The 72,089-nt window shown below is 42.6% G+C and overlaps 1 protein-coding gene across 1 annotated transcript; it reads left to right on the top strand.

The window, feature by feature from the left end:
* The first annotated feature begins 16,338 nt into the window (after nt 1-16,338).
* Nucleotides 16,339-53,241, top strand: LOC123061698 (tryptophan aminotransferase-related protein 3). Its single transcript, XM_044484907.1, has 5 exons — nt 16,339-16,712; nt 51,423-51,720; nt 51,814-52,109; nt 52,180-52,466; nt 52,540-53,241. Exons 1-5 carry the CDS (start codon nt 16,360-16,362, stop codon nt 52,758-52,760), a joined length of 1,455 nt encoding a protein of 484 aa, XP_044340842.1. The 5' UTR covers nt 16,339-16,359; the 3' UTR covers nt 52,761-53,241.
* Nucleotides 53,242-72,089: the final 18,848 nt, after the last annotated feature.

Genomic DNA, 72,089 nt, shown 5'->3' on the forward strand with positions numbered 1-72,089 from the left:
TCTGCACGGAGCTACTCTAGCTAATTGCTCCCACTTTCAAAATGGATCCAGATTGAGACTTAGAGTCATCTGGATTAGTGTCAAAATTTGAATCGATGTAACCCTTTACGACGAACCTTTTGTCACCTCCATAATCAAGAAACATATCCTTATTCCACTAAGGATAATTTTGACTGCTGTCCAGTGATCTACTCCTAGATCACTATTGTGCTCCCTTGCTAAACTCAGTGTAGGGTATACAATATATTTGGTACAGAACATGGCATACTTTATAGAAACTATGGCTGAGGCATAGGGAATGACTTTCATTCTCTTTCTATCTTCTACCGTGGTCGGGCTTTGAGTCTTACTCAATTTCACACCTTGTAACACAGGTAAGAACTCTTTCTTTGACTGTTCCATTCTGAACTACTTCAAAATCTTGTCAAGGTATGTACTCATTGAAAAAACTTATCAAGTGTCTTGATCTATCTCTATAGATCTTGATGCTCAATATGTAAGTAGCTTCACCGAGGTCTTTATTTGAAACACTCCTTTCAAATACTCCATTATGCTTTCCAGAAAATTCTACATTATTTCTGATCAACAATATGTCATTCACATATATTTATCAGAAATGATGTAGTGCTCCCACTCACTTTCTTGTAAATACATGCTTCACCACAAGTGTGTATAAAACTATATGCTTTGATCATTTTATCAAAGTATATATTCCAACTCCGAGATGCTTGCACCAGTCCATAGATGGATCGCTGGAGCTTGCTCACTTTGTTAGCATCTTTAGGATTGACAAAACCTTCTGGTTGCATCATATACAACTCTTCTTTAATAAATCCATTAAGGAATGTAGTTTTGATATCCATTTCTCAGATTTCATAAAATGCGGCAACTGCTAATATGATTCGGACAGACTTTTAAGCATCGATACGAGTGAGGAATTCTCATCGTAGTCAACACCTTGAACTTGTCGAAAACATTTTTGCGACAATTCGAGCTTTGTAGATAGTAACACTACTATCAGCATTCGTCTTCCTCTTGAAGATCCATTTATTCTTAATGACTCACCAATCATCGGGCAAGTCAATCAAAGTCCATACTTTGTTCTCATACATGGATCCCAGCTCAGCTTTCATGGCCTCAAGCCATTTCGCGGAATCTGGGCTCATCACCGCCTCCTCATAGTTTGTAGGTTTGTCATGGTCAATTAACATGACCTCCAGAACAGGATTACCGTACACTCTGGTGCGGATCTCACTCTGGTTGACCTAAGAGGTTCAGTAGTAACTCGATCTGAAGTTACATGATCATCATTAGCTTCCTCACTAATTGGTGTAGGAGTCACAAAAACAGATTTCTGCGATGAACTACTTTCCAATAAGGGAGCAGGTACAGTTACCTCATCAACTTCTACTTTCCTCCCACTCACTTCTTTCGAGAGAAACTCCTTCTCTAGAAAAGATCCATTCTCGGCAACAAATATCTTGCCTTCGGATCTGTGATAGAAGGTGTACGCAACAGTTACTTTGGGGTGTCCTATGAAGACGCACTTCTCCGACTTGGGGTTGAGCTTATCAAGATGAATTTTTTTCACATAAGCATCACAACCCCAAACTTTAAGAAACGATAGCTTAGGTTTCTTGCTAAACCATAGTTCATACGGTGTCGTCTCAACAGATTTAGATGGTGCCCTTTTTAATGTGAATGCAGTTGTCTCTAATGCATAACCCCAAAACGATAGTGGTAAATCGGTAAGACACATCATTGATTGTACTATATCAAATAAAGTACGGTTATGAGGTTCTGATACACCATTACGCTGTGGTGTTCCTGGTGACATGAGTTTGTGAAACTATTCCACATTGTTTTAATTGAAGACCAAACTCGTAACTCAAATATTCGCCTCTGCGATCAGATCGTAGAAACTTTATTTTCTTGTTACGATGATTTTCCACTTCACTCTGAAATTCTTTGAACTTTTCAAATGTTTCAGACTTATGTTTCTTCTAGTAGATATACCCATATCTGCTCAAATCATCTATGAAGGTCAGAAAATAACGATACCCGCCGCAAGCCTCAACACTCATTGGACTGCATACATCAGTATGTATTATTTCCAGCAAGTTTGTTGCTCGCTCCATTGTTTCGGAGAACGGAGTCTTAGTCATCTTTCCCATGAGGCATGGTTATGAACTGATTCATAATCAAGTGATTTCAAAAGCCCATCAACATGGAGTTTCTTCATGCGCTTTCCACCAATATGACCCAAACGACAGTGCCACAAATAAGTTGCACTATCATTATTAACTTTGCATATTTTGGCTTCAATATTATGAACATGTGTATCACTACGATCGAGATCCAACAAACCAAATTCATTGGGTGTATGACCATAGAAGGTTTTATTCATGTAAACAGAACAACAATTGTTCTCTAACTTAAATGAATAAGAGTATTGCAATAAACATGATCAAATCATATTCATGCTCAACACAAACACCAAATAACATTTATTTAGGTTCAACACTAATCCCGAAAATATAGGGAGTGTGCGATGATGATCATATCATTCTTGGAACTACTTCCAACACACATCGTCACTTCACCCTTAACCAGTTTTTGTTCATTCTGCAACTCCTGTTTCGAGTTACTACTCTTAGCAACTGAACCGGTATCAAATACCGAGGGTTTTGCTATAAACACTAGTAAAGTACACATCAATAACATGTATATCAAATATACCTTTGTTCACTATGCCATCCTTCTTATCTGCCAAGTATCTAGGGCAGTTCCACTTCCAGTGACCATTTCCTTTGTGGTAGTAGCACTTAGTTCCAGGCTTGGGTCTAGCTTTGGGCTTCTTCATGGGAGCAGCAACTTGCTTGCTATTCTTCTTTGAAGTTCCCTTTCTTTCCCTTTGCCCTTTTCTTGAAACTAGTGGTCTTGTTAACCATCAACACTTGATGTTATTTCTTGATTTCTACTTTGCCAATTTGAGCATTGCGAAGAGCTTGGGAATTAATTTCATCATCCCTTGCATATTATAGTTCATCACGAAGTTCCAGTAACTTGGTGATAGTGACTAGAGAACTCTGTCAATCACCTTTTTATCTGGAATATTAACTCCCACTTGATTCAAGCGATTGTAGTACTCAAACAATCTGAGCACATGCTCACTGGTTGAGCTATTCTCCTCCATCTTGTAGGCAAAGTATTGTCAGAGGTCTCATACCTCTCGACACGGGCATGAGTATGAAATACCAATTTCAACTCTTAGAACATCTTATATGTTCAGTGGCGTTCAAAACGTTTTTGAAGTCCCGGTTCTAAGCCGTAAAGCATGGTGCACTAAACTATTAAGTAGTCATCATACCGAGCTTTGTCAAATGTTCATAACGTGTGCATCTGCTCCTGCAATAGGTCTGTCACCTAGCGGTGCATCAAGACATAATTCTTCTGTGCAGCAATGAGGATAATCCTCAGATCACGGATCCAATCTGTATCATTGCTACTAACATCTTTCAACTTTATTTTCTCTAGAAACATATCAAAAATAAATGGGGAGCTACATCACAAGCTATTGATCTACAACATAGATATGCAAGTACTATCAGGACTAAGTTCATGATAAATTAAAGTTCAATTAATCATATTACTTAAGAACTCCCACTTAGATAGACATCCCTCTAGTCATCTAAATGATCACGTGATCCAAATCAACTAAACCATGCCTGATCATCACTTGAGATGGAGTAGTTTTCAATGGTGAACATCACTATGTTGATCATATCTACTATATGATTCATGCTCGACCTTTCGATCTCAGTGTTCCGAAGCCATATCTGCATATGCTAGGCTCGTCAAGTTTAACCTGAGTATTCTGCGTGTGCAAAACTGGCTTGCACCCGTTGTAGATGAACGTAGAGCTTATCACACCCGATCATCACGTGGTGTCTCGGCACGACGAACTTTGGCAACGGTGCATACTTAGGGGGAACACTTTTACCTTGAAATTTAGTGAGAGATCATCTTATAATTCTACCGTCAAACAAGATGCATAAAGGATAAACATCACATGCAATCAATATAAGTGATATGATATGGTCATCATCATCTTGTGCTTGTGATCTCCATCTCCGAAGCACCGTTATGATCACCATCATTACCGGCGCGACACCTTGATCTCCATCATAGAATCGTTGTCTTCTTGCCAATTATTGCTTCAACGACTATCGCTACCGCTTAGTGACAGAGTAAAGCAATTATAGGGCGATTGCATTGCATACAATAAAATGACAACCATATGGCTCTTGCCAGTTGCCGATAACTCGGTTACAAAACATGATCATCTCATACAACAAAATATAGCATCACGTCTTGACCATATCACATCACAACATGCCCTGCAAAAACAAGTTAGACGTCCTCTACTTTGTTGTTGCAAGTTTTACGTGGCTGCTACGGGCTTCTGGCAAGAACCGTTCTTACCTGCGCATAAAAGCACCACGGTGATTCATCAAGTTTGTTGTTTTAACCTTCTTCAAGGACCAGCTGCAGTAAAATTCGATTCAACTAAAGTAGGAGAAACAAACACCGCCAACCACCTTTATGCAAAACTTGTTGCATGTCAGTCGGTGGAACCAGTCTCATGTGCGTGGACATGTAAGGTTGGTCTGTTAGCCACCTGTGTAAGTTCGTCAAGTTAGTGTTGTTTTAACCTTCGCAAGGACCGGGCGTAGCCACACTTGGTTCAACTAAATTTGGAGAAACTGACACCCGCTAGCCACCTGTGTGCAAAGCACGTCGGTAGAACCAGTCTCGCGTAAGTGTATGCATAATGTCAGTCCGGGCCACTTCATCCAACAATACCGCCGAACCAAAGTATGACATGCTGGTAAGCAGTATGACTTGTATCGCCCATAACTCACTTGTGTTCTACTCGTGCATATAACATCTACGCATAAAACCAGGCTCTGATACCACTGTTGGGGAACGTAGTAATTTAAAAAAAAATCCTACACACACGCAAGATCATGGTGATGCATAGCAACAAGAGGGGAGAGTGTGTCTACGTACCCTCGTAGACCGAAAGCGGAAGCATTTATCAACGCGGTTGATATAGTCGTACACCTTCACGATCCGTCCCGATCAAGTACCGAACGTACGACACATCCGCGTTCAGCACACACTACTAGGAAAAGGCCTACTAATGGCGCACCAGTTTTGCCTACTAATGGCGCATCACTGGTGCGCCATTAGTATCACGCCACTAGTATTTATTACTAATGGCGCACCACTGGTGCGCCATTAGTATCTGGTATACTAATGGCGCACCACCCAGTGCGCCATTAGTATTATAACCACCCATGCGCCATTAGTATGCCTCCCAGGGGCCATATTTAACCATGTGCTTTGGCACACTAATGGCGCACTGCGGATGGATGCGCCATTAGTATACTTGGCATACTAATGGCGCACTCTTTGGTGATGCGCCATTAGTATACTTTGGCATACTAATGGCGCACTCTGTAGTGATGCGCCATTAGTATGAATATTAGGTTTTTTTTTACTTTTCTGATTTTTGCACAGGTTACAAAATATATTATTTGGCAGAATATAGACAGTAGCACACAGCAACAGCAGATTCATCGAATACAATAGAAGATTAGTCTCCGAATACAATTCATCATATTAGTCTCCGAATTCAAAAGACCGAACAAAGATAAAACATTACAAGTCTCGAGACCGCGAGTATCGAGTTTGTCTTCACATTACAAGTCGATATCGATCATCTAAACTACCATCACATAGAAGAGAGCTGCGGTCATCACGATGAGCATCATCGCGATGAAACTGGTCTTCATCCGGTTCCTCCAACGCTCCCTCCTCTCTCCCGCTAGATAGCGGGCGTATCTAGATTCCGCCTCCGCCCTAGTGGTGTACCCTTTGTAACTGTTACCGCTGAAACGGTGAACCTGTCTCCGACACTCCTCCCAGTCGTCGTAGACTCCGGGAACCTTACCCTTGTACACGACATACGACGGCATCTCTATGCACAAGCCAAACAACAGACAATACATACATAAGCAATATATAAGTATGCAACAAAAGGATCGGAAGAGAAAAGCAAGACATTAATAGCACGATTCATGGTCCTACTAATAAATAGCATCGATTACATCTAAGTTGAACGACTGTCCAAACCAAAGAGACATACAATTCATTAAAGTTTAATTACAACATGAGCCAATCAATGTTTCAGAACTACACATCACTACTTTCGACTCGACTCATGGACAGGAGCGTGGATGAAGCCGCCGTCTGTCGTGATGGTCATGAAATCGCGGGCGTTGTCAGCCTGCATTTGTAGCATTCCGTCTATCTCAATGTTGGACGGTTGATATCTGAGGAAGAACTGCCCCGAGGTATGAAGGACATCTTGATGGATGATGTCCGCAAACTCCGACTGGATGCGAAAGAATTCTTGTCTGATGTCCGCGTCCTGGATTGCCGACAAGCTCGCGGCCCAATCTTTGAGATTATTTGGTAGCAGAAGGTGATGATGGTCCCTTACGATCGCCCGCATGTGATGGAGGGCGTAGTAGGCATCCTTCTGACCGCCAGGCGGCTGCTTGACGCAGCAGAACGTCGTATTGTGGGCGAACACGTGCTTGCCGTACTTACGAACTGCCCTGGTGAAGGTGCCTCCAGATTTGGCGTAGCCGGGGAGAACATCATCAAGAACTTTCTTGATATTTGTGTAGTCTATCTTGGAGTTACGGTTCGGGTCGAAATACGTGGCCATGGAATATTTCGGGCTTAAGAGGATGAGTGTGCAATGTGTGTCACTGCACAGAACACGGAATGTTAGAAAAAAAAGAACGATCGAAATCTAAGAAATCATATGTTACGGGGCGGTTAAGGGATGACTTACTCGGGAAAGTAAGCCACAAGGAAGTTATCCTTATCTGGGTTTGCCAGAATGACGTCTTCGAGGTGTGAACTCGCGACTTGGCGGTCCCCAGCGCTGCTCAAGAGCTTGGCACGCATGTAGAAGGGGTCGACGATCACGATGTCCGGGGTCTTGTCTCTAATGATCCGCATCTCCATACTCAGCGAAAACAGCCGAACGAAGGTGTAGTGCAGCGGATGAAGGTTGAACATAGCAAAGATGTCATCAAACCGCAGGACGATCGTACCCCCGATGGCGCCATCCACAAAGCCCTTGCCCTCTGGCACCTTGGCCACGAAAACCGGGTATGCCACATCATTCTCTCTGAGACGCCGCTTCTCCAAAGAAAGAACACTGTCGTGCAGACTCCGCATAGCACCGGTTGCAGCATTGAGCATATTTGTCGGTAGCATCGCCCTACCCGCCACATGCACCCTCCTCGAGATATCCTTAGGTGAAGGTGGCCCGTCCTGAGCACGGATCGTACTCGGTGCCGGCTGGCTCGCACCGGCGGCCTTTTTAGTCTGCCGTTTCCGGCCCTTCTTCTTGATCTGCTGTAATGGGACCGAGTTCTGCTCACAGACCGCCTTCTTGAGCGTGTTGGGGCTGATAATATTTGGCACCTCCGCTATCTGAGGCTCGGTGAAGGCGGCAGCTGGAGGCGTCTCCTGAGAACTGAACGCCAGACGACGCCTGTTGCAATTGGGTTTCTCCGCCGTACCAGCTAGATCGCGGTCGTCTTGTTTGGGTTCTTGAGAAGGAGGCCCGCAGAACTCGTCACCGTACCCATGTTCGGCAAAGTACTTATCGACGTTGGTAAATGTACCATCGTCGTTGTCGTCGTCGTCCGGATCCTGTGCCATATGCATGTCCGGATCCTGTGCCATAGGGATGTCCGGCATGTCCGGTAGCGTTGCGGCGTTCTTGCCATGGCTTGGCGCCGGCACGACTGGCGGTCTTGTCTGTGGGGTGGTGTCCCCCGCCCCCAAACGAATCTGGCTCTTCGGCCAAAGCAGGGGCCAGCTTACGCAGGCGCTGAGGGTCATCTCATCTTCTTCGTCGGCCCCAGCGGGTCGAATCGGAGGTAACAGCTCGTCGCAGCCTGGCAGCACCCGAACCACTTCAACCCTATACATTGTGGGTGGCATCGGATTACCGTGGAACACGGGGTTGCCCGGTTGAACGATTCTGCCCTTGGCGACATCGACCAACTCGCCGCCCACGAAGTGCAGGAGAGTGCAAGGAACGTCGGCGGCGCCCTGCGAAAACATGTAGGGCGTCAGGGATGCCCAGTCAAAGGCAAGGAGATGAAGTCCTCGGCCGAGAGGCTTAGTTACCGTGATGCCGTCGAGCTCGGCTAATGTCGAGGCACCGCCAACGGCGGGCGTGCAACTGACGGAGGGGCCGCTTGCTGGCGAGGTGCCGGCCGGCGTACACCCGGGTGCATTAAGCTCCAATGCCGGCGTCGGAGACACCAATACCGCCGCCGCCGGAGACACCAATGGCGCCGCCGCCGTAGACACCAATACAGCCGCCGCCGGAGACACCAATGGCGCCGCCTGCGCGTTGTGCGAGTTGCTGGCCGTGAAGCTGGGAATCGGGGGCGGCCCCTGTTGGCCACCCGCAATCCACGTCGTTATCCCATGAATCAAGGTAGGCATAATGCCGGTGAGCGTCGATCCCAGTTGTTGTTGCACTTGCTCTTGGACCATCTCCGGAATCCGCGCCACTTGCGCCTTGAGTGCTTCAACCTCGCGCGACTGGCTTTCCGAGCTGGTCTTTTTCTCCTTTCGCCCACCAGCGGCATAGTATGACGACCATTTTGTGGACAAGCCTTTGCCGGCCACACGACCAGCTGACGTCGGCTTATTGAGCTTATCCCTGTTTTTCATTACGTTCAACGCCCTATTCAAAGGGGTGTCGAAAGGGGAGCTCTGAGACGACCCCGCGCTACTGCTTTCTTTGTCCTGCGGAAGGAACGTGAACCATTTAGAAATATTGGGGATTAATTAGAATGCAACCATATGGAGCTAATTACGCGGGGGTGTATTCCTTACCAGAACAAGCTCAAGCTCCTTGGTCTTCGGATCCGTGGTAAGCTCCTTTGTTACCGGGTCCTCCTTGTACCGGGCCCTGAGAAAGTTCCTGGTCTGCTTGTCACTGTATTTCTCGAAGCGGGGCGGTAGGCCTTGCTCGGCACGCTCCGCGTCCTCCTTGTCCCATACAGGCTCCGCCACTCTGTAACCGCCGGGACCGAGTTGGTGGACCCCTATGTTCAACTGCCGCATTTCTTTCCCCCACTGACTTGATTCGGAGGTTGCGGGGCTATTGCACTTGATCTTGAACTCCTTGTAGTCATCTTCGCTAATCAAAGGATATTTCGCCTTGATCTTCTCATAACTATCACCTTTGTCAATCATTGCCTTCACCGTGCTTTTCCAAGTAGACAGGGCCGTGCTCATCGTCGTGAGGGCGGCACCGTTCACTTTATTACCCGAGAGGCGTGTGTTTGCGAACTCAGCGGGGAACTTGTATCGTTCGTGCAGCTTCGTGAAGAGGAGGCTGCGCAAATTCCCTCGGTCCTTATGCCTTAGGTTCTCGGTGTTGATCGAGGCGGTGCTCCGGAGAATGCACCCGAGCTGAATCGAGTACCCCTTGACTACGTGTTTGGGCGCCGTCGGATGCCCGTCGGAGTTCACTTCAGTAAATTCCTCCCTGACGGTGCCGAGCACGTTCGGGCGCCGGTCCTTCCGTTGCCTCTTCGGTTGGCTGCCATCTGTGCGTGCGCCGCCATCATCAGTGGTGGCATCCGCGGCGCCATCATCAGTGGTGTCATCCCCGACGCCACTAGGGGTTGTGTAGTCAGGATCGGTGTCTTCCGCGGCGTCCTCATAGCGGTGAGGTTCTTCCTCCAACTCCTGGGACAGCTCCCAGAATTGCTTGCCGCCCGAACCGCCGGCCTCATCGTTGTGGGCCATGTTTCGCTCTAAATAGGAAAAAAGTTTGGTCAAAAAGTTGGTTATTGTCAAGGAACAAGATCATGGTCTCATCATTTAGGGTTTGTCGACACCGAGGCATCCTAAAAGCTAAGCTTTTATCATTTAGGGTTTGTCGACGCCGAGGCACCCTAAAAGCCTAAGCGTACATCATTTAGGTTCTCATCGACACCGAGGCACCCTATAGAAGCCAAGTTAAGTTTTCATCATTTAGGGTTTATCGATGCCGAGGCACCCTAGGTTGGGCCTAATCACTTGGCACTAATCACTTGGCTCTATTGCCACCTATGTTGGGTTTATCATCTAGGGTTTATCGATGCTAAGGAGAATTCTAAGTTGGGCCTAATCACTTGGCTCTATTGCCACCTATGGTTTAATGCAACAAGAATGGCGGGGCAGTTGATCCTACTTAATTAAGTACTAAGATACCCCGGCCCATGCATTAGTCGCAAGTACCCCATATGTCCTATTTTTAGCAAAGTCATGCTAAAATTCACGGAAAATTTCGGCATGACCTTTGCTGAAAATAGGACATATGGAGTACCCGAATTTGCCGGAACGGAAGTTAATCGACATTCCGGCAAACTCAAGGGCCTCTCGGGGTACCTGCAAATTCATCACGACACAATGGTCGGAGACAAAACCCAGCAAACTAGCAAGATGATCATCATCTTTGCAAGTCATTACTTGTCAAATTCAGAAGAAGGAACAATTTATTTGTGACATAGTTGGCCCATACAGAAGAAGCAACACCCTGCACTAGCCTAAAAACAAGTGAAGTTTCACCCATATAAGAACAACTTTATAAAATCAGAGAAGTTGCTAAATTTTTTGTATCCTTCATATACACTGGAGTACAATGCTTTATAATGTTCCATCATCATTACAGAAAATTGACAATTGTCCATAACAGTTAACTACTAGGAGATTATTTCAGTTTTACATGCAGATTTTGACCAAAAAACACATGGTCTTTTTAACAGTTTTCAGTTTGGACAGAATACTGAAAACTACATTTATGTATCAACAACATCTTGTTTGCCCCCTTCAAGGGGCAGTTAGTTGGCCCTATGCAATTCAAGCATCTACACCCACCTACCAGTTGGCTGGACCTGCAGTTAGCCAGCCATGAACCAACATTTTTTGTGGGTATAAAGCAAAGAGCTTGTGCATAATTACAAGGGTTATGACCCTCTTTTCCTGTTCAAAAGAAAAGGGCATAAAGAGGGGGAGAAGACCAGGCCCAAGAGAAGGGGGGCAAACGCATGGGCATGCTTTCGAGCACTCATTTCCTTGGTCCTATCAAAAGTTGGACAAAAGCAATGCAGTACTCACTAGATCTATCCATCACCCTAGAAAAAAATGCACTCCTAGTACATGGCTACTGCTATTTTTCTACTGCTAGGAAAAACATCACTCATTGGAAATGAAAATCTCAGTACCAGCATTTTGAACTTTGAAATGAAATACAGTAGTAGTATTAGTAGTATATGGAGACCGCAAAAGCTATGTTTTTTCTCAATTCAGATATCTAACCACAAAAACTGGATATACTACTCTTATACTCTTATACTACTCTTATACTGTCAGAACATACTCTTATACTGTCAGATATCTAACCACAAAAACTGGATGTACAAATATCATAAAATCTGGATATTGTAGAGCTTTTAGAAACAACACAGAATTCCTACTCTTATACTGTCAGAACATACTGTCAACCTTGATCTTGAACATGTTGTTACTTGCAAGAGCTAGGTTTGTTAGTTACAGAATTCAGTTAAGGAGTAAATCTTGAACTGTAGAACAACCTAGCACAAGCAGATTAGAGAAGCCTACGGTTCCTATCCTTGAGTAGCATGATTAGAGATGAGTAGATCTCCTAAAGGTGTCCTAAGCACCTGCTGTTACTCTTGGAAGCAATGCAAACATGTAAAAGTTATTACTGTTGACAATACTACTCAAATATCCAACTAATTAGTACACTAACTGCAGCCCAAATACTATCGGATATTTGTGCTGGAGCTTGATAAATTGAAAAAACATGGCAATAGTAAGAAAAAATCATCTTTAAAGCCTGTATTTTTTTTCTGAATGAACTCTTCCGTTGCAGCCTCCAACTTAAGCCAGACAGCCAGGTCACCGAGAGGGGGGAGGGGAACTGGTGCAGCTCACCGAGAGGAAGACGATGGCGAGCTCGTGCGGGGCCGGGGTTGACGAGGTGGCGCGGATCGACGGTGAGGCCGCGGTGGCCGAGGTGGAAGAAGACCTCGATCCGCACGATGCAGAGTCGTTGAGCTCGAACGGCTGGCCGTAGATGACGTAGAAGAACACTGCAAAGCTCCTGGACTCCTTGGTGGGGTGCGGGGACGACGGTGGTCGCGGGGACGATGCGGTGTCGACGGGGACGACCTAGTCGGGTGAAGCAGCGCGAGGGGAGGGGAAGTGGGGAGGTGCTAGGGTGTGGAGCGGGCGCGGGGGTCGTCGGAGCGGGCGCGGGGGAGCCGGAGCGGGTGTGGAGTGGGCGCGGGGGTCGTCGGAGCAGGCCGGGGGTCGTCGGAGTGGTTGTGGCGGGGGAAGGAAGGGGGATCTGGCGAGGGAGAGGGAAGGGGGGATCGGGCGAAGGGGTATCCAGCTAGACACTATAGCAATGGCGCACCACCCTCTGGTGCGCCATTAGTAGTTTTTTTCTGATAGCAATGGCGCACCACCCTCTGGTGCGCCATTAGTAGTTTTTTTTCTGATAGCAATGGCGCACCCTCCTCTGGTGCACCATTAGTAACTTTTTTTCTTCTGATAGCAATGGCGCACCCGCCTCTGGTGCGCCATTAGTAACTTTTTTTTCATTATTTCTTGTTGCATCTAATAATTAGTTTTTTTATCAAATTTGTTATTTTCATGAGGACTAGAATAGAAGATATCATCAAATATCATCATTTTTTTTGAAAATATCATCAAATTTGTTTTTTATTTTTAATTGAAAATATCATCCAATTTGTTATTTGAAAATATCATCAAATTTCTTATTTGAAAATATCATCAAAAAGTGGGGGAGGGTGCGGGGTGTCGGCGGCGGCGGTGGAGCGGGGGAGGGTGCGGTGGGTCGTCGACGGCGGTGGAGCGGGGGAGGGTGCGGTGGGTCGTCGGCGGCGGTGGAGCGGGGGAGGGTGCGGGGGGTCGACGACGGTGGTGGAGCGGGGGAGGGTGCGGTGGGTCGTCGGCGGCGGTGGAGCGGGGGAAGGGTGCGGTGGGTCGTCGGCGGCGGTGGAGCGGGGGAGGGTGCGGTGGGTCGTCGGCGGCGGTGGAGCGGGGGAGAGGGTGCGGGGGGTCGTCGGCGGCGGTGGAGCGGGGGGAAGGTGTGGGGGTGCTAATGGCGCACCACAGAGACATGCGCCATTAGTAACCCAACATACTAATGGCGCACCACACAGACATGCACCATTAGTAGTTTTGCAAAAAAGTACAAAAAAATAATTTTTATACTAATGGCGCACCGTGGCACAGTGCGCAATTACTAGTTTAAACTAGTAATGGCGCACTATGCAACGGTGCGCCATTAGTAGTTTTGCAAAAAAGTAAAAAAAAATAAACTAGTGGCGCACTCTATGGCTGGTGCGCCATTAGTAGTTCTAACTACTAATGGCGCACTCTGCCCGGATGCGCCATTAGTATGTTTGAAAAAATGAAAAAAAAACATTTTGTTACTAGTGGCGCACCGTGTGCCTGGTGCGCCATTAGTGTCTTCCATACTAATGGCGCACGAACAGATGGTGCGCCATTAGTATATAGTAATGGCGCATCACATGTCTGGTGCGTCATTAGTGTCAATTCCATCTATAGCCCTTTTCCTAGTAGTGACACGTTCAGCTCGATGACGTCCTCGCCTTCTCGATCCAGTAAGAGGGGTGAAGTTGTAGATGAGTTCCGGCAGCACGACGGCGTGGTGACGATGTTGGTGAAGAACAATCTCCGCAGGGCTTCGCCTAAGTACTACAAAAACTATGACGGAGGATAAACTAGAGAGGACGGGGTTGCTGGCACACGGCTTGGTCTTTCTTGATGTGTCTTGGGTGCTAACTCTACCCCTCTATTTATATGTTGAGCCTTCGGGTCCAAACTTGGAGTAAAAGCCTTCACAAAGTCGGTTTCACCCGAAAGGCAGGAGTCCTTCTCGGACTCCACGGCCAGACGCCAGGGTTCCCGGCGTCTGGACCCAGACGCCAGGGACCCTGGACTCCGCAAAACTTCCTTTTGCGCTTTCCAAAAACCTTGTGGGCTTTCCCCTTTGGCCCAAATAAAGTGTTCTCGTACCCAAACATTTCGGGGAACATCCGGAACCCCTTTCGGTCAATTCCGGAACCCTTCTGAAGACCAAACACTATTATCCTATATATCAAACTTTATCTCCGGACCATTCCGGAGTTCCTCGTCATGTCCGTGATTTTATCCGGAACTCCGAACAACGTTCGGTTACCAACATACATAACTCATAAATACTATATCGTCAACGAATGTTAAGCATGCGGACCCTACGGGTTCGAGAACTATGTAGACATGACCGAGACACTTTCTCCGGTCAATAACCAATAGCGGAACCTGGCTGCTCATATTGGTTCCTACATATTCTACGAAGATCTTTATCGGTCAAGCCGCATAACACTATATGTTGTTCTCTTTGTCATCGGTATGTTACTTGCCCGAGATTTGATCGTCGGTATCCCAATACCTAGTTCAATCTCCTTACCGGCGAGTCTCTTTACTCATTTCGTAATACATCATCCCGTAACTAACTCATTAGTTATCATGCTTGCAAGGCTTATAGTGATGTGTATTACCGAGATGGCCCAGAGATACCTCTCTGACAATCGGAGTGACAAATCCTAATCTTGATCTATGCCAACTCAACAAGTACCATCGGAGACACCTGTGGAGAACCTTTATAATCACCCAGTTACGTTGTGACATTTGCTAGCACACAAAGTGTTCCTCCAGTATTCGGGAGTTGGTAATCTCATAGTCATAAGAACATGTATAAGTCATGAAGAAAGCAATAGTAGTAAACAAACGATCAAGTGCTAAGCTAACGGAATGCGTCAAGTCAATCATATCATTCTCCTAATGATGTGATCCCGTTAATCAAATGACAACTCATGTCTATGGTTAGGAAACTTAACCATCTTTGGTTAACGAGCTAGTCAAGTAGAGGCATACTAGTGACACTATGTTTGTCTATGTATTCACACATGTATTATATTTCCGGTTAATACAATTCTATGATGAATAATAAACATTTATCATGAAATAAGGAAATAAACAATAACTTTATTATTGCCTCTAGGGCATATTTCCTTCACTTTGTGTTCCTCTCACCCTCCTTCAACCAAGTCACACGGGAACATTGAAGCTACATCATCTCCTCCCGATAAAGGAGCTCATCAAGTTGAAACATTTTATTACGGATAGTTGCATGGTCAGCACTCCCCTTTTGAAGCACGTCCAACTCACCCCTTAATTTCTCGATCTCTTTCAACACATTACCAAACTTGTTCCTGGTCCATTCTTTTCGATCATACATCAACTCCTTTAAGGACGGCGCAACAGTACCCAGGTCACCATGTGGATGTTTAGTTGCCCACACATGTGCTACCACCTCCGGGAGTGAGGGATCTCTCTCCCACATTATTTCATACCGAGGGCAAGCCCGACGTCGCTGGTTATTTACTTCAGGAACCAATTGCACTAGAACGGGTAGGTGATTTGAGCATGATGATGCAAGAAGCAACACTCGAGCAAAAGGAAACAACTCCTTCCATGCCTCGTCCGCACAAGCACGATTGAGTCTCACATGAACATTTGCGTTGCCTCATCCGTAGAAGTATATTGAAGAAAACTATCAACATCTCCAATACAAAATTATTATTATTTAGATTTGTTTTGAAATTATATGTAAGCATGGTTAGATGGCTGACTTCCGCATCAGCTATCGTGTCGTTTTGGGGGTCCGCGTTGGAGTTGCCTTAGCTAGCTTTATACCAGATCTGAATCCGAAATTATGTGCATGCCTATAACAAATCCTGTTGACTGCATACATATGAGTCAAGTCTTTAGAAATAACAGAAGCGCTTAGCTAGCTTCATAGCAGATCTGAATCTGAAAATATAAGTCGTTGACTGCTTACACATTAGGCCTAGAAATGGTAGGGGCGCTTAGTCGCTTACCTACCTCGATATCAAATCTGAATCTGAAAATACTTAAGAAGGCGTTGGGTACTGAACTACTTAAAATTATTGAGAAAATGAGGGAGGGGGTGAAAATCAAGCCCATATTAAAGCTGGGCCACACGCCCCACGGGCGCGCACGCTATAAACCTGCCTGTCACCCCGGGTCCCGGCTGGAACACAGCCAAACAAAACAATGGAGTCCGCCTTTCCAACAGCTGCACGGCTCGGGCTCCATGTCCCCCTCTACTCATCGCTGCTCCTCAACGCCCTCTTCCTCGTGCACCACTTCCTCTCCGCCCCGCCGGCGCCGTCCCCACTTCTCAGCAAGGCCAACAACGGCGGCGGCGGCGGCGGCGCGCTGAGCTGGGCGCTACGGGCGGCCAGGGAGGCCGAGTCCGTGGCCAAAGCTGGATGCTCCGGCCACGGCTGCGTGTTTCTGGATGGCATCGTCGGCGAGGACGGGCGGCCCGGGTGCGAGTGCAACACCTGCTTCGAAGGGCCGGACTGCTCCGCCCGGACGCCCGACTGCACCGTCGACGCCGACAGGTGACCCACTCCTCGCTCTTGATATGCATGCTTCCATTTCTCCCTCACGCCTCAGCTCGCCTTCCTTCGTTGTCGTGCATGATGGGCGCGCGTTGCTCACCTTGTTGCGAAGTTCTTTCTCCACTGGAAGGACACCGTTAGATGCACAGTAATTATCTCCGGTTAATGCTGATCTGTCATTATTTCACCGTTCCGTTCAGTCTCCATAAGTCACAAGGACGCCGTTAAACGCATGGTTCTAATTAGATACCAACACGCAACAATTGATCGGGTATCGGTGGCCAAGTTGGGAAGAATCGTCAAAAAAATAATGCGTTAGGTACTCGCTTCATCCACTACTGAATTAACTATACAATACGTACGCACCTTTGATTGTTTACATATATGCACCTTAGCTTTTAGTTGGCGCGACTGTGTGTGTGTGAAGGAGGATATTTCAAACGAGTTTCACGTCACGTCTATAATAATTATTATCTGACAGGTACGTTCGCCCCTCTGATATTGAGAAAAAAATTATCAACCACTAACTTATTTACAAAATTATAAACACAATTATTTTGAAATGGAGGGAGTACAATGAAGCATCAAAGTGATACTATAAATTTGTAATAGTTTATGTAACAACATGAGACACACATGTACGACTGATACAATCAAAATATAAAAAGGGAAAATCATTTTTTAAGAAACACATGCAAATCAAGATGCTCGTATACAATACATGCACACACCCTATCTCAATGAGCACTCTCGAGAGACCAAACCGACACATTTTAAGATTTACAAATTCACCATATATACCTCGTAGTTGACATGAATGTTGTTTCTCATCGGACAAACATCACCCCTCTCTTTCTGTTGTTTACCAAAAAGAAAAGGCTGGATACCAGTTTGTTTTATGAAATTTAGAATGTTATCGAATGAAATTTACGGGAATATTAGGAATCAAACAAAAACAAACATCTAACACGGACCATTTTGAATTATTATCAAAATATATGTTTTCCTGTTATATATTTTTGAATTATATGCATTTTCCTAAAAATTTAGTAATTTTCATGGTTTTTTTGCTTTTCATATAATTTCTGATTTTTCTCTGAAATGTCATGGTCTAAAATGGTTTAGCAAGGCAAAGGACGACCAAATCTACACAGATTTTGGAAATTTGGTAAACAAAATATCAAATATAGGTTTGAGAACGAATCTTAGAATTTCAAAATACTTGGGGGAGCAAAATGTTTTTATTCTCATAATAGTAAATATAATGCACAAGAATGTTATCCCATGGCCTGCTAGCTTGCTATTTGGACCATGCATAATATATTCCGTTCAACGAATTAATGTAGAGGGTGTGTTTACCATTGGCAAAACATTTTTTTAGCAAATACTCCCTCCGTTCCTAAATATAAGTCTTTTAGAGATTTCAGTGCGGACTACATACAAAGCAAAATGAGTTAATCTACATTCCAAAATATGTCTATATACATTCATATGTTGTTTGTATTGGAATATCTAAAAAGACTTATTTTAGGAACGGAGGGAGTAGTTGTTGCTTCTTTTATTTTGCGGGGAACAAATGGTTATTGCTTGTTGAAATAGAACACATCAGAACAAAGACATTGAAATAAACATATAAACAACAAAAGTCGTTGATAAAACTAAAAATTACAACATAGATAAAATACATCATTATTTTTCCCTGAAAAAAGATGCTTTATAGTGTTCGTCTCTAGCTTCAATTTTTTCTCTGGACTTTCCTCCATTATTGCAGCAATTTTTTAATTTTTTTTGCGGGAAAACAGCTTGTATTACTTAATTATACTGTCGTTACACTCATCAGCGACAATCCGCACCACCTCATCTGGGCCTGACCCCAACCAAGTCATAGTTCTACCTTGGGATAGAGCAAAACGAGCTAAGCAATCACTAGCCCTATTATGAAATCTGGAAACATGAGTAATACAAGTTTGTCTAAGGGACCTTAAGTGCTTGATCTCCTGCACCATGGAAGCATACACCGACCGATCAACGTCCGCGCTTGAAATCAATGTTACTGCTTCCAGAGAGTCCAGCTCCATAGTTACCGGCTGCTCAGTGCGTTGAATGGCAAGCGAAAGCCCCTCCATGCATGCGCAAAGTTCGGCTTCCAACGCATCCCTACAAGAGAACAGTGCTCGACATGCTGAGAAGTTAATAGAACCGCGGTGATCTCGCAGAATCATTCCGGCTCCTGCCCTCTCTGAAGACTCAAACGAGCCATCCGTATTCAACTTCAACCAACCAGACGATGGAGTTTTCCAACCCTCTGTCTTCGGTACATGAGCGTGCCTTGCCGGCGCCGGCATATCATAGACAATACAAGTTTTGCCTTTTGTTGGGTCCGCTTCAGTATTTAGTTTGATGCCAACGAGGGAATCCAGATAGGATCGAAAGAAACGAATAGAAGCTTCCATAGACAGGGCCGGCTTATTATGAACCAACTCATTTCTGACGAACCAACTCCTCCAAAAAATCAGCAGCACCATCAACCGACCAACCTCATTCAGAGGAGACAGGACATGCAGCAACCACTCCTTGCCATTATTCAATATCGTATGTAAGTCTGGAAGTTGCCACACTTTCGCCATGGCTAGATATAGGTCACGAGCAAGTTGGCATCTAATGAATGGGTGGTAGTTGTCTTCTTCTTCAACCCCGCAAACCGGACAAATGCTCACTGTTTCAAGACAAATTCGGTGTTTCCTCTGCCAAGTTGGGAGAGAATCAGTTGCTAGACGCCACGCAAAGGTCCGAACTGTAGGAGGAGCCCAACCTTCCATATAAAGCTCCAGCAAGCTCTACTTCCAGACTGGGAAGAGCTCGATGAGGCTGCTGCTTCATGATGTTCAAGATCAAACGCCAACGAATAAGCAGATTTCACAGAGAAAATACCCCTCTTCTCCGGTCCCCAAGCCAAAACATCCTCAACCAGCCTGGGAGAAGCTCGGATCTTCAATATTTCATGCACATCGGCTGCCAGAAAATACCTAGAAAGAAGCCCATAGTTCCAAGAGCCATTATCATTTAGCAAGTTAGAGACAAAGAGAATACGGCACCTTCCTTGGGGGGAGATTGGCTTGTAGGAGAAGGGTCTAGGTATCTAGTTGTCACGCCACACACGAATGCTTCTCCCATTCCCCACCCTCCACACCAGCCCCTTTTTCAACAACTCCAGCCCATGACAAATAGCTTGTCACGACGAAGAAGCGTTTCCTACAAACACAGTGTCTTCCAACCTACCATTCAGATAGTACCTTGCCTTAAGAACTTGGGCACATAAACTTTCCGATTTGGTTAACAATCTCCAGGCCTGGCGAGCCAAGAGAGCTTGATTAAACATTCTGAAATCACGGAACCCCAAACCTCCTCTATCTTTCGGTTGCAACAAATGATCCCACCCTCTCCAATCTACCTTCCGTTTACCTTCTGCCGAACCCCAATAAAAGTTCCTTACCATCTGTGTAAGATCATCGCACACTGAGAACAGGAGTTTAAAAATACCCATAATGTACGTGCGCAAGGCTTGAGCAACGCTCTTGATCAACACTTCTCTGCCCGGCTGAGCCAAGAGTCCATCCCCCCACTGGATCAACCGCTTTGTGAGGCTAGTTTGAAGATTCTGAAAATGGCCTTTGGACATGCGGCCTTCCGGAGTGGGCAGCCCTAAGTACTTTTCCTCGAAGAGAAGAGAAGTGACCTGTAGTGCGTCCCACACTTCCTCTTTCACTGTATTCGGACAAGCCTCCCCAAAGAACATAGAGCATTTAGTATAATTGAGACTTTGACCTGTAGCACTCCCATAAAGGTCTAGAGCATCTTTCACCCTTTCTGCCTGGGTTCTAGATGCCTCAAAAAACAGCAACGTGTCATCGCCGAACAACAAGTGTCATATGCCCGGGGCTCTCCTACAAACTCTCGCCGGTGTAATTTCCCTCAACAACACCTTATTCTTTAAAATTGTTGACAATCCATCCGCCACAAACAGAAATAGGAACGGTGAAAGAGGGTCACCTTACCGAAGACCACGCGACGGCACAAATGAATCCAAGAGGGTTCCGTTGAATTTGACAGAATATCTCACCGACGTGACACAAGCCATTATCCAGTCCACCCATCGCTGAGAGAAACACATCTTTTGCATCACCTGCCTCAAGAAGACCCAATCCACTCTATCATAAGCCTTGGATAGATCCAACTTATACGCACAAAAACTCTTTGTCGGGTCCTTCTCCTGCTTGATGTAGTGAATACACTCGAAGGTGACAAGAGCGTTATCAGCTAATGATTCTCCCAGGTATGAAGGCACTCTGCTCCTGAGAAACAAGGTCATCCAAGAGAGGTCGCAACCTGTTTACCATACACTTTGAAATAACCTTATAAATGACATTACAAAGACTTATAGGCCTATAATCAGTTATCTTGGAAGGATTGGACATTTTTGTAATGAGCACAATGGATGTTGAGTTTACCCCTTCAGGCATAATATTAGTGTGAAAAAACTCCCTTACTGCTGCCAAGACACCCTCCTTGAGAGTGCCCCAATTTCGCTGAAAAAACCTGGCCGGAAAACCGTCCGGTCCTGGTGCCTTGAGAGGGCCAATTTGGAACAACGCATCGGAAATCTCCTTGTCAGAAAAGGGTGCACAAAGCTTGATATTATCCGCTTCTGTTACCTTGGATTCTAGTAAATTTAAGATAGGTGCAGCATCAAGAGACGGGTCGGCTGCAAATATATGTTGGAAGTATTCATTTGCCATCCTTCACATGGTTCCAAGATCTGTATGAACCACACCAATACTATCAGTCAACTCTCTTATCTTATTCTTCCTTGCCCTCCATACAGCCTTGCTCTGGAAATATTTAGTGTTTCGGTTACCTTCCTTCAACCAAGTTATTCTGGATCTTTGCAACTAGATCATTTCCTCTTGATAGAGCAGTTCATTCATCTTATCTGTCACCCTCCTGATGTCGTGGCTATAGGCATTCATGTGCATCAATTCTTCCAACTGGGACCGCGACTTAGCAAGTTCACGTGTAACATTGCCGAACTTCTTGCTCCAAGAACACAGGGTCACCATTGTTTTGGAGAGCGCCACTCGCAGCTGGGATAGGTTCTCGACCGCACCAACCGCCTCCCATGCCTCTTTCACAACATCAGGTAATGTAGAATCCCTTTCCCAGAACATTTCATATCGTCGGCTCCTTCCACCAATCGGTCCTGTATCAGCGACGCCCTTCGACACCAGCACCACGTGATCTGAGCATGGGGAAGGCACGTGGAGGACCAAAGAAAAAGCAAAAATGTTCCTCCAAGTATTCGTTACTACGGCCCTATCCAGCCGCACTTATACATTATTCGACCCCCCCCTCTTTTGTTGTCATAAGTATATGGCACGCCAACAAAACCGAGATCTACAAGTTCACACACTTCCAGAGCATCTCTAAAAGCGATCATCTGTGGTTCTCCCCTTGGTGTAGCAGAAAAATGTTCAAAGTCCCACATAGCTTCGTTAAAATGCCCACTACGAGCCATGGAAGATCACTTGTATTCTTCAAACACTGAAGTTTTTCCCACATGAGATACCTGTTTTCAACATGCGGTTCTCCATTTACACATGTTATCCTCCATCTGTCCGCACCCTCTTGCTTACGCACTAGGGCGTCAATGTACCATTCCTCCTTATCCAGTATTTCCACCTCATAAGATTCGTGCCAGAAAAAGGCCAAACCTCCGCTCATACCATTACTATCAACTCCGAAAAACCCTTCGGTCCAATACGGTTTTGGATTCTCCTCATCTTCTTAGCCTTTTGTCTAGTCTCACACGAGAACAACATCGTGGGGGAATGCGACCGTGAGATAGTCGCTAACTCGCGAACTGTCCGGGAATTCCCCCCTCCCCGGCAGTTCCAACTTAGGACATTCATTGCGCCCGGCGGTCCTCCTCGAGGGAGGCCGCCTCATTCGTCATAGTTGTGTCCCCTTCATTACCCTCTTCCCCCTGCTTCCTTCTCTTCACAGTGGGCACCTTGCCAGGAGTAGAAGAAGAAGGAGTTTCTTCATTCACCCCTGCTGCACCTCCTCCCTCCAGCATAAGCATTGTGCTCGGTACCCTACCCGCAAGGTTCGGCATTGGTTGCCCTCGCACCATTACAACACCATCTGATCCCATAAGCCTCTTGTGGGCCGAACGAACATCATCATCGCCAATATTTACCGAACCTGGGGTAGCAAGAACTTCACCCCCATATGACCAGCATCACCCCTCTTCTCTGACTGCCTATTGCTACCTCTTGAGCTTGCGTTGGATTTCCCTAAAGAGGAAGGGATGATGCAGTAGAGTAGCGTAAGTATTTCCCTCAGTTTTTGAGAACCAAGGTATCAATCCAGTAGGAGGCCACACTCAAGCCCCTCGTACCTGCACAAAACGATAGCTACTCGCAACCAACGCGATTAGGGGTTGTCAATCCCTTCACGGTCACTTACGAGAGTGAGATCAGATAGATATAATATTTTTGGTATAGAGATGCAAAGTAAAAAGTAAAGGCAAAGTAAAAAGCAAAGCAAGATTAAAGTGATGGAGATTGATATGATGAGAATAGACCCGGGGGCCATAGGTTTCACTAGTGGATTCTCTCAAGAGCATAAGTATTCTAGGGTGGGTGAACAAATTACTGTTGAGCAATTGACAGAATTGAGCATAGTTATGAGAATATCTAGGCATGATCATGTCTATAGGCATCACGTCCGTGACAAGTAGACCGAAATGATTCTGCACCTACTACTATTACTCCACTCATTGACTGCTATCCAGCATGCATCTAGAGTATAAAATTAAAAACAAAATAACGCCTTAAGCAAGATGACATGATGTAGAGAGATAAATTCATGCAATATGAAATAAACCCCATCTTGTTATCCTCGATGGCAACGATGCAATACGTGCCTTGCTGCCCCTTCTGTCACTGGGAAAGGACACCGCAAGATCGAACCCAAAGCTAAGCACTTCTCCCATGGCAAGAACTACCAATCTAGTTGGCCAAACCAAACGGATAATTTGAAGAGACTTGCAAAGATAACCAATCATACATAAAAGAATTCAGAGAAGATTCAAATATTATTCATAGATAGACTTGATCATAAACCCACAATTCATCGGTCTCAACAAACACACCGCAAAAAGAAGATTACATCGAATAGATCTCCACGAGAGAGGGGGAGAACTTTGTATTGAGATCCAAAAAGAGAGAAGAAGCCATCTAGCTACTAACTATGGACCCGAAGGTCTGAGGTAAACTACTCACACTTCATCGGAGAGGCTATGATGATGTAGAAGCCCTCCGTGATGACGGCCCTCTCCGGCGGAGCTCCGGAACAGGCCCCAAGATGGGATCTCGTGGATACAGAAAGTTACGGCGGTGGAATTAGGTTTTTGGCTCCTGTTTTGATCGTTTGGGGGTACGTAGGTATATATAGGAGGGAGGAGTACGTCGGTGGAGCACCGAGGGGCCCACGAGGCAGGGGGGCGCGCCCCCACCCTCGTGACCGCCTCTCTGATGCCTTGGCGTAGGGTCCAAGTCTCCTGGATCACGTTCGGTGTGAAAATCACGTTCCCCGAAGGTTTCATTCCGTTTGGACTCCGTTTGATATTCTGTTTCTCTGAAATACTGAAATAGGCAAAAAAACAGCAATTCTGGGCTGGGCCTCCGGTTAATAGGTTAGTCCCAAAAATAATATAAAAGTGGAAAATAAAGCCCAATATAGTCCAAAACAGTAGATAATATAGCATGGAGAAATCAAAAATTATAGATACGTTGGAGACGTATCAGGCATCCCCAAGCTTAATTCCTGCTTGTCCTCGAGTAGGTAAATGATAAAAAGAGAATTTTTGATGCGGAGTGCTACTTGGCATAATTTCAATGCAAATCTTCTTAATTGTGATATGAATATTCAGATTCAAAAGATTCAAGACAAATGTTTATATTGACATAAAAATAATAATACTTCAAGCATACTAACAAAGCAATTATGTCTTCTCAAAATATCATGGCCAAAGAAAGTTATCCCTACAAAATCATATAGTCTGGCTATGCTCTATGTTCACCACACAAAGTATTTAAATCATGCACAACCCCGATGACAAGCCAAGCAATTGTTTCATACTCTAACTTTTTCAAAACTTTTTCAATCTTCACGCAATACATGAGCGTGAGCCATGGATATAGCACTATAGGTGGAATAGAATGGTGGTTATGGAGAAGACAAAAAGAGGGGAAGATAGTCTCACATCAACTAGGCGTATCAACGGGCCATGGAGATGCCCATCAATAGATATCAATGTGAGTGAGTAGGGATTGCCATGCAACGTGCACTAGAGCTATAAGTATATGAAAGCTCAAAAAGAAACTAAGTGGGTGTGCATCCAACTTGCTTGCTCATGAAGACCTAGGGCAATTTGAGGAAGCCCATCATTGGAATATACAAGCCAAGTTCTATAATGAAAGATTCCCACTAGTATATGAAAGTGATAACATGAGAGACTCTCTATTATGAAGATCATGGTGCTACTTTGAAGCACAAGTGTGGTAAAAGGATAGTAACATTGTCCCTTCTCTCCTTTTCTCTCATTTTTTTTATTTTTTTCATCGGTCTCTTTTCATTTGGTCTTCTTTGGCCTCTTTTATTTATTTTTCGGGGAATCATAGTCTCCATCATTCTTTCCTCACTTGGGACAATGCTCTAAAAATGATGATCATCACACTTTTATTTTTCTTACAACTCAACAATTACAACTCGATACTTAGAACAAAATATGACTCTATGAATGCCTCCGGCGGTGTACCGGGATATGCAATATGACAATGATGAATGTGTCATGATAAACGAAACAGTGGAAAGTTGCATGGCAATATATCTCGGAATGGCTATGGAAATGCCATGATAGGTAGGTATGGTGGCTGTTTTGAGGAAGGTATATGGTAGGTGTATGATACCGGCGAAAGGTGCACGGTATTAGAGAGGCTAGCAAAGGTGGAAGGGTGAGAGTGCGTATAATCCATGGACTCAACATTAGTCATAAAGAACTCATATACTTATTACAAAAATCTAGAAGTTATCAAAGTAAAGTATTACGCGCATGCTCCTAGGGGGATAGATTGGTAGGAAAAGACCATCGCTCGTCCCCGACCGCCACTCATAAGGAAGACAATCAACAAATAAATCATGCTCCGACTTCATCACATAACGGTTCACCATACGTGCATGCTACGGGAATCACAAACTTTAACACAAGTATTCTTTAAATTCACAACTACTCAACTAGCATGACTCTAATATTATCACCTCCATATCTCAAAACAATTATCAAGTATCAAACTTTTCTTAGTATTCAACACACTCAAAAGAAAGTTTCACAAATCTTGAATACCAAGCATATTATTATTAAGCAAATTACCATGCTATTAAGAGACTCTCAAAATAATTTAAGTGAAGCATGAGAGATCAATAGTTTCTTTAAAACAAATCCACCACCGTGCTCTAAAAGATCTAAGTGAAGCACATAGAGCAAAATTATAACGCTCAAAAGATATAAGTGAAGCACATAGAGCAAAACTACTTAGCTCAAAAAGATATAAGTGAAGCACATAGAGAAAAACTACTTTAGCTCAAAAAGATATAAGTGAAGCACATAGAGCAAAACTACATAGCTCAAAAGATATAATTGAAGCACATAGAGCAAAATTATAATGCTCAAAAGATATAAGTGAAGCACATAGAGTATTCTATCAAATTTTAATTCATGTATGTCTCTCTCAAAAGGTGTGTACATCAAGGATGATTGTGTCATACTAAAACACAAATACACAAATAATACAAGATGCTCCAAGCAAAACACATATCATGTTGGTGAATAGAAATATAGCTCCAAGTAAATTACCGATGGAAGTGGATGAAAGAGGGGATGCCTTCCGGGGCATCCCCAAGCTTTGACTTTTTGATGTCCTTGGATTATCTTGGGGGTGCCATGGGAATCCCCAAGCTTAGTCTCTTGCCACTCCTTGTTCCATAATCCATCAAAAGAATTCACCCAAAACTTGAAAACTTCACAACAAAAAACTTAAAGTAGAAAACTCGTGAGCTCCATTAGCGAAAGAAAACAAAAAACCACTTCAAGGTACTATAATGAACTCATTATTTATTTATATTGGTGTTAAACCTACTGTATTCCAACTTCTCTATGGATTATAAAATATTTTACTAACCATAGATTCATCAAAATAAGCAAACAACACACGAAAAACAGAATCTGTCAAAAACAGAACAGTCTGTAGTAATCTGTAGCTAGCGCAATATCTGGCACCCCAAAAATTCTAAAATAAATTGCTGGACGTGAGGAATTTATCTATTAATCATCTGCAAAAAGAATTAACTAAATAACACTCTTAGAATAAAAATTACAGCAGTTCTCGTGAGTGCTAAAGTTTCTGTTTTTTACAGCAAGTTCAACAAGACTTTCCCCAAGTCTTCCCAACGGTTCTACTTGGCACAAACACTAATTAAACACAAAAAACACAACCAAAACAGAGGCTAAATAAATAAATTATTAAATAACAGCAAGGAATAATATTGGGTTGTCTCCCAACAAGTGCTTTTCTTTAAAGCCTTATAGCTAGGCATAATATTTCAATGATGCTCACATGAAAGACAAGAATTGAAGCACAAAGAGAGCATCATAAAACACGTGACAAACACATCTAAGTCTAAAATACTTCCTATGCATAGGCATCTTATAGGCAAACAAATTATCAAGGCAAGCAAAAACTAGCATATGCAAGGAAGCGGAAAGAAACAATAGCAATCTCAACATAACGAGAGGTAATTTAGTAACATGAAAATTTCTACCACCATATTTTCCTCTCTCATAATAATTATATGTAGGATCATAATAAAATTCAACAAAATAGCTATCACATAAAATATTTTCAACACGATCCACATGCATGCAAAGTTGACACTCTTCCAAAATAGTGGGATTAACATTAACTAAAGTCATGAGTTTTCCAAAGCCACTTTTAATATTATTGCAAACATTATAATCAATCTCATATTCATCATGGGGTTTAAATAAATTTTCAAGATCAAAAGAAGAATCACCCCAATCATGATCATTGCAACAAGTAGAGGACATAGCAAAACTAGCATCCCCAAGCTTAGGGTTTTGCATATTATTAGCACAATTGACATCAAGAGAATTTATAATAAAATCACTGCAATCATGCTTTTTATTCAAAGATCTATCGTGAAGCACTTCATCACAATTTTTAGATTTACGGATTTCAGGCAAAAGCTTATAAAGATAATCTAGTGCATCCAAATCACTAGGAATTGGTTCATCATAATTGGATCTCTTAAAAAGATTGGCAAGCGGATGAGGATCCATAGATCTTAGGTTCTCTGTTTACTAATAAATAAACAACTATTCCAACCATACGAGCAAACAAGAAACGGGCAAAGAGAGGCAAATAGAGAGGGTGAATAAAACGGCAAGGGTGAAGTGGGGGAGAGGAAAACGAGAGGCAAATGGCAAATAATGTAATGCGAGAGATAGGGATTGTGATGGGTACTTGGTATGTTGACTTTTGCGTAGACTCCACGGCAATGGTGCCAGAAATCCTTCTTGCTACCTCTTGAGCTTGCGTTGGATTTCCCCGAAGAGGAAGGGATGATGCAGCATAGTAGCGCAAGTATTTCCCTCAGTTTTTGAGAACCAAGGTATCAATCCAGTAGGAGGCCATGCTCAAGTCCCTCGTACCTGCACAAAACGATAGCTACTCGCAACCAACGCGATTAGGGGTTGTCAATCCCTTCACGGTCACTTACGAGAGTGAGATCAGATAGATATAATATTTTTGGTATTTTTGGTATAGAGATGCAAAGTAAAAAAGTAAAGGCAAAGTAAAAAAGCAAAGCAAGATTAAAGTGATGGAGATTGATATGATGAGAATAGACCCGGGGGCCATAGTTTCACTAGTGGATTCTCTCAAGAGCATAAGTATTCTAGGGTGGGTGAACAAATTACTGTTGAGCAATTGACAGAATTGAGCATAGTTATGAGAATATCTAGGCATGATCATGTATATAGGCATCACGTCCGTGACAAATAGACCGAAATGATTCTGCACCTACTACTATTACTCCACTCATCGACTGCTATCCAGCATGCATCTAGAGTATTAAGTTAAAAACAGAATAACGCCTTAAGCAAGATGACATGATGTAGAGAGATAAATTCATGCAATATGAAATAAACCCCATCTTGTTATCCTCGATGGCAACGATGCAATACGTGCCTTGCTGCCCCTTCTGTCACTGGGAAAGGACACCGCAAGATCGAACCCAAAGCTAAGCACTTCTCCCATGGCAAGAACTACCAATCTAGTTGGCCAAACCAAACGGATAATTTGAAGAGACTTGCAAAGATAACCAATCATACATAAAAGAATTCAGAGAAGATTCAAATATTATTCATAGATAGACTTGATCATAAACCCACAATTCATCGGTCTCAACAAACACACCGCAAAAAGAAGATTACATCGAATAGATCTCCACGAGAGAGGGGGAGAACTTTGTATTGAGATCCAAAAAGAGAGAAGAAGCCATCTAGCTACTAACTATGGACCCGAAGGTCTGAGGTAAACTACTCACACTTCATCGGAGAGGCTATGATGATGTAGAAGCCCTCCGTGATGACGGCCCTCTCCGGCGGAGCTCCGGAACAGGCCCCAAGATGGGATCTCGTGGATACAGAAAGTTACGGCGGTGGAATTAGGTTTTTGGCTCCTGTTTTGATCGTTTGGGGGTACGTAGGTATATATAGGAGGGAGGAGTACTTCGGTGGAGCACCGAGGGGCCCACGAGGCAGGGGGCGCGCCCCCACCCTCGTGACCGCCTCTCTGATGCCTTGGCGTAGGGTCCAAGTCTCCTGGATCACGTTCGGTGTGAAAATCACGTTCCCCGAAGGTTTCATTCCGTTTGGACTCCGTTTGATATTCTGTTTCTCTGAAATACTGAAATAGGCAAAAAAAACAGCAATTCTGGGTTGGGCCTCCGGTTAATAGGTTAGTCCCAAAAATAATATAAAAGTGGAAAATAAAGCCCAATATAGTCCAAAACAGTAGATAATATAGCATGGAGCAATCAAAAATTATAGATACGTTGGAGACGTATCACCTATCCACTCCTCCTCTTCCTCCTAAACCCCCGCCTCCTCTACCACCCCCTCTACTAGCTCCTCTTGCCCCACCCGAACCCTGACCCGCAGCCGACCAACCCCTTCCACGGCCTCCACCGCCTCCTGACATGACTGGCTCATTTTCCCAATGCAACCAGTCCCCCCAATCACAATCAGCTGGGTCATGGATCCCATCACCACACTCCTCAACCACGTGACCCATGCAGCGACAAAAGTAACAGAAATCCGGCAGTTTCTCATAGGTGACTGGGTATCTTTTCATCTCCTTGAGCGTTATATGCACGAACCTCACCAAAGGTTTCTGCACATTCACAAATACTCTCACGTTTAAGTGACTTGAGGGATTGATCCTCCCCTCGTTAACTACCACAGTAAATGGCGGCCCACCCAGCTTCTTGGCAACTTTCTCAGCTAGCTCCCTCTTCCTTGTTAGACCATCCGACAGCACTTTGATCCTCGCCCAGATGGGATACATGTCTAGTGCATATTCAGAAACATTAGTGAAACCATCATACTCCACAATGAGCACCGGATCGCTCCTAAATTGCCAAGGGCCTCCCTCCATGACACGCTTCCAATCTCTAAGGCAGTGGCACTGCGCCAAGAACAGATTCGGCCCCTTGATATTAAAAGTAACTCCTTGGGCACAAGCCCATGCGTTCCTCATAGAATTCAGTAACGCCGCATGGCTAAACAGCCTCATAATATGAACCCTAAACAAGCACAGCCATCAAACCTCCTTAATCAACTCCTCTACCTCCCCAGACAGATCAAGATCATCATCTTCCTCGCCTTTCAAGACGTCTTCCAGCGCTGGATCATGACCAAATTGATCCCATCCATGGTCTTCCTCCTCCCGATCTACATCTTCCACCTCATCCCTGGCGATCTCTGTAGAACCATCCCCAGTCGTACCGGCGGATGCCCTGGCCTCCTTACGCTGACCCCCATCACCTACCTCTCCTCCCCCAAACCCTACACCTACTTGCTCGTCCTGCTTACCGCCCCCGTCAACCTTGGCCTCCCGATCCGGCATGCAACACCTCATTCTTGATCCCGAGGAGATTGGCATGTGAGACGCCCGTCACGATCGCTAACCCAAACGATAGATTAGTTGGGTGGACTCCGACGCCGCCGTCGGAGGAAAAGGTGGACTCTAGGGAAACCCTAGAGGCAATTTTTTATGTTTATCACTTCAAAAGTAAACATGTGTGGCCAGTGGCCGCACAACTATACCATCCAGTTTGAATATTCTGCGGTTAGTTTGATATAATAATGTAGTTTAGCTAGGGCTCAATCCAACCTAACCAGCAAACACACATTATTTTATTCTCAGCACTTTCACGTGTTCCTTAAAAAACTCTAGCGATAGAGCCTAACCATTACCATCTCAATTAATTTGGCCCCGTTCGTGGGTCGTGGCCTCAATGCAGACCACCATGCATGCACTGTCCAGAGTGGCCCAGTGTTACAGCGATTTTGCATGGTCGTGTCACCCATTAATAGTGTTTGCCGCATCCGCTGTGATCAGAAATTAGAGCAACTCGAGCACGGTGATTAATTTCGTCTTTCGCCGACCATTTGGGTTGTTGTGAACAAAAGTAATGGTCCAACGGGCTGACCATTTCTAAAATGCGTCCGCTTGGCATCTGTGCAGACTCATTTTCAGTACAAATTTGAGCTCGGAATGCGTTGGCACGAACGCGCCGCGCGTACCCTCGGTGTCCGCCCTGTCCCCACATGACAGCCGGTCAACTACCTCTGGCATCTTTATTAACGCCGACCGTCGACCGGGGGCCACACATCAGCGACAACGGGTGACCTTTTTTAATCCGAGCATGCGGGGGAGGGGGACGTCCTCATCCTCTTCCAGACGCCCGTCACATCTAGCCACCCGCTGCCCCCCATCGGCGACAACCCTAGCCACCATAGGTTTCCTCTCCGACAAAAACAAGGGCAAGGCCCCCGATGGCCCTTCGCGCACGCACCCCCGCCCCGCCTGTCTCGGCAGCGGGTTAGCGTCCCAGTGCACCAGGCGAAGTGGCACTGGGAGCACCACATCCGCCTACCCCCGACGTCACGTTGCCACATGACTGGCACTTGGATTCGAAGAGGATCCCAGTGCCGGTGGTGCCGCGGTCGGCCTTTGTGGCCAGCATTAATGTTTACTTAACGTTTTTTTATTTTCAAGATATTTGCGGTATTTTTTTCACGCGACCTCAAAAATGGGTCTGACCAGCGTTGGGCGCAAGAGCCGACCCAAACGCGAAAGCGGACATGGGTGTCCACCGAGCCGAACCAAATGGACAAAACGCAGACAAAATCGTCGTCCGTTTGGGTCGACCGGTTGGAGTTGCTCTTACACTCAACCGTTAGGGCATCTCCAATGCATATCCGCAAATAGCTTAGGTAAATGTTTGTTTTTATGTTCAGACGTGGTTTGTGGACATGATGCAGGAGAGAGTCATTCATTGTTGTTCACAAAGTATCCGGTTGGGAGGAGAGAAAGCAGGTGAGGACCATGCATGTAGTGGGATATTATGATGTGGTGTCTAGTTGGAAGAGAGAGGAGAGGAGACCATGCATGTGCGGAGAGAGAAGAGAGAAGGACCACACGGGGGCTTTGGTTGGTAAGTGGATGTCCGCACTCTGATATAGCTTCTTATGTTTGTCTCCATTTTGCTGGAAAAACCGCTTCACAGAGTGATGCAAGATCTCGTTGGATTGCAAAAGTGAACAAAAACGTCCGATTGAACATATACCGGAATTTTGAGGGTCTCCCTTGGAGATACCCGTACCCTGCAACAAAAAATACTCAGCGTGCTAATGTATCAAAAAGGATTTCGCCCCGCTTTATATAAAAAGCAACAACCGACATCCGAAACCAATACAAAAACAACACCCCACACCACACTCACACACACCCAAGGTTAGATACATAGGTGCCAAAGGGCTACAACAAGAACATGTCGACCGACTCGAAGTAGACTACTAGAGAATCGCATCCTCCTGGTGTGGCGCTTGCACGGGTGATGTCTACTACACAACCTTTTTCTTGTAGACGTTGTTGGGCCTCCAAGTGCAGAGATTTGTAGGACAGTAGCAAATTTCCCTCAAGTGGATGACCTAAGGTTTATCAATCCATGGGAGGCGTAGGATGAAGAAGGTCTCTCTCAAACAACCCTGCAACCAAATAACAAAGAGTCTCTTGTGTCCCCAACACACCCAATACAATGGTAAATTGTATAGGTGCACTAGTTCGGCGAAGAGATGGTGATACAAGTGCAATATGGATAGTAGATAATGATTTTTGTAATCTGAAATTATAAAAACAGCAAGGTAACTAATGATAAAAGTGAGCGTAAACGGTATTGAAATGCTAGGAAACAAGGCCAAGGGTTCATACTTTCACTAGTGCAAGTTCTCTCAACAATAATAACATAATTGGATCATATAAATATCCCTCAACATGCAACAGAGAGTCACTCCAAAGTCACTAATAGCGGAGAATAAAGGAAGAGATTATGGTAGGGTACGAAACCACCTCAAAGTTATCTTTTCTGATCGATCTATTCAAGAGTCCGTAGTAAAATAACATGAAGCTATTCTTTCCGTTCAATCTATGCTAGAGTTCGTACTAGAATAACACCTTAAGACACAAATCAACCAAAACCCTAAGGTCACCAAGATACTCCAATGTCACCTCAAGTATCTGTGGGTATGATTATACGATATGCATCACACAATCTCAGATTCATCTATTCAAACCAACACAAAGAACTTCAAAGAGTGCCCCAAAGATTCTACCAGAGAGTCAAGACGAAAACGTGTGCCAACCCCTATGCATAGTTTCATGGGCGGAATCCGCAAGTTGATCACCAAAACATACATCAATTGGATCAATAGAATACCCCATTGTCACCACGGGTATCCCATGCAAGACATACATCAAGAGTTCTCAAATCCTTAAAGAATCAATTCGATAAGATAACTTCAAAGGGAAAACTTAATCCATTACAAGAGAGTGGAGGGGGAGAAACATCATAAGATCCAACTATAATAGCAAAGCTCGTGATACATCAAGATCGTACCACCTCAAGAACACGAGAGAGAGAGAGAGAGAGAGAGAGAGAGAGAGATCAAACACATAGCTACTGGTACATACCCTCAGCCCTGAGGGTGAACTGCTCCCTCCTCGTCATGGAGAGCGCCGGGATGATGAAGATGGCCACCGGTGCGGGTCCCCCCCCTCCGGTAGGGTGCCGGAGCAGGTCTAGATTGGTTTTCGGTGGCTACGGAGGCTTCTGGCGGCGGAACTCTCGATCTATTCTGCTCCTTGAAGTTTTTAGGGTATATGGGTATATATAGGAGGAAGAAGTACGTCGGTGGATCTCCGGGCTGTCCACGAGGCAGGGGGCACGCCCAAGGGGTGTGGGCGCGCCCCCACCCTCTTGGGGAGCCCGGGACTCTTCTGGTCCATCTCCAATACTCTGTGGGCTTATTCTGGTCCAAAAATAAGTTCCGTGAAGTTTCAGGTGAATTGGACTCCATTTGATTTTCCTTTTTTGCGATAATCTAAAACAAGGAAAAAACAGAAACTGGCACTGGGCTCTGGGTTAATAGGTTAGTCCCAAAAATAATATAAAAGTGCATAATAAAGCTCATAAACATCCAAAACAGATAATACAATAGCATGGAACAATCAAAAATTATAGATACGTTGGAGACGTATCAGCATCCCCAAGCTTAATTCCTGCTCATCCTCGGGTAGGTAAATGATAAAAACATAATTTTTGATGTGGAATGCTACCTAACATATTTCTCTAAGTAATTCTCTTCACTTTGGCATGAATGTTCAGATCCATAGGATTGAAGACAAAAGTTTAATATTGACATAAAAATAATAATACTTCAAGCATACTAACTAAGCAATCATGTCTTCTCAAAATAACATGGCCAAAGAAAGTTCATCCCTACAAAATCATACAGTGTAGTCATGCTCCATTTTTTTCACACAAGAATGCTCTCATCATGCACAACCTCGATGACAAGCCAAGCAATTATTTCATACTTTAGTAATCTCAAACTTTTTTCAACTTTCACGCAATACATGAGCGTGAGCCATGGATATAGCACTATGGGTGAAATAGAATATAATGAGGGGGTTGTGTAGAGAAGACAAAATGGAGGAAGTCTCACATCGACGCGGCTAATCAATGGGCTAGGGAGATGCCCATCAATTGATGTCAATGCAAGGAGTAGGGATTGCCATGCAACGGATGCACTAGAGCTATAAATGTATGAAAGCTCAACAAAAGAAATTAAGTGGGTGTGCTTCCAACTTGCTTGCTCACGAATACCTAGGGCACTTGAGGAGGCCCATTGTTGGAATATACAAGCCAAGTTCTATAATGAAAATTTCCCACTAGTATATGAAAGTGACAAAACAAGAGACTCTCTATCATGAAGATCATGGTTCTACTTTGAAGCACAAGTATGGAAAAAAGGATAGTAGCATTGTCCCTTTTTTTATTTGGCCTTTCCTTTTTTTATTTGGCCTTTCTTTTTTTGGCCTTTTTTTGGGGACAATGCTCTATGAATGATGATCATCACACTTCTATTTATTTACAACTCAATGATTAGAACTCGATACTAGAACAAAGTATGACTCTATATGAATGCCTCCGGCGGTATACCGAGATAGCAGTGAATCAAGAGTGACATGTATGAAAAATTATGAACGGTGGCTTTGCCACAAATACGATGTCGATGCTACCTCTAGAGCACTGCGTTGGTTTTCCCTTGAAGAGGAAAGGGTGATGCAGCAGAGCAGTGTAAGTATTTCCCTCGGTTTTTGAGAACCAAGGTATCAATCCAGTAGGAGGCCACACACGAGTCCCTCGCACCTACACAAAAAATAAACTCCTCGCAACCAACGCGATAAAGGGGTTGTCAATCCCTTCATGGTCACCTACGAGAGTGAGATCTGAAAGATATGATAAGATAATATTTTTGGTATTTTTATGATCAAGAGAAATAAAGATGCAAGTAAAATAAATGGCAAAGGAAATACCTAAGTATTGGACGATTAATATGATGGAAAGTAGACCCGGGGGCCATAGGTTTCACTAGAGGCTTCTCTTGAGAGCATAAGCATTACGGTGGGTGAACAAATTACTGTTGAGCAATTGACAGAATTGAGCATAGTTATGAGAATATCTAGGTATGATCATGTATATAGGCATCACATCCATGACAAGTAGACCGACTCCTGTCTGCATCTAGAGTATTAAGTTCAAGAGAACAGAGTAACGCTTTAAGAAAGATGGCATGATGTAGAGGGATAAATTCATGCAATATGATATAAACCCCATCTTGTTATCCTCGATGGCAACAATACAATACGTGCCTTGCTTCCCCTACTGTCACTAGGAAAGCACACCGCAAGATTGAACCCAAAGCTAAGCACTTCTCTCATTGCAAGAAAGATCAATCTAGTAGGCCAAACCAAACTGATAATTCGAAGAGACTTGCAAAGATAACCAATCATACATAAAAGAATTCAGAGAAGATTCAAATATTGTTCATAGATAAACTTGATCATAAACCCACAATTCATCGGTCTCAACAAACACACCGCAAAAGAAAATTACATCGAATAGATCTCCACAAGAGAGGGAGAGAACTTTGTATTGAGATCCAAAAAGAGAGAAGAATCCATCTAGCTAATAACTATGGACCCGTAGGTCTGAAGTAAACTACTCACACTTCATCGGAGAGGCTATGGTGTTGATGTAGAAGCCCTCCGTGATCGATACCCCCTCCGGCGGAGCTCCGGAAAAGGCCCCAAGATGGGATCTCATGGATACAGAAAGTTACGGCGGTGGAATTAGGGTTTTGGCTCCGTATCTAGTAGTTTGGTGGTACGTAGGTATATATAGGAGGAAGGAGTACGTCGGTGGAGCAACATGGGCCCCACAAGGGTGGAGGGCGCGCCCGGGGGGGTAGGCGCGCCCCCTACCTCATGCCTTCTTGGTTGATTGCTTGACGTAGGGCCCAAGTCCTCTGGATCATGTTCGTTCCAAAAATCATGTTCCCGAAGGTTTCATTCTGTTTGGACTCCGTTTGATATTCTGTTTCTGCAAAACCCTAAAATAGGCAAAAAACAGCAATTTTGGGCTGGGCCTCCGGTTAATAGGTTAGTCCCAAAAATAATATAAAAGTGTATAATAAAGCCCAATAATGTCCAAAACAGGATATAATATAGCATGGAACAATAAAAAATTATAGATATGTTGGAGACGTATCAAGCATCCCCGAGCTTAATTCATGCTCGTCCTGGAGTAGGTAAATGATAAAAACAGAATTTTTGATGTGGAATGCTACTTGGCATAATTTCAATGCAAATCTTCTTAATTGTGATATGAATATTCAGATTCAAAAGATTCAAGACAACAGTTTATATTGACATAAAAATAATAATACTTCAAGCATACTAACAAAGCAATTATGTCTTCTCAAAATATCATGGCCAAAGAAAGTTATCCCTACAAAATCATATAGTCTGGCTATGCTCCATCTTCACCACACAAAGTATTCAAATCATGCACAACCCCGATGACAAGCCAAGCAATTGTTTCATAATTTTGGTGTTCTCAAACTTTTTCAATCTTCACGCAATACATGAGCGTGAGCCATGGGCATAGCACTATAGGTGGAATAGAATGGTGGTTGTGGAGAAGACAAAAAGGGAGAAGATAGTCTCACATCAACTAGGCGTATCAACGGGCTATGGAGATGCCCATCAATAGATATCATGTGAGTGAGTAGGGATTGCCATGCAACGGATGCACTAGAGCTATAAGTATATGAAAGCTCAACAAAAAGAAACTAAGTGGGTGTGCATCCAACTTGCTTGCTCACGAAGACCTAGGGCATTTTGAGGAAGCCCATTGTTGGAATATACAAGCCAAGTTCTATAATGAAAAATTCCCACTAGTATACGAAAGTGATAGCATAAGAGACTCTCTGTCATGAAGATCATGGTGCTACTTTGTAGCAAAAGTGTGGAAAAAAGAATAGTAGTATTGCCCCTTTTTGTTTATTTATTCTTTTTTGGGCATTTTTTATTTGGCCTTTTTTGGGACAATACTCTATGAATGATGATCATCACACTTCTATTTATTTACAACTCAATGATTACAACTCGATACTAGAACAAAGTATGACTCTATATGAATACCTCCGGCGGTGTACCGGGATAGCAATGATGCATGAGTGACTTATATGGAAGAATTATGAACAGAACGGTGGAAAGTAGCATGGCAATATATCTCGGAATGGCTATGGAAATGCCATGATAGGTAGGTATGGTGGCTGTTTTGAGGAACGTATATGGTGGGTTTATGATACCGGCGAAAGGTGCGCGGTATTAGAGAGGCTAGCAATGGTGGAAGGGTGAGAGTGCGTATAATCCATGAACTCAACATTAGTCATAAAGAACTCACATACTTATTGCAAAAATCTATTAGTTATCGAAGCAAAGTACTACGCGCATTCTCCTAGGGGGATAGATTGGTAGGAAAAGACCATCGCTCGTCCCCGACCGCCACTCATAAGGAGGAAAATCAATAAATACATCATGCTCCGACTTCTTAACATAATGGTTCACCATGCGTGCATGCTATGGGAATCACAAACTTCAACACAAGCATTTCTCAAATTCACAGCTACTCAACTAGCACGACTCTAATATCACCATCTCCATATCTCAAAACAATTATCAAGTTTCAAACTTCTCATAGTATTCAACACACTCATAAGAAAATTTTATTATTAATCTTGAATGCCTAACATAATTAAAGCAAATTACCATGCTGTTTTGTAGGACTCTCAAAATAATCTAAGTGAAGCATGAGGGAACAAAAGTTTCTATAAAATAAATCCACCATCGTGCTCTAAAAGATATAAGTGAAGCACTAGAGCGAAAATATATAACTCAAAAGATATAAGTGGAGCACATAGAGTATTCTAATAATTTCTGAACCATGAGTGTATCTCTCAAAAAGGTGTGTGTAGCAATGATGATTGTGGAAAACTAACAAATAAAGACTCAAATAATACAAGACGCTCCAAGCAAAACACATATCGTGTGGTAAATAAAAATATAGCTCCAAGTAAAGTTACCGATAGAAGTAGACGAAAGAGGGGATGCCTTCCGGGGCATCCCCAAGCTTTGGACTTTATGTGTCCTTAGATTATCTTGGGGGTGCCATGGGCATCCCCAAGCTTAGGCTCTTGCCACTCCTTGTTCCATAATCCATCAAATCTTTACCCAAAACTTGAAAACTTCACAACACAAAACTTAAAGTAGATAATCTCGTGAGCTCCGTTAGCGAAAGAAAACAAAACACCACTTCAAGGTACTGTAATGAACTCATTCTTTATTTATATTGGTGTTATACCTACTGTATTCCAACTTCTCTATGGTTTATAAACTATTTTACTAGCCATAGATTCATTAAAATAAGCAAACAACACACGAAAAACAGAATCTGTAAAAAACAGAACAGTCTGTAGTAATCTATAGCTAACGCAAGGTCTGGAACCCCAAAAATTCTAAAATAAATTGCTGGACGTGAGGAATTTATCTATTAATCATCTGAATAAATAATTAACTAAATAGAACTTTCCAAATAAAAATGGCAGCAGTTCTCGTGAGCGCTAAATTTCTCTTTTTTACAGCAAGATTAAAAAGACTTTTCCCAAGTCTTCCCAATGGTTCTACTTGGCACAAACACTAATTTAGACACAAAAAACACAAACAAAACAGAGGCTAGATAAATTATTTATTACTAAACAGGAGCAAAAAGCAAGGAATGAAAATAAAATTTGGTTGCCTCCCAGTAAGCGCTATCGTTTAACGCCCCTAGCTAGGCATAAAAGCGAAGATAGATCTATGTATTGCCATCTTTGGTTTTAGGGAAGAAAAGAGAAAACTTGCTATCTATGGAATTAATATTTCTATTTTGATAAAACACATGGCTATTAATGGTAGAAGAAAGATTAAGTACCTTACGGAAATTTGTATCTAAGCTAGCCTTCATCTTTTTGATAGATTCGTTTTGGTAAGAGAGCAAAAGAGATGTAGATTCAACTTTCTCATTCATGGGGTGCCCAAATATGGTTTTCATCTTTTCATAAGTGTCTACGGCATCCCCTTCAAGAAAACCTTATTCAAATATAGAATCTAGGACATGCTTAAAAGAAGAAGGTAGGGCAACATAAAAGCTTTTTAAGTAAATTTTAATTTGGTATTGAGGCACATAGCTAGCCCTGATCCTTAGTAGTCTATCCCAAGCATCTTTCAAAGATTCATCAAGTAAATAACTAAAAGTTCCGGAATCATCTTCATCAAAATTATTAAGATTCTCATTGATAACTCCGGTAGGTCTTTCCATAGCATCTTTATTTATGAGTTTAGCGAGAATAGAAGGATTGTCCAAAGTACTAAAACTCGGGAGAGAACTCCCAACCCTTTTTGATTCCGACATAGCGGAAGAAAGGTGAGCGGAAAAGAGAAGGCGAATAAAACGGCAAGGGTGAAGTGGGGAAGAGGAAAACGAGAGGCAAATGGCAAATAATGTAATGCGGGAGATAAGGGTTTGTGATGGATACTTGGTATGTTGACTTTTGCGTAGACTCCCCGACAACGGCGCCAGAAATCCTTCTTGCTACCTCTTGAGCACTGCGTTGGTTTTCCCTTGAAGAGGAAAGGGTGATGCAGCAGAGCAGCGTAAGTATTTCCCTCAGTTTTTGAGAACTAAGGTATCAATCCAGTAGGAGGCCATGCACAAGTCCCTCGCACCTACACAAACAAATAAACTCCTCGCAACCAACACAATAAAGGGGTTGTCAATCCCTTCACGGTCACCTATGAGAGTGAGATCTGATAGATATGATAAGATAATATTTTTGGTATTTTTATGATAAAGAGAAATAAAGATGCAAGTAAAATAAATGGCAAAGGAAATAACTAATTATTGGAAGATTAATATGATGGAAAATAGATCCGGGGGCCATAGGTTTCACTAGAGGCTTCTCTCGAGAGCATAAGTATTACGATGGGTGAACAAATTACTGTTGAGCAATTGACAGAATTGAGCATAGTTATGAGAATATCTAGGTATGATCATGTATATAGGAATCACATCCAAGACAAGTAGACCGACTCCTGCCTGCATCTACTACTATTACTCCACACATCGACCGCTATCCAGCATGCATCTAGAGTATTAAGTTCAAGAGAACAGAGTAACACTTTAAGCAAGATGACATGATGTAGAGGGATAAACACATGCAATATGATATAAACCCCATCTCGTTATCCTCGATGGCAACAATACAATACGTGCATTGCTTCCCCTACTATCACTGGGAAAGGACACTGCAAGATTGAACCCAAAGCTAAGCACTTCTCCCATTGCAAGAAAGATCAATCTAGTAGGCCAAACCAAACTGATAATTCGAAGAGACTTGCAAAGATAACCAATCATACATAAAAGAATTCAGATAAGATTCAAATATTGTTCATAGATAAACTTGATCATAAACCCACAGTTCATCGGTCTCAACAAACACACCGCAAAAGAAGATTACATCGAATAGATCTCCACAAGAGAGGGGGAGAACTTTGTATTGAGATCCAAAAAGAGAGAAGAAGCCATCTAGCTAATAACTATGGACCCGTAGGTCTGAAGTAAACTACTCACACTTCATCGGAGAGGCTATGGTGTTGATGTAGAAGCCCTCCGTTATCGATACCCCCTCCGGCGGAGCTCCGCAAAAGGCCCCAAGATGGGATCTCGTGGATACAGAAAGTTACGGCGGTGGAATTAGGGTTTTCGCTCCGTATTTGATAGTTTGGGGGTACATAGGTATATATAGGAGGAAGAAGTACGTCGGTGGAGCAACATGGGCCCCATGAGGGTGGAGGGTGCGCCTGGGGGGGGGGGGGTAGGCGCGCCTCCTACCTTGTGCCTTCCTGGTTGATTGCTTGATGTAGGGTCCAAGTCCTCTGGATCATGTTCGTTCCAAAAATCACGTTCCCGAAGGTTTCATTCCGTTTGGACTCCGTTTGATATTCTTTTTTCTGCGAAACCCTAAAATAGGCAAAAAAACTTCAATTCTGGGCTGGGCCTCCGGTTAATAGGTTAGTCCCAAAAATAATATAAAAGTGTATAATAAAGCCTAATAATGTCCAAAATAGGATATAATATAGCATGGAACAATCAAAAATTATAGATGCATTGGAGATGTATCAGTCGACTACATGATTATGCAAGACACTATGACAATGATGAAGTGTGTCATAATAAACGGAATAGTGGAAAGTTGCATGGCAATATATCTCGGAATGGCTGTGGAAATGCCATAATAGGTAGGTATGGTGACTGTTTTGAGGAAGATATAAGGAGGTTTATGTGTGATAGAGCGTATCATATCACGGGGTTTGGATGCACCAGCGAAGTTTGCACCAACTCTCAAGGTGAGAAAGAGCAATGCACGGTACCGAAGAGGCTAGCAATGATGAAAGGGTGAGAGTGCGTATAATCCATGGACTCAACATTAGTCATAAAGAACTCACATACTTATTGCAAAAACCTACAAGTCATAAAAAAACCAAGCATTACGCGCATGCTCGTAGGAGGATAGATTGGTAGGAAAAGACCATCGCTCGTCCCCGACCGCCACTCATAAGGAAGACAATCAAATAACACCTCATGTTTCAAATTTGTTACACAACGTTTACCATATGTGCATGCTACGGGACTTGCAAACTTCAACACAAGTATTTCTCAAATTCACAGCTACTCAACTAGCACAAATTTAATATCACTTTCTCCATATCTCAAAACAATTATCAAGTATCAAACTTCTCTTAGTATTCAATGCACTATATATGAAAGTTTTTATTATATCCCTCTTGGATGCCCATCATATTAGGACTAGTTTCATAACCAAAGCAAACTACCATGTTGTTCTAAAGACTCTCAAGATAATATAAGTGAAGCACGAGAGTTCATATATTTCTTCAAAATAAAACCACCACCGTGCTCTAAAAAGATATAAGTGAAGTACTAGAGCAAATGACAAACTACTCCGAAAGATATAAGTGAAGATCAATGAGTAGTCGAATAATTATGCAACTATGTGAAGACTCTCTAACATTTAAGAAGTTCAGATCTTGGTATTTTATTCAAACAGCAAGCAAAGCAAAATAAAATAAAATGACGCTCCAAGCAAAACACATATCATGTGGTGAATAAAAATATAGCTCCAAGTAAAGTTACCGATGAACGAAGACGAAAGAGGGGATGCCATCCGGGGCATCCCCAAGCTTAGGCTCTTGGTTGTCCTTGAATATTACCTTGGGGTGCCTTGGGCATTCCTAAGCTCGGGCTCTTGCCACTCCTTATTCCATAGTCCATCGAATCTTTACCCAAAACTTGAAAACTTCACAACACAAAACTTAACAGAAAACTCGTAAGCTTCGTTAGTATAAGAAAATAAATCACCACTTAGGTACTGTTGTGAACTCATTCTTTATTTTTATTGGTGTAATATCTAATGTATTCCAACTTTACTGTGGTTCATAAACTCTATTACTAGCCATAGATGCATCAAAATAAGCAAACAACACATAGAAAACAGAATCTGTCAAAAACAGAACAGTCTGTAGTAATCTGGATCAAACGTATACTTCTAGAACTCATAAAATTCTCAAATAAATTGCCGGACGTGAGGAATGTATCTATTAATCATCTTCAAAAAGAATTAACTAAATAACACTCTCCAATAGAAAATGGCAGCACATCTCGTGAGCACTAAAGTTTCTGTTTTTTTACAACAACATCACAAAGACTTCACCCAAGTCTTCCCAAAGGTACTACTTGGCTCAAACACTAATTAAAACATAAAACCACATCTAAACAGAGGATAGATGAATTATTTATTACTAAACAGTTGCAAAAATCCAAGAACAAAAATAAAATTGGGTTGCCTCCCAACAAGCACTATCGTTTAACGCCCCTAGCTAGGCATGATGATTTCAATGATGCTCACATAAAAGATAAGAATTGAAACATAAAGAGAGCATCATGAAGAATATTACTAGCACATTTAAGTCTAACCCATTTCCTATGCATTGGGATTTTGTGATCAAACAACTTATAGGAACAATAATCAACTAGCATAGGAAGGCAAAACAAGCATAACTTCAAAATTTTCAACACATAGAGAGGAAACTTGGTATTATTGCAATTCCTACAAGCATATATTCCTCCCTCATAATAATTTTCAGTAGCATCATGAATGAATTCAACAATATAACCAGCACCTAAAGCATTCTTTTCATGATCTACAAGCATAGGAAATTTACTACTCTCTACATAAGCAAAATTCTTCTCAATTGGAATAGTAGGAGTATCATAAGAGACTCGAATGCTACAAATTATTTCCACATTAAAAGAGTAACATTAATAAAAAGGGTAATCATAATCATGACAAGTTTAATAAATATAATCATCACTACCTTTAATAGCATATGTATCATCACAATAATTATCATAAGTAGCAACTTTGTTCTCATCATAATCGATTGAAACCTCTTCCAAGATAGTGGAATCATCACTAAATAAAGTCATGACCTCTCCAAATCCACTTGCATAATTATCATAATAAGATTCAAAATCCTCCAAAATAGTGGGATCATTACTTTCTAAAGTTGATACTCTTCCAAACCCACTTTCATCAATATAATCATCATAAGTAGGAGGCATGCTATCATCATTATAAATTTGCATATCAAAACTTGAGAGACTAAAAATATCATATTCAGTAAAAGTAGCATCCCCATGCTTGGGACTTTTCATATCATAAGCATAATCAATCTCATCATTAATAGTATGGATAGCACCAATAGTATAGCAATTATCATCATCACAAGGAGTAATAGGAGCAACATTATTTGGGAGAGATACCTTTTTACCTTTGCTTCTCCGTCTTTTCTTTTTCTTCTTCACATCATGTGTGGGTTTAACCCTCTTTTTTGAGCTCCTTGTTGATGAGATTGGTTGAATAGAAGGCTCCTCCTCGTTACCTGATTCATCATAAGAAATAATAGAAGGATATTGGGAAGTCTCTTCCCTTTCATTAGTATTCTCTTCATCTTCTATTTCTTTTCTTTTCTTTATGTAATTGGCAATATAAGGATTTTCAATACAATTCACCGCACAATACATATAAATTTCTTCTAGATCAAGATCAAGAAGTTTATCACTGGCAAATACTGGAAGATAGTTAGTTATATGTTTCATTTCTTCATTACCCATAAGCAAACTAAGTTCATTATGATGTGCAAGGGAAATCAAGTCATCACAATTTTTGGAAATGATTAGATTATGAAACAATTTGCATCGGATGGTTAAATGACCACGTTCATTACAAAGTTCACAAGTACGGCTAACAAAATTTAAATTTTCAACACAAACATCTAGCCTTTATTGCAACCATTTAGTTTCTAAGTACTTGTGCCTCTTGCAAAATCTATCTTCCCTAATTGGTGTGTACGTGCAAACTCTATGCACTCCACAAAAATTGACATGCTTATAAGAGACATTCTCATCATGACTAATGCAATCATCATTAGTACTGTGGATATTCAAAGAGTTCATACTAATAACATTGCAATCATGCTCATCATTCAAAGATTTAGTGCCAAACATTTTAATGCATTCTTCTTCTAACACTTTGGCACAATTTTCCTTTCCATCATACTCATGAAAGATATTAAAAAGATGAAGTGTATGAGGCAAACTCAATTCCATTTTTTTGTAGTTTTCTTTTATAAACTAAACTAGTGCTAAAACAAGAAACAAAAAGATTCGATTGCAAGGTCTAAAGATATACCTTCAAGCACTCACCTCCCCGGCAACGTCGCCAGAAAAGAGCTTGATGTCTACTACACAACCTTCTTCTTGTAGACGTTGTTGGGCCTCCAAGTGCAGAGGTTTGTAGGACAGTAGCAAATTTCCCTCAAGTGGATGACCTAAGGTTTATCAATCCGTGGGAGGCGTTGGATGAAGATGGTCTCTCTCAAACAACCTTGCAACCAAATAACAAAGAGTCTCTTGTGTCCCCAACACACCCAATACAATGGTAAATTGTATAGGTGCACTAGTTCGGCGAAGAGATGGTGATACAAGTGCAATATGGATAGTAGATAATGGTTTTTGTAATCTGAAAATATAAAAAACAGCAAGGTAACTAATGATAAAAGTGAGCGTAAACGGTATTGCAATGCTAGGAAACAAGGCCTAGGGTTCATACTTTCACTAGTGTAAGTTCTCTCAACAATAATAACATAATTGGATTATATAAATATTCCTCAACATGCAATAGAGAGTCACTCCAAATTCACTAATAGCGGAGAACAAACGAAGAGATTATGGTAGGGTACAAAACCACCTCAAAGTTATCCTTTCTGATCGATCTATTCAAGAGTCCGTAGTAAAATAACATGAAGCTATTCTTTCCGTTCAATCTATCATAGAGTTCGTACTAGAATAACACCTTAAGACACAAATCAACCAAAACCCTAATGTCACCTAGATACTCCAATGTCACCTCAAGTATCCGTGGGTATGATTATACGATATGCATCACACAATCTCAGATTCATCTATTCAAACCAACACAAAGAACTTCAAAGAGTGCCCCAAAGATTCTATCGGAGAGTCAAGACGAAAACATGCGCCAACCCCTATGCATAGGTTCATGGGCGGAACCCGCAAGTTGATCACCGAAACATACATCAAGTGGATCAATAGAATACCCCATTGTCACCACGGGTATCCCACGCAAGACATACATCAAGTGTTCTCAAATCCTTAAAGACTCAATCATATAAGATAACTTCAAAGGGAAAACTTAATCCATTACAAGAGATTAGAGGGGGAGAAACATCATAGATCCAACTATAATAGCAAAGCTCGCGATACATCAAGATCGTACCACCTCAAGAACACGAGAGAGAGAGAGAGAGAGAGGTCAAACACATAGCTACTGGTACATACCCTTAGCCCCGAGGGTGAACTACTCCCTCCTCGTCATGGAGAGCGTCGGGATGATGAAGATGGCCACCGGTGAGGGTTCCCCCCTCTGGCAGGGTGCCGGAACAGGTCTAGATTGGTTTTCGGTGGCTACGGAGGCTTCTGGCGGTGGAACTCTCGATCTATTCCGCTCCCCGAAGTTTTTAGGGTATATGGGTATATATAGGAGGAAGAAGTACGTCGATGGATCTCCGGGCTGTCCACGAGGTAGGGGGCGCGCCTAGGGGGTGGGCATGCCCCCCACCCTCGTGGGCAGCCCGGGACTCTCCTGGTCCATCTCCGATACTCCGTGGGCTTCTTCTGGTCCAAAAATAAGTTCTGTGAAGTTTCAGGTCAATTGGACTCCATTTGATTTTCCTTTTCTGTGATACTCTAAAACAAGGAAAAAAATAGAAATTGGCACTGGGCTCTGGGTTAATAGGTTAGTCCCAAAAATAATATAAATGTGCATAATAAAGCCCATAAACATCCAAAAAAGATAATATAATAGCATGGAACAATAAAAAATTATAGATACGTTGGAGACATATCAACGGGGTGCAGCGGCGTTCCTCCCAGGAGCAGACGGCAGGGTCGCGTCCTCCTGGCGGCTGCGTGAAGGGCTATGGGCGGCGGCGGCTGCCCTCGTGCGCCCAGATCCAGATCTCGGCTGGGTCAGGTGGCGAGTGGGGCTTCGTCGGCGGGGTCTGGGCGCGTGGCAGCGGCGCCTAGGCCGGTGATGGTCGGCTGCGGGAGGATCTGGTGGTATGTGCTGCCAGTTCTGGTACCTATTCCCGACGGTGGTGGACCAGGGTGTTGGCGGAGGCCTCCAGGGCTAAAGCATGGGGTGAGCTGCGACGACATATTGGCGGCTCACAGTGATGTGCGGGCCATGCGCAGTAGCGGCTGGGCATGCTTCGGCACCTGCTCGTCTGTGGGCGGTCCTTGTGGATGCTTCTAGATCTCTCCCATGGTTGCAAGTGGTGTCCGGTTTGGATTCTCGCGCCGTTGAGCAGGTGACAGGTTGGGCTAGGTGCAGATCCAGGCAGGGACACCAGTTGGGCATCAGGGGTAATGTTGGAAGAGGGGTGGAGAGATGGGTGGCGCGGGTGCGGTCAGGCCACCCTTCACCGGCAGGGGTGTCGGACATTAACGTAGTCCACCCTGCCCGACCTCTTCTTCGACCTGATTGCTCCCTGATCGATTTGGTCTTTCCGGTCGCTGGCGGCTCTGTCAGCGGTCGGAGCATGCCGATCGATCATCACTCACAGTCATGGAGGATCTTTGGGGCATCTTGTTTTTCTTGGGCGGCGTCCTGGGTGGTGGAACCCGCGGTGCTTCTTGTTAGGAAAGCAACTTAACTTTATGGAAGGCCCGAGGAAATAAACATAGACTAATCAATACTCTTAGACAAATACTAATACTCCTTAACACCCCCCCCCCTCAAATTGCAAAGCGTATGCAATAGCAGTGCATTTGAAGAAGTGTAATGCTAAAAAATGATATGCCAAATCCGTGTCTTGAGAGTGTCGTCGTAGCATGAAGAGTCTTCAAAACCTGTCGAGTCGTCAAAGGGGATAACGAAGAGATGGCACATCAGAGAAAGACACCACATCAATAGAAGATACAAGAGAAGTATCAAGAGAAGATGGGTTGTCAAAAGAAGATGGCACATCAAGAGAAGAAGCATTGCTTAAAGAATCATGGCCCATGAAAACCGACGGCAAAAGAAGCTCGGCAGCAAGAGAATGGGTTTAGATCAACAATGCAAAAAGAGACCACAAAAATCCTATAGAGAGGACAATGACCAGAAAAAGGCTGACGGACAAAAGTTTGATGGACTAGCGTGACCCAGTAACAACAGGAAGAAGCTAGCATGTAGGCAATCACGTGGGTCAAGAGGAGCACACGCAGGCAGAGAGCAGAGCTGGACGAGGCGACTCCAATTTGGCCTACAACGCGGTTACCGATCGGGCGCACTGGTGTAAGAGCAACTCTAGCAGACCCCGCATCCCGCCCCGACCCGTAAAATAACAGCCAAAATGCGGGTCGGGGTGGAAAAACCAGCCCGATTAGACCCCGCATCCCGCCCCGACCCACAAAAACTTTTAGGGGGCGCGGCAAAACCCCGAGCCCAACCCGGGAAAACACACGTTTCCCCCTCGCGGCTGCGGTGCCCTACATATAAGCGGAATCGGTTGGTGACGGGGGACATTTCATCCCGCGCTTTCTTCCACCAACCACCCCTCCTCTCCTCCCTCGCGCCGCCGCCCAAGATTCCAGCGAAAGCAGCCGGCAGGAGCACGGCGGAAGGCCGCCACGGGCACGAGGCCTCCCCTCCCTTCCCCCCTGCGTCGGCGGGCCGCCGGATTTTGCAGATCTGTGGCACGTCATCGCGGGCCGCCGGTTGCTGCCCCAAGCGATGCAGTGGTTGGGAGCCTCTCCCGTAGCCTAGGGAAAGGCGCATCGCCGCATGAAGGTACTGCTTCGCCCGCCCGCCGTCGCCGAAGGTTTGCGGGCATGGATTCATCCGGCCGTCCACCGGGCTCGGCGCCCGCGCAGCGTCTTGTGGCTTGCCGATGCCACTCATAGAGTGCGACGACTGCACGCGGAAAGTGCTGCGGCTCACTTCGGGCACGCCGAAGCACCCCAGATGGGTGTTCTTCAAATGCGAAAACGACGGGGTACATACACTTGTGGTAGCTCATTTTGATAGCTCATTATTTGGTTCAATTGCGGTAGCTCATTTTGAACATGCTCACTCATGTGTGTAGGAAGATGGATGCTCATTTTGGTTTTGGGAGGGCGAATACATTGATTTGTTGATAGAAAGAAACATAATAGACGTTCACGCACTCCTTAGAAGAATCGAAGGCAATGATGCGGCTGCATGTGCAACTAGAGGGGAAGCAACGTCTACTTCTTTCGACCAAAGATGAAGAAAGAAGAATGCAAAATAAAGAATCCGCGGATCAACAATGAATGCATGGAGAAGATATTAGTCCAACTAGTGGGAGCAGTTATGAAAGTTAGAAATCTTCTAAAATGCGTACTTGTGGTTCTTGTTTTCTTTGGTCTTGCTATTCTAGCAAAGATTTGGTGATGTCTTATCTATCCAATATAGTTGAAAAAGCAAAGAAATGCATTATGTTGGATCAAATTAAGGTGTAAATTTAGATTTTCCGGGTCGGGACGAGCTGCGCCAGATCAGACCCCGCAAAACCGACCCGTAAAAAGGCACATTCCGTGAATATCTTTTTTACGGGTCCGTTATGCGGGGTCTGCATCTGCGGCCGTCCGCACCGGCCCGCAAAAGCGGTTTTGCGCGAACTGCAAATGAGTTTTGCGGGCCGGCGGGATGCGGGGTCTGCTAGAGTTGCTCTAAGAGGAGCACACGCGGGCAGAGAGCAGAGCTGGATGAGGCGACTCCAATTTGGCCTGCAACGCGGTTATCAATCGGGCGCACTGGTGTGAACGTGGTATGTCACATCTAAATTGATGTCTACTTTGTTTTTGTTTATTTTTCCTAGTTTTTTTTGTTGCTACATTATATACTTGTGGAAACTTAAATATGACATCCTTAAAAAAGATCTATATGTGAATTAGACAAACTGAAAAAAAATCTAGTGGATCATAAAAACGAGTTGCAGCGTCTGGAGATCTAAACCTAGACTCTAATGCCATGCTAGAAAAGCAACTTAACTTTATTAAAAGCTCAAAGAACATATATACATTACACATGACTTGATGTGCAAGGAAATAAACATAGACTAATAAAGACTTCTAAACCAATACAAATACTCCTTAACACTTCTAGGCTGAGCTTGCAACTCAGGTGCGGGCGGCTAGTGGCCATGGCCGAGTGGGTGGTGTGGTGGCTATCGTCTCAATGTTCTACACCGGTAGGCAGCTGTGTTCTTGCCTGACCCACTAAGTCAAAGCCGGAGTTTACGTGCCGGGGTGAAAACCCTGTCTGGTTTGGCCAGACACAGCCACACAGGTGCCCCCATCTTCCTAAAGCCTCTGTTGTGGTTGCTCGGTCCCTTTGTCGCCTTTTCGATGAAAATCTGATATTTCAATCGGATGATGATGATGTTGTTGTGTCGTGTCCTTTCTAAAGGCGTCATCTTAAAGCGCTTGGTTTCGTGGAGCCTCAACTTCATCTCTTCGCGATATTTTTATCGGAGGGCGCCGGCGGCTGTGTAGTGATGCTTTTCTCTCAACGTGCTAATGTCAGGGTACTGGTTTTCTTAATAATTTGCGCAGAGGGGACCCGATGTTCCTGGAACCATACTGGATGCGGCACGCGGAGGCCAGCGCCGTGGTGGTCTCCGGATGGCACCGCATGAGCTACAGAGCCACCGACGGTCTCTTCCAGTCCGTCGAGCTCGAGCGCTGCATCAGGCGGCTGCACAGGGCCGTCGGCAACGCCGTCGCCGACGACAAGCAAATCGTCTTCGCCACCGGCTCCATGCAGCTGATCAACGCGCTGGTGTACGCCCTGTCCCCAGACAGCAACTCCGGCTCGACGGCCAACGTGGTCGCCACCACGCCGTACTACCCGGTCAGTGCTGTTATTTTATGTGTGCCTTTTTCTAGATTATTAGCCACGGATCGATCTAATCTACTCTGTTTGTTGATTTGATACATCATGCAGGCTTACAGAACGCAGATCGTGTTGTTCGACAGCCGGGAGTACAAATGGGCCGGGAACACCTCCATGTGGGCGAAAGCGTCGGGGAACTCCACCACCAAGGAGGACGTCATCGAGTTCGTGACGTCGCCGAACAACCCCGACGCCCTGCTCCACCAGCCCGTCGTCGTCGGCTCGTCGGCGATCCTCGACCACGCCTACTTCTGGCCGCACTTCACGCACATCCCCGCGCCCTCCGACGCGGACGTCATGCTCTTCACCACCTCCAAGCTCTCCGGCCATGCCAGCAGTCGATTCGGGTACGCACACGCACCCACGCGGAAAACAATAGACATACTGCACACACATATAATGTGTTGCACTGCGCAGGTGGGCGCTGATAAGGGACGAGAAGGTGGCCAAGAGGGTCAATGACTACATTATGCAGAACACCATGGGCGCGTCCCGCGACACCCAGCTCCGGATGCTTGCCATCTTCAAGACCATACTGGCCAACCTGCACGGCAAGGAGGACATCTTCGCCTTCGGGCACGACGTGATGACGGCCAAATGGCGCAAGCTTAGCGCCGTCGTGTCGCACTCCCGCCGGATCTCGCTGCAGAACATCCCTCCCCAGTACTGCACCTACTTCGACAAGATCAGGGAGCCATCCCCAGGTGACGCATCGACTTGCTGAAACACGTTCAGATTTTGAAACTATGGTTGATGTTTGATTCGGTTGGCATGCAGCTTATGCGTGGGTCAAGTGTGAGAGGGAGGAAGACAGTGACTGCTCCGACGTGCTGCTCAAGGCCAAGATAATCACACGGTCCGGCGTCTGGAACGATGCCAGCAGCCGGTACACGAGGATAAGCCTCATCAAGTCCCAGGACGACTTCGACCTGCTCCTCGACAGGATCACAGAATTTGTCGATGCCGAGCTCACCGCTGCTGGTTCCAACTCCATGTGATGTCCCGTGTTAATATACAGAAACGGGTCAAGGAAATGTGAGCATACAGAAGGTATGTATTTGGTTAGGACGGGTACCAAAAGTGCGACGTCCAGAGGTCAGCTACGTGTTGGTTGTGTCCCAGACTCCCAGGCTAGGTGATGATCGAGGAGCACGCGTTGTGACTGGACACTGAACATTACTCGAATGATCAGCTATGCGTTGATTGTTCTCACCGTGTGTTACTTATTAGACAAGAAAAATGTTTCCATGCTGTATTGAGTGGAGGATTAAGGAGCACATGCAAAGCTCAGAAACTGGTACATTAATGCTAGTTTGTCCGAGTCATAATTTTCTTTTCTTTTTTGTGTGGGAACTCAGGGAGTTTTTATTGAATAGTGATGCTCAGATAGTGATGATGAAAAAACCTCTAGTGTTTATGATACCCTGGAAAGAGCTAAGTTATACTTTCTCCGTCCATAATATAATAGTGTTTTTTTTACACGGGAGTAGCATTCAGTCGGTAAAATCCTCAAAGTTGTGTTCAGGTTTGAGCTAGCTAAAAAAAGGGGAGGACAAAGGGTCAGTTATGTCAGGAATCTTCTGGAATTGCATGAGTTTGGGGCGTCCTGAAGCTGGTTGTAATGGGGAGTATCATATACTAGTATCATGCATATGCGAAATTGCTGAGAGCACACGGCGACCACCTTCATCGGAATCTGCCCCACTCATTTTGCATCGGGATTCCAACCACTATATTAGTCAGGTTGTATTCCATGATTCACACATCATGTATGTCCCTCTAAATATTTCCATATAAATCTCAACAGCTATAATGACCTGACTAGTGGCAGAGAAGCAGACCCATCATCTCCAACGATCACTCCCCAACCACCCGTCAAAACTTAAACGCCACCCGTTGTTCCTATTTGTAAAAGTGGGAAAAATATATTATTTCAACCTAAAACTTGCCTTAAAGTAAATGCTGGGTTTCATGATTGTTACCATTGTTCGGGAATTCGGTAACTGGTAACTGCTCGGTCGACTACTCATTAGCGATTAATCGGTTAATCAGCCATTTAACTATATTAATCGGCTACACATGAGAATATATTGGCAACATGTAACTAGTTTTTCACGTATTGTACATCATATAATCCAATGCTCACATGTACGTATTATACATTTATACTAAAATATGAGAAAACAGCCCCACAATAGGTAGAATTGTTACATGGACGGTTTGGTCATGATGCATCCAAACCGAAAGGCAACAAACCTGCAGAATTGATGATAGAAGATAGATATGCATTTGTATATGCTCTAAACTTGTCAAGATAAATGAGTAAACGACAGCCATACATGTGACAACAAGCAGCCACACATGAGACATGATAAGATAAATTAAAATGACAGCCACACAACTTGGCAATATGCAGCCACACATAACAAGCTAAATAGCAGCCACACATGTGAACATGGAAAAATTCACCACAAGGTTCAACAAAAATAGCATAACAGGTATTATGTAATAAGGTTCATAGACCACAAACACTCAAATAGTTACCTGACCCATCACCGATTAATCGGTTTGACAACCAGTTAATCGTCTGACAACTGATTAAATGCCAGTTAATCGGCTTGACCATTTAATGAACCGAGTATGTGCTATTCGCCTCAGTTAGGCACTGAGTAGCGATTAAATGGGCATTTAAATGGTAACTCGGTCGAGTTCTTGAACAATGATTGTTACTATTTTCAATTAGTAAATTTATATTTTCAAGGTGGTACTATTTCCTCGTTTCATGTTACAAATTCCATGGTATTACTTATTTCTAGGAAAACCAAGATTTTATGATACTTAGTTAGAAAACAGAGATAATTATAACGATATTATATGTTGTTTTTCATCTCTGATGAAAAACCAAGAACTTCACGATAATAATGCCAGTAAATTTTGTTATATTAATCTCCATATTATCCTCTTCTAAAATAAGTGAGAATTTGATGATACTAACTTTGGAGACGAAAGGCATAAAAGTATAATTAACCATCATAGTTTTATCAATATAGTAAATGCCTGACACGCACGGGAGACAATTCAACCTCTTTGGCAATCAATGCTTGACATGGGACCCCACGGTAATATCACTGCATGCATGGTCATAATGAGTATGCATTGATAGTACATATTATGTCGTGTAATTTTGTACGACTGAAAAAATAGTAGTGCTTATTGCTAGAGATATGGTATTCTGGACATATTTAAGGTTTGTATTTACTTAATTTGTATTATCAACCACTCAACCTTGATCATGTAATTTTATATGTACACTTAATCACACGTTATTTGTACTAAGTCTTTGTAGCTACATCTTTTAATTTACCTTTTACCATTTTACCTTTCCACTGTAAGTTGCCTGGCAAGTTCACATTCCTTCATTTTCAATCAACTCCCCGTTGAAAACTTGGATCACTTTATCGCTCACTGCGGCAATTAAATGCACCGTCCAATAAATTTAATGAGTATGGACAACTTTTTACTGTTGGCATATATGCAAAGCAAAGCGTTGTATTGTGAAATTGATGTCAATTTATTGAAAAGTTGCACTAATCCCCATGAGTGGCTTCGATTTTGGTGGGTGTCGTCGTCGTGTGCTCTTCGTCTGCATCCCATGCATATGATACTATTGTATGATGGGTTGGTCGTCATGGTAGTATCATAAGTAGTATCATGCATGCCAACTAGGCAAATTTGATGAGGTGACATAAAATTAAATGAAGAAAGAGAGAGTTGAGTATCATATCATGATACTGTATCGTATTAAATGGTGTGCTACTATGTGTCATGCATGACAATAAATGAAGTTAGCTATGATACTAACTTATAATACTATGCACTATGGATGTGGTATCGTCCTCCCTCCGTCCGGTGAAGAGTGTACATCTAGAAATTTTAGGAAAAATTATGGAGTTAGTAAAAATGCATTAGAAAGGTGCAAGCCACCATCTCTCTCCTCTTTAATTACCCAACCCCCAATGAGCTAAGTGCATGCAAAAATTAAGAATACCATGTGTAGATTGCTATTGGTCTTGATTACCGTGTGATGAGAGAGAAGTATTTTTTTCTACTTGAAAGTGCATTGAAAAGCTAGAAGTACACTCTTTTGTGGACAAATTTTAAAGTTAGATGCACATTACCGGACGGAGGGAGTGTGCATGATAGTAGTATATGATACTCGTCATTACGATCATAGTATCATGTATTACTATCATGTAGTATTTTATTTATTGTCATGCATGACACAAAGTAGCATGGCATTTATTATGATACGGTATTATGATATGATACTCCACCCTCTTTTTTTTCATTTAATGCTATGACACTTCATCAAAATTGCCTAGTTGGCATGCATGATACTAGCTATGATATTATCATTACGACCAGCCTGCCAAACAGACTATGAATACATGGCTTCAATAATGATTGGATCTGACAATTTTTTGGTCATAAGAACTTCTTTTGGCGACGCCTTGATCCTACTGTTAGGGCAAGTGGCTTTTATTGGGTATAGATGCAGACAAGAATGAGGTAGTTGGCTCTGAAGTAGAAAAGCACTACATCAGTATGCAAGTTAAGGGGGAAAACTTCTTGGACTAGCAATTGGTTGTGTTTTATGGCCTAGCCCGCAACAAAAGTAAAGATGAGTTCCTATCTGAGCTTGCTAGTGTATGCAACAAATGCAAGGGGGTTGTAGTTATGGAGGTGATTTATTTATTATAAGGAAAACTAGTGAGGAAAACAATCCTCATGTCCTACCCAAATGGAGACACACTTTTAATTCAACTAGCAAGAGGCCTGTGCATTGCACGGAACATCAATATGCATTTTTTTTACAAAACACCTATTGTGATTGACCCATGTGGAAGTAATCCCATGTGTAAAACCTAATAATATATCGAGAAAGAGGATAGATAAGGTGAGGAGGAGTGGGAAGTGGTGGTGATTGGTGGTCGGACTGAACGGGGGCATCGGGATGGACGGCGCCGACAGTGGCCACCATTCCAGATTGTTCCAGAGGCTTCCTTTTTTAATTGCTCAACAATGAGGTTGTAGGAGATAAATATGAACGAGGGAAGGATTTATCTACAAATGTGGAGAGAGGTGTGGGTATCTTTTTGCAAAATTACCATAGTTTGCTTTCTATCCGTCTGATATAGATTGGACGGTCTATATTGCAAGATGGCAGGCACACCACATCACCAACTCGTTTTTTTATAAGAGTAGAGATCATTGAAGTTGGTTTGAAAGAAGTGCAGCTACATGGAAGATTATGCACATGGGCCAAGAACTTGGAGGTGCCCATTTTGAGAACTAGATATAAGGTGTTGATAGCATAAAAAAAGATAAGGTGTTGGTTTCCTAAGAATGGTATCTTGCCTATCCATTAGCAAATGGTTTTTTAGGGTGTTAGCAACTGTTGTTGGGTTGAATATAGAGCTTTCCGATCATGTACCATTGCATTTGAGTATTGGGGTTCCAACTCCTTAGTGGTATTTTTTTATTCGAAACTTGTTTGTTAGAGAAAGAAGGGTTCCAAGACACGATGCAGAAGAGCTGGCATGCATCAACTTTTTGTATGTATGACTTGGACAAACAGAAAGACAAGGCTAGAAGGTTGAGGATGCATCTCAATGTTGGCATATAAAAGTTCACGGGGTTTATAGAAATCTTAGAGTGGAGATTTTAAGTAAACTTGATGGGCTAGTCAAAAGGAGTGAGGTTAGTGTTCTATCCCGTGGACAAAGGGAGCTTAGATTGATTTTAGATGCCAATTTAAAAAACTCTTAAAGGATGAGGAAATGAAATGGAGGCAGAGGCTAAGGAAAGAGATTTATTAGAAGGAATGGAAATACCAAATACTTTCATTTGAAAGCAAGTGGTAGAAAAAACATATTGTAGTGCTACATAGAGATGGAGTTGAGATTGTAGAAGATGTTGAGCTTGTGAAGCACATTACAAAGTTCTATAAGGCACTAGTAGAAAACGGAGCTTTAAAACCGGTTCGTAAGGGCCTTTAGTGCCGGTTTTGTAACCGGCACTAAAGTGTGGGCACTAAAGGCCCCCCCTTTAGTACCGGTTCGGCACGAACCGCCACTAAAGGCCCACCACGTGGCGTGAGCTCGCATCGTGGCATGGGGGACCTTTAGTACCGGTTGGTGTTACCAACCGGTACTAAAGGTTTTTTTAATTTTTTTTTTGAAAATTTTGAAAAAAAATGATTTTTTTTATTTTCAATTTCCTGAATTTAATTATTTGATGATTTAGTCTCTAATCACCCCTCTTAACTGCTCAAGTGTGGATCACTCATTCCAAATCGTCTAACTTCCCGGTCGGTCACCCATCGTCTCACTCCCCCAGCCTAAGCACGCTTAACTTCGGAGTTCTATTCCCCCTACTTTCCAAGTCTGCACTTGTTGTTTTCCTGACAAATGTAAGCTGTCAATCCTATTAACCCTCAGCAGTTTAGCTTGAGCATTAGGTCACTTGTTTCACCATTTGAGTTTGAAACTATTATTCTAAAAAACAGTAATTGTTTAGTAACACTAATATTTCTTGAATAAGTTTGACCATAGTTTGACCACAGTTTGACCATAGTTTGACCAGATTTGACCAAAATTCAAAAAATTGAAATAATTATTTAGTAACACTAATATTCTTGAATAATTATGTAGTAAGATTAATACTTCTTGAATAAGTAGTTTGACCATAGTTTGACCAAAATTAAAAAAACTGAAATTTGAGCATATCTTTTTTCCTTTTGGAATTTGAGGATTCTAAAAAATTGCAAACAGGCCGTAGGCGGTCTCCATCGGATGCGGATTTTCGTGCTGAATTTTTTGATATATTATACGTTTTTTCCCGACATCGTATGCAAAAGTTATAGTCATTTTACATTTTCCCTACACTTTTTGCAAAACATGTCCAAATTTAAGTTTTCAAATTTTCGTAACTAGTAGGTGTGGTAATATAACTACCTCTCGAAGGATTTTATTTTCTGAAGTTTTTATCATTTTCTTTTGATTTTTTCAAAACTGAAATGGCGATACACGGGGGGGGGGGGGGGGTAGAGTTTGAAAATTGCCCTATAGTCCCGGTTTGTGTCTCCAACCGGGACTATAGGTCAGACCCCTTTAGTCCCGGTTCATGGCACGAACCGGTACTAAAAGTTGGCCCTTTAGTACCGGTTTGTGCCACGAACCGGTACTAAAGGTGATCATAGGGCCCCGGCCTGACGCCAGCCTGCCACCACCCCTTTAGCACCGGTTCCTGGCACGAACCGGTACTAAAGGTTCAACACGAACCAGCATTAATGCATAGCCGTTCGAACCGGCACTAATGGTGCCATTAGTACCGGGCCAAAATCGAACCGGGACTAATGTGTCTCACATTAGGTCCTTTTTCTACTAGTGAGGATTTGGCTGATGCTCCTAAGTAACCTCCATTGAATTGCATGGTTTTCCATGCAATCAGTTGTCTAAAGAGGGTAGAAAATTTCTGACTAACGAAGTTGTACTGGAGGACATCAAGGACTTTGCATTGGTTCGAAGCACAATAAGGCTACATGTCCTGATGTATTGCATGCAGAGTTTTCAGAGGTTTTTGGGATGATATAAAATATGACTTGGAAAAGCTCTTTGATGTTTCTCATCAGGGAGGGTTGAAAGTTGATAGCTTGAATCAAGGTACTATTGCACTGATTTCAAAGGTGCCTCATGCCGAGGTTGTTCAGAAGTTCAAACCCATATATCTGCTAAATGTCAGTAATAAAATACTGGCTAAGATTTTAGCAGTTATATTGGGATTGGGAATTGATGGGTCGATTTATGCAAGACATAGCCTTTATTAAAGACCGGTATATCATGGAAGGTGTGGTGCTAATACATGAAATTATCCACGAGACCTAGTAAACAAAATATTACGGGTGTTTCCAAAGATTTGTTTTTCAGAAAGCATCTGACAAGGTGAAATGGCCTTTTTATATTAGATGATGTAGGCCAAGGGTTTTGCCAAAAAGTGGTGTGACTGGATTATGAAAATTGGCATATGACAGAGAGTAGCTATCAAGGTGAATGATCTTATTGGTCTTTATTTCCATAATTCAAGGGGGTCAAACAATGTGATCTTCTATCTCCTTTGCTATTTAATATTGGTGTTGATGGGTTGGCCTTGCTGGCGAAGAAAGATCAAAATCAGGGTTTCTTCTCTGATTTGGTGGACGGTGGCTGGCATTATTACAATATGCTAATGACACCATATTCCTATTTGCAAGATGATTTCGGTAATGCAAGGAACCTGAAGTTTATTCTTTGCATATTTGAGCAAGTTTCTGGGCTAAAGATTAATTTACACGAGAGGAGGATATATTGTCTAGGTGAAGTTGTTATTGGAGAGAAGGATTACAGATAAACTTTCTCTTGTAATTTTTGGACTTTGCATTTAAAATATCTAGGGATGCATGTGGATGCTAAGAGACTCAACAATTCTTAAGGGATCACAGTGGAGAAGAAGATAGCGAAAAAAATAGTTGCCTGGAAAGAGAACTTGCTATCTAACGTAGACATGGTTACCGTAGTGAATTTTTCTCCAAGTGACATCCCTTTGTTCATGCTATCTTTCCTGGAAGCTTCGGAAGGGGTCTAGAGGAACTTGAATTCTAGCATAACACAGATGGTTTGGCAAGAATCCAACAACAAAAAGAAGTATCATTTGGTAAATTGGCCTATTGTGTGTGTGCCAAAAAGTTGTTGGAATCTAGGAGTTTTTTATCCAGAGGTTTATTAACCAACGCATGCTTAGAAAATGGCTTTGGAAACTTGAAAATGGCTTTGGAAACTTGAAAATACTAAGTGAGAAACAGTAAGACGTAGCAAGCTATGCCTCTTCACAACGACTAGGCACAACCATCTGTTTGATTCAGACATGCACAACCGTCTTGCCCCATTTTTACTGCGAATGTTCGCTAGTCCGCTGAGGCCAACGTCACAGTGTTGTTGCTCCTAAAGTTAACATGTACGCCTTATCGTTAATTTGGGCGGCAGGAGACTGACTGTGTGGAGCACCGTCCTCTCAGTGGAATTAGATTTATTAGCCCACATGTTCCATTGTGAAACGTTTGGTCCATGAGTCCATCCACCCAAAGTGTAACAATAGAGGAAATCCATGATAGCTAATGTGTTTTTAAAACCCAGGTGGCTACTCCGAAAACCGATCTGGGTGATGAATTTAAATGCCCGCCTGTTGCAAAATCCTTCTTTCATGTAATTTACCCATAGTTCAATGCATCGGCGAGCTTTTGTTGATCTACTTTACAACTCAAAAATATTTAGAGTTGATGATAAAGATAAATGAAGTTCTTTTAAAAAAATATACCCTACTATCGCATCAACGTAACATAACCCAAATTGTTCATATTCTACCATACATGCATCTAAAGGATTTTTCATATTTGTATCATTACTTTTGGATAATTGTTTTCAAAAATTTATCATTATTTTTTGGAATGGGCGGGTGTGGCAACGCGCGCTTTTATGTTCTAGTTATCAAGAAAATATGTAAGTAAACAAACTCTCTCAATGGAGAGATGGTGTTGGTGGCTCTCACTTTTTGTGAAGTCTCGTGAATGTTTTTTTTTGCGAAGAAAAGTCTTGTGAGTGTTAGCCATACATTTCAGACTTTTGCCAAAATAGAATTGGGAGATGGGGTGAAAACATTATTCAGGATGTTGTGGGACTAGGAGATAAATCTCTAGCTGGTCAATTTCCTAGATTATATAACCCCACCTTCACCCAAATAGTGGGTGTGCAGTTTATTATAAACAATGGGATTGATGGAGTGGAGTTTAGAAGAATTCTACATGATGAAAGTTCAGATCCATGCGAAGATTTGATACATATGGTAGATATGGCGGAGTTGAAAGGTTGCGAGGACGGAGTGATTTGGACTCTAAACAACAAAAATATGTTTGTGGTGAAGGACATCTACTTACACTTGAAAGCTTCTACAGTGGTTCGGTAGTGTCCTATCCATATAAAATAACAAGTTTGCCATGGTTGATGCTTAGAAATAGCATATTAACCAAGGACAACTTGTTGGAGAGGGGTTGGACTTGGAATCATCTTTCTTTTAATGCAGTGTTGCTAAATTGGTTTGGTATGTGCTGATGTGTGCTTTTGCATTGTGGATTTAAATATTTCGTAAAAAATAACGAATGCTAGTTGGGGGGGGGGATTGCTAGACTATTTGAAAACTACAAATAGTGCATGTTTTGATAAGAGGTTTCTTGTAATATACAACTTGTGCTATTATCTTAAAAGCAGGAGTATTTTTGCAGAAACACTAAGGTAGAGGAAGTACTTAATAAGGTGCGGAGACGATAAAAAAAGTTCTTGGCGAGATTTATGATAGAAGCCATGAATAGAATTTTTTTGGTTAGGAGAATTGTGATGGATTGAAAATTGCTACATCTTAGTGGATGTTCTCTTGCTACGGGGATATCCTGATTCTTGCTAGATGGTGTGGTTTTAGTAACTGCATATCTAGTGTTAAACTATTGGATTTTCTGACCGATTTGTTTGTGGGGACCCTGTCATTTTTAACACTATACAATTGCAAATGCTCACATACATGCATATACAATCACCCATATGAACACACATACACACCCTGCCCGTATGAGCACCTTCAAGATACTAAGTTGACACAACCTCCTGAGATTGACAAAGTCAACATAGGCGTTTCGTAGTCGACGGGAACGTCTGCTCCTAGTGGCGAGTTCACCAGGCAGGCTTCGATAGGCTTGAGCCTACCCTCCAAATTCGCGGATTTTTTTACTACTAGGCTTCAAAATATTTCTAAGGCCCAGCCCAGAAAAAATGGTCCAGTAGGCAGCCCATCTAAGAGTCGGTGACTAACCCAGCCTCCCGCACGCTCGCACGCGCACGAAGCACATCAGGCGCATGAGCAGCGGCCACCCAATAACCTAGCCACTGGCCGCCAGACGCCACCTCCTAGTCCGGCGCCGCCTCCCCGCCGTCGCCGCGTCCTCGCCGAGCGCTGCCTCCCCGCCGGACGCCGTCATCAGCTGAGCGCCCGAGCCTGCACGAGGGGCGGGGCCACGGGGGGAGCCGGGATGCGCCTGTCAGGGAGCTCGTCGCCCACGACGCCCAGGGCTCTCTGCAGGTCACCGGATCCACCGACTCCCCACTGGACGCCGGACGCCTCTCTATAGGTCGCCGGTCGCCGGACACCAGAGTCCTAGTCCAGAGCAGATCGAAATAGGTTGTCTGTTGTCTCTGTCTGACTCTGTTTGATTCTTCTTAGTTTAGTTGATAGCAGTTGCTAGTTTAGTTAATTTTAGTCAGTGCGTAGTTTGGTTCTAGTCAGTACTGGTTCTAGTAACAATTAATTCATGAACTAATGTATGTCCTTGTTTATTTTTTATTGAAATGAAGAGAAAGAGGACTATGCATAGTTGGTTTGCAAGTAGTTCAAATACACTTCCTATTGTTCCTGAATCCAATGTTGCCCCAATTAATGTTATTGTTCAGCCTACCCCCATAGAGAACATAATCCCCGATGATCCAACAAACGAGAGCACTAATCCCTCGGTTGATGAGAGCACCAATCCCACTTCAAATGAGAGAACCAATCCCCCAACCGATGAGAGCACAAACCAACCAGCACCACCAACACAATATATATTAGAATTTCATCCAAGTCAGATTTTTGGTGATCCGGCGGATCGAATACCAATAGAAGATTATGCCCCTAAAATTCGAAGTGAAGTGAGAAGAGCTTATTTGTTGAAAGAGCGAAACAAAGCAAGTGGGCATAAATTTGAAGTCACATTGGATGGTAAAATTTGGAGATCTTTTCAACCATAATGGCTAGATAGGTTTGTTTGGTTGGAATATAGTGTCGCAGAGGAGGCTGCCTTTTGCTTCCCTTGTTTTCTTTTCAAGAAACCATCACATGCTGCTACATTTGGAAATGACGTATTTACCATAGATGGTTACAAACGCTGGAAAACAGCTTTCGCAAGTTTTCAAAAACATGTTGGTGGTCCATCTAGTTACCACAACATTGCTAGAGGCTCGTGTGATGATTTCAAGAATCAAAGGGCCAATGTGGCTACCAAATTCCGAGCACATACTAAAGAATCTGAAATAAAATATAAAATCCGTTTGACTGCATCATTAGATTGTGCAAGGTATCTCATATCTCAAGGGGAAGCTTTTCGTGGACATGATGAGTCCTCCGATTCCGTAAACAAAGGCAATTTCACGGAGTTCTTGGATTGGTACAAAGATAAGAATAAAGATGTGAAAGATGCATTTGACAATGGGCAAGGTAATGCACTTATGATATGTTCACAGATTCAAAAGGACCTTGCTACATGTTGTGCTTTGGAGGTAACCAAAGTCATCAAGAATGAGCTTGAAGATAAGAATTTTGTGATACTTGTTCATGAGGCTAGAGATTGCTCAATGAAGGAGCAAATGGCAATAATTTTGAGGTAGCTCAATGGTTTACAAAGGCTAATTCTTTTATTTTATGTTGTTATTTGTTTCTTTTCCTATAACTTGTAGCTCCCCAAATGTGCAGATTTTTGGATGATAGTGGGGAGCTTCAGGAGAGATTTCTTGCTATTAAGCACATCACAGATTGCACATCTGCCGGAATTAAAGAAGCATTGTTTTATGTCTCAAAGTACCATGGCTTGTCTAATAATAGGCTACGTGGACAGGGTTATGATGGGGCTTCAAACATGAGAGGAGAATTCATTGGTTTGCAAAAGCTAATTCGTGATGAGAGTCCATATGCTTTCTATGTTCACTGTTTTGCCAATCAATTGCAACTAGTGGTTGTCACAGTGGCTCAATGTTGTCCGGTTATTGCTGATTTTTTCAACTTTCTTCCCTTGATAGTGACTCCAGAGGGTTCATCCTGCAAAAGAAAAGATTCATTGCTTGCAAAGCATCAAGATGACTTGATAGAGATGATGGAGAATTGTAAGATATCATCTGGAACTGGTTTACATTAAGAAACTAACCTAGCTAGACCAGGAGCTACTCGTTGGGGCTCACATCTTAGAACCTTGCTTCGTGTTTACACAATGTGGAATGCAGTGGTGGATGTGCTTGCAATTGTGATTGAGGATGCCCGGGAACACACTTCTCAAGGTGGAGCTTCAGGTTTGTTGGTACAGATGGAATGCTTCCAATTTGTGTTCATCATGATATTCTTAATAAACTTGTTGAACATCACAAATATGCTATCACAAGCTTGAAGCCATGCGTTTCATATTGGATGTGAAAGAAGCTTTGCAAACTATGAAGGACAATGGGTATGAGCCATATGCGAGCAAGCAAAAAACTTTTGTGAGGAACATGGCATTGACGTGCCAAATATGGACGATCTCGTTGGAGCTATGGGGCAATCTGCTCGAAGCAAGAATAAGGTGACTCGAGATCATTATTTCAGGGTGAGCATATTCAATGTTGCGATTGGTGCAACTCTCACTGAGATGAACCACCGATTCAATGAAGTTAACACCGAGTTAGTGGATTGCATGTCTTGTCTTAATCCAGCTAACAACTTCTCAAAGTTTAATGATGAGAAACTTATTTGGCTTGCTAAAATTTATGTTGAAGATTTTACACAAGCTGAACGGTTGTTGCTAAGATACGAGCTTCCAACATTCCTTACAAATATTAGGAGAAGTGAGGAATTTAATGGATGTCCGGATATTTCTACTCTTGCTCGTTTGATGGTTCAAACAATGAAACATAGAAATTTCCAATTGGTATATCACCTTATCGAGTTGACATTGATTCTTCCAGTGGCAACTTCGTCGGTCGAGCGAATATTTTCAGCAATGAAGGTCATCAAAACCGATTTGCACAATAAGATATCAGATGATTGGCTCAATGATTTAATGGTATGCTACCGTGAGAAAAGGATATTCAAAAGTATTCCACATGATCAAATTATGATACAATTTCAGAAAAAGAAAAATCGCAAATGACATTTGCCTCCTGAGTATGATGTTATTTCTTAGAGGTATATCTCTGTTTTAGTACCAGTGTTGATAGTTAGTTGAGGGTACTTTACCATGTCACTAACATTTGTGCCAATTTGGACAAATGGCTTGCAGTTTGTCACTTGCATTTTGGTGTGGAGGAGATCTACAACTACAATATTGTTAGTATGAAGCAACACCAGTGTCTTGTCTTTGCCTTATTTTGGTTGATTCTCTAGTACTTGATGTATTGGTGTGCAGATTGTATGAAACTTTGCTGTTGGTCAATCATGCTACTAGTATTTATCTTGAGAATCATGTCCATTTGAGCACTGTTTGGCACATATTGTCTCTATAAATTGGTAAAACCATTTTTCTTTCAAAATTCCAGAAAAAATCAGTAAATACTACATGCTTCCAGTAGTAGGCTGGGAAATTTTGAGCTTATTTGGCCAAGAGGATTAGGATATAATGGCCATTTTAGTCACCTGATTCAAAATTTGGTTCAAAATTTGATATTTTCTAAAAAATCCAGAAAAATTCTAGTATATAGTACGTGTTTCCAGTATTAATCTGGGAAAGTTTCAATTTATTTGTACAAAAGGACTAGGAGATAAGCAGCTTTTTCTTCAAAAGAGCGTTCGATTTTCTCGGCTTAAACTTTGAGCCCACCCTCCGTCTTTTCTCTAGATTCGTCACTGTCTGCTCCTACTGAATGAACATCACCAAAAAGTCTGGAACAAATCCAGGAAATAGCGAGCATCAATGACAATTTTTGGACTTCAACTCTGGTGGGCTAATTTCACCACAAGGAAGCAAACCATCTACGCTATGCTCAGTTCACACCCTGTCATTTTCTTGGGTTGTGTTGGTTGGGCCTAAAATAATGTTGCCATGTTGATAATCCTTGATTGCTGATCTTATGGTGTTCATGTCTAGAGCTGTGTTTTGCGCAGTTAGTTTACTATTAGGTTATTACTTCCTGTTCCTTTTCATTTATGATTCCTTGTTGCTTCCTAAAAATCATATGGTGATTTCTATAGCGGAAATCGATGACAAGGCATGTCATTAAAATATTAAGTAAAAAATAAAAACAGTAATGAGGACTATTTTCCTTGATCAAAATATCACCTGAAAGGGGAAAGCGCGTAAAAATGAGAAAAACAATTGATAGCCTTTGCCCGTTGATCTTATGGTGTTCAGGTCTAGAGTTGTGTTCTGTGTGGCAAGTTTACTATTACGTTGTTGTTTCTGATTCCTTTTCATTTATGTTTTAGTTGTTGCTTTGTAAAATTATATAATGGTTCTTTAATGGAGGGAAATCAATTGAAAGACTCATTAAATTTAAAAAGCGAAGAATGAGAACTATTTTCTTAACTAAAATATCACACAAAAGGGAAATCGCATGGAAAACATAAAACATTCCGTGGCCAGTTTACTAGTATTAAGTTGTCGCTTCTAGTTTCTTTTCATTTTTGCTTTGTTTGTTAATTTGTAAAATTTATATGGAAATTTATTTAATGAAAGGAAATCAGTGAAAATGTTCTTTTACATTAAAAACCCGAAGATTAATGAGGACTAGTTTTCTTGACCGAAATATCACATGAAAGGGAATGCACATGGAGAGTGGGAAACAGAAAATTTAAAATTCCACGGAAAACAGGAAATGTTGCGTGACCAGTTTACTACTCTCTCCATCCCAAAATAAGTGTCGCGAATTTAGTACAAAGTTTTTTATTTGATTTAGTACAAAGTTAACAGAGGTAGTAGTATTAAGTTGTTCCTTATGGTTCCTTTTCATTAATATTTTGGTTGTTGATTTGTAAGGAAATCAGTGAGAAGGCTTTGTTATTTTTTTTTAGAAAAAACAATGACTTGCGAACACTATTTTTCTTGACCGTAATATCACATGTAAGGGAAAGCGTATGGAAAACAGGAAACGTTGCGTGGCCACTTTAGTATTAAGTTGTTGCTTCTGATTCCTTTTCATTTATGTTTTGGTTGCTGCTTTGTAAAGAGTATATTGTGATCTCTTTAATGAAGATCGACGAAGAGGTGCATGAGTAAATAAAGAAGGCAAAGATGAATGAGGATTATTTTTCTTGACCAAAATATCACATGAAAGAGGAGGGAAAAGCCCATGAAAAACAAGAAACTGAAAAGAATTGATAGCCTTTGCTCGTTGATCTTATGGTGTTCAAGTCTAGAATTGTGTTCTGCGTGGTCAGTTTACTCCCTCCATCCCAAAATAAGTGTCTTAACATCATTTTATTTATGTTTTAGTTGTTGCTTTGTAAAAATTATATATTTTTTCTTTAATGTAAGGAAATAAATGGAAGGCAGATCGAGCGCATCAGCGCCCTCCATCATTGCAAGATAGGTCTTGTAACATCCCAAATTTTCAATTTGGAATGTTATACATTAGGTCATCATGCATATCATATTTTATTTTGCTTTTGGTTTTGATCCTAGAAAATCCTAAGCAACTCAAGGACCCACGGAGAGAGTTGGAGATTTCGTTATTTACATATTTGAGTTTCCTCAAATTTTGTAAACATGATCATTTGATTTTATTTATTTTATCATCAATTATTTCTATTACAAAAATATGAGAGAGGGAATAAAATGACTTTCCCAAAATATAGAAATATTGAGGATTTAATAAAAAAATCAAATAAGATTTATTTCGGAGTTTTTCGGTATTTTTAATTGAATTTAGGAAAAATGCGCTTTTTTCAAAGTTGTAGTTTGGGCCCAGATAAATGTTACTTTATCGGACTTGATTTTAGAAACCCGGGAAATTTTATTTCGTGATTTTTGGAGTCCGTTTAGTATTTCTTTTTATTTTTCTTCCGAGCATAATTATTTAAAAAAAAAGAAAAAAACCGAAACCGACTATGGGCCGTACCCGAGCGGGACTCCGCCCGGGGGCGCCTTTATATAGCGCCGCACCCGAGTCCCCAGCCCACACCAGCCCCGCGCCCGATCCGCCGCCGCCGCCGGAGCAGCGCGCCGCCCGAGGTTCGCCGCGGCCTCGACTTCCGTGCCGATTTTTTTAAAAAAAATTCTCTCTTCGTTTTTATTTTTCAAATTTTTTTTTTGGATTAGGTTAACTACCGATTAATCTGTTCATCATTTTTCTTTTTCGTTGGATTTTCCGCGGTTATTTTATGATCGCGATTTCTGATCCGATTTTCGTTTTAGTATAACTTTTTGCTCGTTTATCGGAATCAGGCGATTCAAGCGCCTGGAGTTTTGTCTCGAAACCCTCTTTCCGAATAATCAACTTAAACATGTTTTTGCTACTGTAAAATTTGACTTAGATCCAGATTACTAGAACGAAGTTGTTTTCTTTCGCCGTTTGACTTCTTTTGCTTCGTTCGATTTGATTCTTTTTGCAAACCAGGGTTCTTAAATTGAACTTTCTGGTTAGATCTTCTATTTGAGTTTTACCTGTGCATTAGATGAGTACTTATTGTATGCTTGTTTGTTTGTCTGCGATAGAATACCCGGAGTGCGCCGCCTGTTACTTTGAATCTCTAGGTTTCGCGGATCATCAGCAAGGCAAGTAACACTTTGATCATACCTTTTTCCACAACCCAGTTTTATTGCATTAGATCAATCTTCACACATTGCATGATTAGGATCTAATTAAATTATGGGATCGGAAGTAGATGAGATAGTACCTATTACCTGTTTATTATCAAACCTTTGGGAGTTACTTCTACGTTTGCTTATTATGCCATGCTATGCTAGTAGACGTGGATTGGGTGAGTGATATCCATGACAGATGTGAGATTGATAATTAATTGTTTATTTAAGGTGGCAACCTAACACACATCTGGATGGATTGAGGCACCTGGGTATTCCAGGACTTGCCTGTTTTTATTTTGGACCGTCACCCAGGCTCAAAGGGTTCATGAGATTATTCATACTAGAAACTTCCGAGTGCAGCCACAAGCCATTATGGGCTCTGGCATAGTTGAGTAAGTCGTGCGAACTCTTACAGGGTAGACTAGCAGATGTAGGGGAAAGTAGGTGTACCGATCTATCCATCGTAAGGTGCTAGCGCTTCTGAAAGACTGTGTGTCGGTCATCCGTTTCTTAAACACCATGTAGTGCGAGAAATCCAACGGAGGCGATCGAGTCTTGTGGGGAAAAGTGTGCAAACCTCTGCAGAGTGTATAAACTAATCATGATTAGCCGTGTTCCCGGTTATGGACCTTGAGTATCTAGTACCTAAATTATCATGTGAATCTCAACATGTTACTCTAAAGTTAATTTTGTTGGGTTTTAATGATGTTACTTAATTGGGATTGAGAATGCTGTCGACCATTCTCAATGTTTAACAACCACCATGATAGTAATTAATTTATTCCTTTGAAGTAGGGAAAAAATGGCTTTACGCAAAAACTGTAACCATAGAGCTTTTCACCAGCCAAATATGCATATAGTATAGTTGTTTCATTCCATTACTCTCTATGTGTTACCTTGCCAGCATATTCCATGTGCTGACCCGTTTTCGGGCTGCAACATTAATGTTGCAGACTCTTCAGACGACGATTAAGGAGTTTTTAGGTCGTGGTTCTATACTCAGTGATGCCGTTGGAGTTGATGGACTCACTTACCTTCCAAGCCTTCCGCTGTTATCGTTATTAGATGGCCTTAAGCCATATTTATTGTAATAAGCTCTCTTTTGAGACACTCGATGTAATAAGTGTGTGATTGCTACTCTGCTATAAATCCTCCGAGTACTGTGTGGTGTCAGCATTACTGATCTAGGGATGACACTGGAGCACAGAGATCAGACTGTTTGAGGTCTGGTCGCTACAGGTCTTGTTACAGAAAATTTCTGCAACAGTGATCTTGTTGCATAATTTTTGTTGCTGAGGTTTTGTTGTAGATCTTTCTTGCAACAAAGTCCTTGTTGCAGATTTTTTTTGCACAATGAAGACTTTGTTGCGGATTTTTTTCGTCTTCATTTTCTTTATAACAAAGCTGATGTTAGCCACATAGCTGATGTTAGCCACATAGCTGATGTTAGCCAGGAGCACGTCACGTGAGACACGTGTTATGCAAGCGAGGCGGCGAACGGAGCCAAGAAATCAGCTAGTCGAGGGGAATCATTTCCCTTTTCAAATTAAAAAAGCAAAGAATGGGAATCATTTCCCTTTTCAAATTAAAAAACGCAAAGAATGAGGACGACTATTCTTAACTAAATATCACACAAAAGGGAAATCACATGGAAATCATGAAACGCCGCGTCTAGTATTAAGTTGTTGCTTCTTATTCCTTTTTATTTACGAAACTACTTCACAGCCGATACTTCATGGACGTTTCATGCACGATTGATGCTTAGGTGGCCGTGCTGCACTTCATTCAATAATTTGATGGCTGGATGTGTAGAATCGTGAGTGTCGTGTGTGTAGCAGCGTTGATTCATTTACGTTTTGGTTATTGCTTTGTAAAAAGTAATATAGCGATTTCTTTAATGGAAATAATAACTGAGAATGCTTTGTTAAATCAAAAGTACCAAGATTAGTGAGGAGTATTTTTCGACATATGACATGACAGCGAATGCCCATGGAAAACAGGAAGCCCTCCATCATTGCAAGATAGGTCTTGTTACAGAAAATTTCTGCAACAGTGATCTTGTTGCATAATTTTTTGTAGCTGAGGTTTTGTTGTAGATCTTTTTTGCAACAAAGTCCTTGTTGCATATTTTTTTTGTGCAATGAAGACTTTGTTGCGGATTTTTTTCGTCTTCATTTTCTTTATAACATAGCTGATGTTAGCCACATAGTTGATGTTAGCCAGGAGCACGTCACGTGAGACACGTGTTATGCGAGCGAGGTGGCGAACGAAGCCAAGAAATCAGCTAGTCGAGGGGAATCATTTCCCTTTTCAAATTAAAAAAAAGCAAGGAATGGGAATTATTTCCCTTTTCAAATTAAAAAAAGCAAAGAATGAGCATGATTATTCTTAACTAAATATCACACAAAAGGGAAATCACATGGAAATCATGAAACGCCGTGTCTAGTATTAAGTTGTTGCTTCTTATTCCTTTTCATTTACGAAACTACTTCATAGCCGATACTTCATGGACGTTTCATGCACGATTGATGCTTAGGTGCCCGTGCTGCACTTCATTCAATAATTTGATGGCTGGATGTGTAGAATCGTGAGTGTCATTTGTGTAGCAGCGTTGATTCATTTATGTTTTGGTTATTGCTTTCTAAAAAGTAATATAACGATTTCTTTAATG

The sequence above is a fragment of the Triticum aestivum genome, chromosome 3A (assembly GCF_018294505.1).
Source record: "Triticum aestivum cultivar Chinese Spring chromosome 3A, IWGSC CS RefSeq v2.1, whole genome shotgun sequence".
NCBI classification, from domain to species: Eukaryota; Viridiplantae; Streptophyta; class Magnoliopsida; order Poales; family Poaceae; genus Triticum; species Triticum aestivum.

Bases quoted from the DNA above. Each gene is read 5' to 3' on its own strand.
- LOC123061698 (XM_044484907.1), top strand. From the start codon at position 16,360: ATGGAGTCCGCCTTTCCAACAGCTGCACGGCTCGGGCTCCATGTCCCC. The intron at 51,721-51,813 runs GTCAGTGCTGTT...TACATCATGCAG, and splicing joins CCACCACGCCGTACTACCCG to GCTTACAGAACGCAGATCGT. The intron at 52,467-52,539 runs GTGACGCATCGA...GTTGGCATGCAG, and splicing joins GATCAGGGAGCCATCCCCAG to CTTATGCGTGGGTCAAGTGT.